Genomic DNA, 72,089 nt, shown 5'->3' with positions numbered 1-72,089 from the left:
TGATAAAGGCTTTGGAGTATTCAACAGCTGTTCCATTAAATTATCAGGAAGTTGCTACCATAAGTCCTCACTTAACATTCTTGTTGTCTTCCTGGAAATGCAACTTTAAATGAAACAACTTTAAGTGAGTCAAGGGTTTCCATAGGATTCATCGTTAAAGCTGGAATTAAGATCCTTCGAATATTTCTAACCCAGAAAAAAAATGTACAGTTTGAAATATTATCCTGCATAAATGCTGCGCTGTGTATTCCTCAGTGAAATAGCTTGCACAATAAAGTAAGTCACGAAATATAAAAGAAATACTGCATATACTTCTAGGGTAATGTGATTTGATAACTATTTCAAAGAGCCAGCACAAGGATGTCAGGCTGAATAACCTCCTTCTGCATTGTATAATCTGAATACACACTCTAAGGAGAGACTTTTAAGTCTAGTCCTCTGACCTTTTTGCCTAAGTTTCAGATTTTTGACCCCACTTTCCAACCCATGACCTCTAACCACTACAGGAAGCACAGGAAAATCTTGCAAGTGCCACTAACTGCTTCTTCTCCAAGCTATGTACCAACCTGACTTTGAACTATTGGCATGGAGTCAAAATCCTGGAACTCCTTTCCAAACAGCACTGTGTGTTTACGTGCACACTAGGACAGCAGCAGTTCAAAAGTCCATTTACCACTACCTCCTCCAGGACAGCTAGGAATGGATGACAAATGCTGGCCCAGTCAGGGATGTCCACGTTGCCATAAACAAATAATAGAACTTTCCATTCTACCTTTGTATTGTTCAGAAGCTTTGCACCCTAAATGTTTTCTTCTCTAGGTTTTCCTGTTTCATAGCTAAATGCATTTTTGAAAAAAACATCTTTTTGTAACCTTTCAATTATGACATGCTGCATTTCATTTATGCATTTGTTTAAATATTACATATAGCATTTAATTGTCTCAAAGATTTTCTTCCTGAGCAATCTTCAGCTTTTGAAGAAAGTATTTAATTCTGTTGTTGTCAGGTATTTGATTTGAATGAATGCCAATTTTTGTTCTATTCCTCAGTAGCACTGCATACCCTTAGCAGTGAGCTTGTACAGAAGTTCACACTCTGATGATAAATTAGGCAAGATCTTTCCTACATACTTCACAAACTAACAAATCACTGCACTGTTTGCACATCTGTTGGTTACTATATCTCTGCCACAGCGATAACCTTGTCAGAATCCAGGCAAAATCATTTTACTGGGAGTGCATAATCTATGTACTTGACTTCAGGCATCTTCAAGTGCATTTTTTTTGTTCAGCTTCCACTTCTTCAAGGGAGTCTGTCTACCAGTCACTCATATTCTGTTCATGATCTGCGATGGCATTTTCCATAATGTTTTCATGTCTGTAGAATAAAAAAAACCATAAAAATAGCTTCCACCCTGAGTTTCATGAAGGATTTCTCTCCATACATTCCACTGAGTTTTCTCACACACACAATCATCCCAAATGTGCCTCATTTACTGTTTACCCCCATGACTATGCACTCACCTGATGCTAGTCCAAGTGTTCCACTCACCATAGTTGGATGTATTTGTCACTCAATACTTCAGCATCCTGACATCAGCATTATATTTAAAAGGCTGCCAAGTGCACTCAATCATTAGCATTTCAGTTAAGACACTTCCCCCACATGTTGCAAACAAGGTTCCCCTCTTCGCAACCAAGGATCTAGCAGCCCTGGTTGATGGACAAAGTGAGGACTGCAGATGCTGGAGATCAGAGTCGAAGAATGTGGTGCTGGAAAAGCACAGCTGGTCAGGCAGCATCCGAGGAGCAGGAAAGTCAATGTTTCAGGCATAAGCCTTTCATCAGGAATGAGACTTGTGGGCCAAGGGGGCTGAGAGATAAATAGGAGGAGGTGGGGCTAGGTGGGGGGGGGGGGGGGGGGGGGCGCAAGGTAGCTGGGAAGGTGATAGGTAGATGTAGGTGAGGGATAGGTCAGAGAGGAGGGTGAAACAAATAGGTGAGAAGGAAGATGGACAGGTAGCACCATTCAAGAGGGTGTTGTTGAGTTGGAAGGTTAGGACTGGGAAAAGGTGGGGAAAATGAGGAAACTGGTGAAATCCACAGTGATACCTTGTGGTAAGAGATGAGGCATTCTTCCTCCAGGCATCAGATGGTTAGGGCTTTCTTCATCAGAATTGACAAAGAAAGCTACAACATCAGACTCAGCCAGCCTACTCTGTGGATGCTACACCAGTCAGAGTGAAATCAATGGTCTGCAGGAAGGTTATCAATGATTTTCTCTGCTCCACCAGGGTTAGTGCCACAGTCTTGTCTTCAATATTTCACACTTACTGTACTGCTGCTACAAAACCACCACTTCCCAAGGCTCATGCTTAATCAAATGCTTTTGTTTGTAAGCTCTTCCCTCAGTTGCTTTAACCCACACACTCCAAATGCCCATTTTACCAATGTTGCACGCTGCAGTGCTGCTAACCCACTCACTTTGGCCAATTCACTATCTTTCCACACCAGTAGGAGCACTGATAGCCATTTTCATCTCACTCATTACCTCCCTTTCTTGCATTTCAAGAGAAAATGCCATTTAATAGGACCAGAACAGGTAGGATGGGTGGTGGGGTGCCAGATACTCATCCTCCCATGCTCTACTAGGGGAGGATCTTGGCTCTTGCAAATGAAGCTTAAAAATGTGTTGCTGGAAAAGCGCAGCAGGTCAGGCAGCATCAAAGGAACAGGAGAATCAACATTTCAGGCATAAGCCCTTCTTCAGGAATGAGGAGGGTGTGCCAAGCAGGCTGAGATAAAAGGTAGGGAGGAGGGACTTGGGGGAGGGGCATTGGGAATACGATAGGTGGAAGGAGGTTAAGGTGAGGGTGATAGGCCGGAGAGGGGGCGGGTGCGGAGAGGTCAGGAAGAAGATTGCAGGTCAAGAAGGTGGTGCTGAGTCTGAGGGTTGAGACTGAGAAAAGGTGGGGGGAGGGGAAATGAGGAAGCTGGATAAATCAGCATTCATCCCTTGTGGTTGGAGGGTTTCTAGGCAGAAGATGAGGTGCTCTTCCTCCAGGCATCGTGTTGCCATGGTCTAGCGATGGAGGCGGCCAAGGACCTGCATGTCCTTAGCGGAGTGGGAGGGGGAGTTAAAGTGTTCAGCCACGGGGCGGTTGGGTTGGTTGGTGCGGGTGTCCCAGAGGTGCAAGTCTTGGAGGGATCCTTCCATATCCATCAGAAATTCACCTGCACCTCCACACACATCATTTACTGCATCCGCTGCACCCAAATGTGGCCTCCTATACATTGGGGAGACAGGCCACCTACTTGCGGAACATTTAAGAGAACACCTCTAGGACACCCGCACCAACCAACCCAACCGCCCCATGGCACGAACACTGTAACTCCCTCTCCCACTCCGCCAAGGACATGCAGGTCCTTGGCCTCCTCCATCGCCAGACCATGGCAACACAATGCCTGGAGGAAGAGCACCTCATCTTCCGCCTAGAAACCCTCCAACCACAAGGGATGAATGCAGATTTCTCCAGCTTTCTCATTTCCCCTTCCCCCACCTTTTCTCAATCCCAACCCTCAGACTCAGCACCGCCTTCTTAACCTGCAATCTTCTTCCCAACCTCTCCGCCCCCACACCCTCTCCGACCTATCACCCTCACCTTAACCTCCTTCCACCTATTGTATTCCCAACACCACTCCCCTAAGTCCCTCCTCCCTACCTTTTATCTCAGCCTGCTTGGCACACTCTCCTCATTCCTGAAGAAGGGCTTATGCCCGAAACGTCGATTCTTCTGTTCCTTTGATGCTGCCTGATTGTTTCAGGTTTAAAATAGACAAAGAAATTTATTCACAAAATTACACAAAGAAATACAAGGAACAGATTAAAGAACCCCTACAGAACTCAGTCTATCCAAACTAGACTTAAGTATACTGTTCCGAATATACACAACAGTTCCAATAAGCAAACTCCCTTTACAACACAGTACAAAAAACTGTCAGATGCTTACAGGTTGAAGTTAGAAGGGCAGAAGAAAGAATTTCCACACAGCTCACTGTTGAACTCCCAACCAGTTCTGGACTGAACTGCTCAGCTCAGCTAGAGAGCTGACCACTCCCCTTTCATTATATAGGTCACTTCTAAAACATGACCACTTTGGCCTGAAGTCTTTCTGTTTACATATAAACAAAAGACTTCTCAAAATCCTTTTCATCTCTGTACCAAACCAGTCTGATCGGAGCCTAGCCCAGTTTATTACCCCATTGAAAAATATCAAGGACTGAGTATTCTTGAGCCAAGGAGCAGCTTTTCAAAAAAAAAGACTGGCTTTGTGACACTTCCCCACCCCCTTTAAAAAAATGAACTATCAATACCAAAAGGTGGCTTCATCTTTAGCCCTTCAAAAACCCAGTTAGTAGACTAAACACACGTGTACACTATACTAACTATATACCTGTACACATGCACAATCACATGCAAATTCAGGCCGCGATACTCCCACCACCGAATGCCTCCATATCTCATTCGAGTCTCGATAATGCATCGGCAATCACGTTTTCATGACCTACCACATGCACAATTGTCGAACTGAATAGCTGCAGTAACAAGATCTATCCAAACAGTCTGGCATGTTGTCCTTAAATTTTTCCACAAATGTCAATAGATTATGATCAGTGTATGCAATTGTCTCAGATGCATTGCTGGTAATATAAACTCTGAAATGTTGTAAGGCCAACATCAAGTTTAAAGTTTCTTTCTCCACCATTGAATATTTCTGTTGATGAATGTTCAATTTTCTGGAAAAATACCTGTTGGGTCTTTTTATCCCTTTGTCATCATCCTGCAGGATCACCTCACCGACACCCACATCACTGGCATCAATAACCTCCTTGAAAGGTTTCATGTAATCCGGTGTGGCTAATACTACTGCAATGGTTAACGCAGTCTTCAGGCTGTCAAATGCCTTTTGACAGTCCACTGTCCACTAAAGCTTCCTGCCCTTTTTTAACAATTCAGTGAGTGGAGCAGCAACTCTGCTAAAGTTTCGCACAAACTTTCGGTAAAATCCATTCAATCCCAGGAACCATATTACTGCTTTTTTCAATCGATGGTGTGGGAAATTCCCCAATTGCTTGCATTTTTGCATCTCATTGGGCCGCTGGTCCATGTCCAATAATATAGCCCAGGAAGGTGTCTTGGGTTTTGGCAAATTCACTTTTTGCTGGGTTTACCACCAAGCCTGCCTTCCGAAGTCAATTGAACAAGTCCAATAAATGCTGTCAATGTTCCTTCCATGAGTGACTAAAAATCACCAGGCCATCAACATACACCACACAGTTGGTCAGTCTCCAAAATGTGGCTGGAGCACTCTTCATACCTAATGGCATGACTTTGAACTGATACAGTCCATTTGGCATTACGAAAGCTGAAATCTGACATTCTCTCTCTGACAGAGGTACTTGTCATTAACCTCTGAGCAAGTCCAACAAAGAAATGTAAATTGCTTGTCCCACTTTTTCGACACAGTCCTCCAACTGTGGAATTGGATATGCTTCAGTCTTTGTAACAGTGTTGACTTTGCAATAGTCTACACATAACCATTGGGTACCATCTAGTTTTGGCACCATGACCATGGGTGAGCTCCAGTCACTGTAACTCACTTCAATTATACCATCTTGGAGCATGCACTCTATCTCCTTCTGAACCTGTGTCAACTTTAGAGGGTTAAGCCTATAAGGATGTTGCTTAATCAGAACAGCATCTCCTATCTTACATCGTGCACAATCCGGTTAGTACTTCCCAGTTTATTCCTGCATATCTCCCCATGTGATAGTAACAACTCTTTCAGGTCATTTTGATTTTCTTGTGGAAGATAACTTAATAATTTATCCCAATTTTTGACAACTTCCTCATTGTCCAATTTGATTTGAGGAATGTCTAATTCAGAATCCTCTGAACTTGGTTCTTCCTTCTGTGCTGTAATCATTAATATCTTCTCCTCTTGTTTTCCTTCCCTATCAAAATACCTTTTGAGCATATTCACATGAAACACTCTGTGAGATTTCTTCCTGTCTGGAGTCCTTATCTAGTTCACCTTACTCAATTTCCTCTCGATTTGATAAGGTCCACTAAACCTGGCTTTTAAAGGCTCACTGGAAGTAATACCAATACCTTATCCCCAACTGCAAAATTGCGAATTTGCAATTTCTTATCTGCTTCCTGTTTCATTGTATGTTGTGATACGTTTAAATGTTGTCAAGCCAACTCTCCAGCTCTATTTAATCATTCTCTAAAATTTGACACATGCTCCAAATGGGTGGTCTCTGAGTTCTGACTTATTAATGCCTCTTAATCAATTTTAATAGTCCTCTTACTTCATGCCCAAATATTAATTCAAATGGACTGAATTTAGTTGATTCATTCGGTACATCTCTGAACGCAATAAGTACAAACAGAATTCTCTTATCCCAATCATCTGGATAATCCTGACCATAAGCCCACAAAATGGTCTTTAGTGTTTGATGCCATCTCTCTAGTGTTCCCTGCAATTTTGGATGGTACACAGTAGATTTGAATTGCTTTATTCCCAAGTTATCCATAACCTCCTTGAATAGTTTGGATGTGAAGTTTGATCCTTGATCTGACTGAATCTCTATTGGTTGTCAGTATCTAATCAAAAATTTAAGTAATTTTCAACAGCCGTTTTTGCTGTGATGTTGCATAATGGGATTGCCTCTGGAAATCTAGTTGACACATCCATTATTGATAATAAGTACTTATTCCTATTTTTTGTTTGAGGTAGGGGTCCTATGCAATCAATCAAGACTCTTGTGAAAGGTTCCTCAAATGCTGGAATAAGTATAAAAGGTGCTGGTTTTATTACTGCCTGTGGTTTTCCGATTAGCTGACATGTATAACACATCTGGCAAAATTCAACTACATCTTTGTGTAGTCCAGGCCAGTAAAAATGTCTTTGTATTTTAGCCTGTGTTATCCTCACCCCAAAATCACCTCCAAGTGGTCGCTCATGCACCACTCACAGCATCTCCTTTTTATACCCTACTGGCAAAATAACTTGATGAATCTCTGCCTATTTCTCATCTGCTTGAATGTGTGATTTCCTCATGAAAACATCACTTGTTAAGTAATAACACAGGAATGCATTCACTTTCCTTCTCTGTAAATGCCTTTTGATATAACCGTTTTAACTCCTCATCTTTCTGCTGTAATTCAATAAGTGTAGCAGAGGTAAATATACTTGCATGTTTATCTATTTGATCCTTTTCTGTTCCACTTATCTGATCAAAAACGTTTTCAGATAAAGCTATGTCAGCTTTCATTTCTGTGCTTTTTGATCTCTCCTGCATCAGCTTGTGTCTCTGTGATCTTCTGATCACAATCAGAGAAAATTCCTGGATAAGCATTTTCCATGTCTTTAGTTGCCCGTATTTTTCAACTAGAGTAGGCAGCATGCCTGCCAGTGAATCAGCTATCTCGTTTGCTAGGACAAATTGTATTCTTGGAGCTAAGAGTTTGCCCAGTACTCCTACCATGAATTCTCCACCCTTCTCTGGACTCTCTAACCTCACTTTACATAATTGAGCACTTTTTGTCTCACCATGAATTCCTGTTACCAGTACCTTTTCTGGCAATAGTTCCCCAGGAGTACATATCTCCTCATACTTCAGCATTACAGACTGAGAGGATCCTGTGTCCCTTAATATTGTAACCTCTTTACTTGCTGCTCCTGGCTGATGCAAATAAACTTTATCCTTGCATGGATATTTTTGAAACAGGTCTGGCACTTCCTCCTTAATTAACCTCTGAACATCTTGTACACTCTGAGGCAGTTGTCTAACTGCCCTTGTGCTTTTTGTTACTAGTCCAACAGAACTTCCAAGCTTGTCTGGTTTTCCTACATCTGGTTTTCTCCTAGCCCACCAACATTGTGATTTTGGGTGGCCCACTTTATTGCGAGCTTTTTAACTTCTTTGTCACCCTCAAGAATTTCTTTTTTACCCTGTGGTGGGTTATCCTTATGATTTTCACTGAGATCTACCTCTCCCTTTCCACGTGAGGATTTTTGCCTTTGCCCCAATTTCTATCCCTCATGGATTGAAATGGATTCTGGAAGCCAAATCGAATTTTATGGACCAGCTCATAATCAGCCACTTCAGCTGCTAACCTTGCTGTTTTATCTCTCTGCTCTTCTGCGAGTTCACATTCCTCCAAAATAATTACCTCTCTAAGGGTACATAGGTTTGCTCAATTTTAAAAGCTCTTATCCATCTATCAAAAATACTCTGTTTGATCCTTTCAAACTCAATATAGGTTTGACCAGGGTCCCTCCTTAGATTCCTGAAACATTGTCTATAGGCTTCTCGAATAAGCTCATATGCACTTAAAATGGTTTTTATCATACTCCCCAGACACCTCCTCTGACAATGATGTGAATACCTCACCAGCCCTATCTGCAAGTTTCATTTGGATCAACAAAACCCACATTGCCACTGGCCACTGTATTTGTTTAGTCACCTTTTCAAATGAGATGGAAAAGATTTCCACACCCTTCTCATCAAATTTAGGCAATGCTTAAATAATTTTTTACTAGGCTTCTGACTACCAGGGGCTTGCTCATCCTCACTCTCTTCCTCACTCAGCTTTTAACTCCAGCATTTTAAGGTGACTTTCCTTTTTAAATGTCACTTTTTGAAATTCAAAAGCTCTCTTTTGCTTTCTCTGCTCTTTCTTTCCCCCCTCTTCTGCTTTTAATTGTAACTCAAACTTTTTTCATTTCTGCTGTGCTTTCCTTATCTCTTGCCTCTAACTCAAGCTGCTTCATTTGCAATTGACCTCTTGCCATCTCTATAGATTCTGATGGTTTCTCCAGCAAATTTAAGTGCTGAGTTACTGCTGTAATTATCTCTCCTTTCCTCAAAAGAAGCAGGTAGTTCCAATTCCAGCTTCTCTAATAATTCCTACAGCTTGGTTTTATTCCCATTTTTCAAAAATTCCAAAGTCACTATATCCACATCCAGAAAATGTTTGGCAACTGAAACAGCCAATACTAACCCAAGCTTTGTTTACCCTAACCAAACTAACACGCAAAATAAAGACATAGCACCAACCACTCGCTGTTGAAAATCCCACAAAGAGCTCCCAATCTGTTATGGACTAGGCCAGACCACTCAAAACATTCTTAAGCAGGCAGCCCAGACCTTAACTTTGCAATTTATTTCATTAAGTGTATAGCGAAAATTACCTCGATTAAGTTATCAAGGTTAACTACCAGGTTTAAAACAGACAAAAAAATTCACAAAATTGCATAATGAAACACAAGGAACAGAATAAAGAACCCTTACAGAACTCAGTCTATCCAAACTAGACTTAAGTATACTTTACCCAACAGTCCCAATAAGCAAACCCCCTTTAAAACACAGTACATAAAAGGTCAGTTTCTTACAGGTTGAAGTCAGTAGGGCAGAAGAGAGTTTCCACACAGCTCACTGTTGAACTCCCAACCAGTTCTGGACTGCTCAGTTCAGCTAGAGAGCTGACCACACCCTTTTCATTATACAGGTCACTTCTAAAACTTGACCACTTTGGCCTGAAGTCTCATCTGTTTACATAGAAACAAAAGATCTCTCAAAATCCTTTTCATCTCTGTACCAAGCTAGTCTGGTTTATTACCCCTCTGAAGAAAATCAAGGACAGAATATCCTTGAGCCAAGGAGCTGCTTTTAGGGGGAAAAAGGGCTAGCTTTGTGACACCTACTCCTGGCCAATGGTGGAATTCATATTCAATTTTTAAAACATGCAATTGTCTGTCAATGTCTGTGAAATCATTTACCAGAAAAACCCCATCTGTTTCACTAAAATTCTTTAAAAGAAGGAAACTGATGTCCTTACCAGATCTGGTCTATATGTGACTCCAGACCAATAGCAATGTGTTTGACCCACAATACCTCTGGACAAACAAGGAGAGGCAGTAAATGCTGACCTGGATAGTGACCCCACATTCTGTGAATGATTGTTTTAGAGATATATAATGTCACGGTTCAATCAAACATTCCATTTGCAGTTAACTAGAAGTAAATTTAAAATGTTCTAAAATTATTCAATTTTCTTGAATGTACAGTTGAATGAATCTCCTTTAGCAACTGGTAGCTTATTCATTTTTAAAGCCTGAAATCACATTTCTTCAGCTGTGATGACAGGATTAATTCACAGATGTGCCTCTCAATCTTTTATACCCTAATTATTTTTTCCACAAGTCAAGTACGCATGGAAAGCTCCATATAAGGGAAAAAAAGCAGCACTAAGAGGGACATAATAAGTGTTATGGAGGTGCAGCACCTAATTAAAAGAGATTAGGATGGTTTTTCTAACCCATTGATATTAGTGCCACCTCTAACTAACAAATATTTACTCCATACATGTTTCTAGCTAAAATGTTTGCCATGTATGTGACATTGGGAGAAATTGAGGACTGCAGCTGCTGGAGATCAGAGTCGAGAGTGTGGTCCTGGAAAAGCACAGCAGGACAGGCAGCATCCGAGGAGCAGGAGAATCGACATTTCGAGCATAAGCCCTTCATCAGGAAGTGATCATGAATTCATCCTATCATTGCAGCTGAAGAATTGTGATTTCAGGCTAAAAGAAATTAATAAAATACCAGTTACTAAAGGAAGATTCTTTCAACTGTACATTCAAGAAAACTGAATTAAATAATTTTCCTGCTCCTCAGATGCTGCCTGACCTGCTGTGCTTTTCCAACACCACACTCTCAACATGTATGTGACATTGTTTGGACATTGCAACTGAGTTCTTGCAATCTTCCAGAAGTTGCACAAGTGTGATTAATATTAGGTTGTCTAAGTTGTCAAAACTCTGATATATTTGCTTCAAATCCTGGTACAGGAGGTGGCACACCATTTTGAGTTTGGTTGATCCAAAGGAATTGTGTTCATATTCCTAAAAATGGCTCTCTTTTTAAAAGCTGGAAATAGGTGGGCAAGAGAATACCCAGCCAGCATTTTGTTTCTCTGATGCTTTCTTAATTTAATCCCTACAAAATTTCTAAAAGTCCTAACATTGTACAATGAGCACAGAAGTAAGTCCACAAAATGCTGGAAATGTTCAGCAGGTCACGCAGAATCCATGGATAAAAAACAGGGTTAATATTTCAAGTCAATGACCTTTCATGAGAATGATATAACCCTGCACTTAAGGTGCAACTGGATATGTTATGAGTTCAGGAATTTGTCAGTGAGATTGTAGAAAGTGGTTACATTCCAACCAAGGATTCAACCCCAAGGAATCTCAGAGCCACATAAATTGAGTTTACACAAAATGTATGGAGATAAATTACCAGTTTTCTGGCTGAAAAGGGAGAAGGGATTCAGCAATAAAAAAAAATTGCAGCGATTTCAGACATCACTGAGCTGGAAATGACAGTTGTACATGGCTTCATCAATACTGTTCGTTTAACATCTGAGCCATTATTACATTTGGAATGATCCACAACAGTACAAAACCTAGCTGTTCTTGAAACAACCCAAACCACATTTTAAGATGAAACCACTGTACATTACAAGATAAAATTTGGGTTAGAATTTCCTGAATACTTGTGGCCAAATACATGTCAACGCATAAACCAAATATATAGATCAATCAAAACATGGAGGGAAATACATTGCGCGATAGTGATTGGCTGAAATTCCCTCATCTTTTCCATCCATCTATCGATCACAGCAACTGAATGCATTTCGGCTCATGTCATCATTCTACCCCCAAGCTAAAGAGCTTTGCATTGATTAAGGTCGAATCTGGTGCTGCAGGAAACAAAGCCACTTTTCTGACATTTTATTACCATTCTTTGCAACCATTAGACCCTTTCGTTTTGAACATATGAACGGAAGTTATATTAAAAATGGAAACGCTTCCCCGATTTGTAAACATGCTGTGTCTGCTCCGCATGAGTGATGGCTGCCCGTGTTGAATCTTAAGGGTTTGGATTGGATGTTCCGACTTGGCCCTGCCTTGTTTGCACTGATTTACAGTCAGTTTTTATGTCTGGGCGTATGATAATAAGACTGACAGGGAATTTGTTTCCAATTTGACACTCAGAATAGGGACTAACAGGAACACAACTCCTAACTGATATCCGTTGGAAATTTCAGGCTGCTGCTGAGTGCCTTTTGGACTTGCATGACTTGAAATGTCAACTTTCAAACTTTAAAGGGAATACATGTCGTGAAGTTGGTACTTTTCTCCGACCTTTTATCAGGTTTCTGTGCACGGACACCCATTTTCATTCCTTTTAATGAGACTGGCAGAACATTTAGACGTAAATAAACATCAGCAAACTAATTTCAATTGCCCATTTCTTGATTACGACCACAGGAGATTCCACCCCACACTTTTAAAGCTACCTTTGAAGAAACAATTTCAAGAGTCCGGGCAGCGAGTTTACACGCTACTCATTAGTGATTGTTACTTTTTGTTGCTATTCTGGATGACCTCACAATTAAGTTGTGAAATAGTGAGATCCTGTTGTACGTAAGGAACACATATCTTGATAGCAAAACAAATTGCCAGCAATTAAAAGACACATCATACCGAAATTATCAAAATCAAACATCAATTTGACAGGTGTAATCAAATAAGAAAGCTAGACACAGAAAAATAATGTTGTAACTGCTGATAGATAGGTGGTTGGAAGCTTTACACGCAATATATTTTTTAAAATGCACCATGCTCCATCTAGTGACCCATTTAAGAAGAGTTGCTGCTGTATTTTGCAGAATGTTAGTTTTTGTTTCAAATGCTGACAGATGTACAACAAAATTAAGCAGTTAATTTCAGATTTTCCACACGAGTAGTTTTCGCCCACGTCCGCTTTTAACCTCCAGTCTTCGGTTCACTGCAAATTCCAGAAAAAAACAGCCTTGAATGGATCTTCAACAGTTCCAGTTTTCTATCGTTTCTCTCTGCTCTTCAGTACTGTTATATTTTCCTTCATACTTGCAATTCTATCATTGTTAAAAGCAACTTTCATTTTTTTTTATTTCCATAGAATTGTATAACCACGGAATGATACAACACTGAAGGAGGCCGCTCAGACCACTGTCCCAACTCTGATAGATGGAGGAGAAAAGAAACAGAAAGAAAACTGCGGATATTGGAAATCTGAAACACAAACAGAAATTAGTCGACAAACTCAGCAGGTCTAGCAGAGCTATGGAGAGAAGGCAGAGTTAATGTTACAGGTTCCTGAAGAAGGGCGACTCGACCGGAACCATTAACTCTGCCTTCTCTGCATAGCTTTGACAGACCTGCTGAATTTCTGCAGCAATTTTTGTCTTTGATAGATGGACTCAATTAATCACACCAGGAGGATAATCCTGAGAAAAAGTCTGGGGAATCTTAGTTGCATTCCCACGATGGCAATATTATCTTGCCTGAGACAAAGAGACCAAAACTTCAGACAATACTACAGGTATGGTCAAACCTCATTCCTGTACTATTGCAGCAAGACATGACTACTCTTGTACTCAAACCCTCTGGTGATAAAGGCTAGCATCCCATTAACCTTCCTAATAGATAACTGCACCTGTTTGTGAGCCTTCAGCGATTTTTTGACAAGGACACCCTTTGAACATTTGCATTGTCCAACATCTCCATTTAAGAAACATCGGTAGGCAGAACAGATGTACTGCACAAAAAGGATAACCTCACACTTTTCAATGTTATATTTAGATTCCATCTGCCTTGTTCTTACCCAATCAATAAGCCTGTCCAAATCATCCTGAAAACATTTTATATCATCTTCACAACATGCATTCCTTCTTGGCCTTGTACCATCTGCAAATTTGAAAATATTACATTTGGCACTCATGTCAAAATCATTGACCCATATTGTGAACTGCCGGATCCCAAGTACTGATCCATGTGCAAATTAGCAAAGAGATAAGAAGGTAGGGGAAGTGAGCAAGTAGCTAAAGAAATTGATTGGGAAAGAGGGGTTCCATTTTGTGGGGCATTGATAAGTACCTATCCAATTCCTCCACCATTTCTTTGTTTCCCATTACTACTTCTCCAGCCTCATTTTCCAATGATACAACATCCCCTTTTGCCTCTTTCTTTTTACGTATCTAAAGAAAACTCTTGCAATCTTCTTTTATATTACTAGCTAACTTACATTCATATTTCATCTTCTCCCTCTCATTGTTTTATTTTAGTTGCCCTTTGCTTTTTTTTCCAAGCTTTCCCAATCCTTTGGCTTCCATTAATCTTCACCAGATTGTGTGCTTTTCTTTTGCTTTTATGCTGCCCATGACTTTCCTTGTCAGCCATGGTTGCCTTATTCTCCTCTTAGTATGTTTCTTTGAGATGAATTTCTGTGTGCCTTGTGTGCTGGACTGAGGGTGTTGTACTTGAATGCATGCAGTATACGAAACAAGGTAAATGAGCTTGTGGTGCAGATTAAAATTGGCGGGTATGATATTGTGGGTATCACAGAGACATGGCTGCAAGAGGATCAGTGCTACAGAACTAAATATCAATGGATACACATCCCATTGAAAGGACAGGCAGAAGGGCCAATGGGGCAAAGTCGCCTTGTTAATAAGAAATGAAATTGATTGATAGGAAGAAGTGATTTCACATTAGAGTTGAGGAATCACAAAGGAAGAATGACCCTGATGGGAGTTTTGTACAGATCTCAGGGAGCGGTCAGAAGAAAATAAGTGAGGAAGAAAATAAATTAGAAGATAGAAAAGGCATGTAAGAAAGGCACTATTACAGTCAACATGAGGGACTTTAAAATGGAAATGGACTGGGCAAATGAAGTTAGTGCAGATCCTAAGGAAAGGAATTTGTAGAATGTCCATGAGATGATACTTTCGGAACACGTTATGACACAGCCCACTTGGGAACTTGAAATTCTGGATAAGATGATGTTTGATGAGGCAAACTTGATTGGAGAACCTAAGGTGAAGGAACCCCTGGGGGCAGAGATTATAATATGATAGAATTCAACCTGCAGTTTAAGTGGCAGACGGTTGAATCTGATGTAATGGTTTTAGAACTGAGTAAAGGTAACTACAAAGATATGAGCAATGAGCTGGCTGGAAGGGGATCCTAGCAGGGAAGATAGTCGAGCAGCGATGACAGAAGTTTCTGTGGGCAACTCAGGAGGCACACAGAAATTCATCCCAAAGGAGAAAGAAACATACGAAGGGTTGAATAAGGCAACCATGGCTGACAAGGAAAGTCACGGACAGCATAAAAGCAAAAGAAAAAGAATACAAAATGGTGAAGATTAATGGGAAGCCAGAGGTTTGGGAAAGCTTGAAAAAAATAGCAAAGGACAACTAAATTAAAACAATAAGAGGGAGAAGAGGAAATATGAATGTAAGTTAGCTAGTAATATAAAAGAAGATTGCAAAAGTATTTTTTAAGATGTGTAATAAGAACGAACGAGGCAAAAGTGGATGTTGGATCACTGGAAAATGAGGCTGGAGAAGTAATAATGGGAAACAAAGAAATGGCAGAGGAACTGAATAGATATATTTTTGTCATAATGTATTTTTATTGGAAAAAGGAACTTTTTTGGGATATTACAACAAATACAGAACAACACAAAGAAACCCACTAATTACATAAATAAGTAATAACTAATAACTAACTAATGAATCATGACAGTAATAATATTAATAATAATAATACAGCTCAACGAAACAAAGTAATAGTCCTCGACCATCGAGAGCATAAATTTATACATATTCATGTGTTCGAAGTTCCTCCTCTCTGGATACCAGATTCATTAAACAGAATTGTCATGGCTATATAAAGGCCCTTATTTGTATGGCAGAAACATCTGTACACAAGTAGTTCAAAAAGGACCACCACCTCTTACATACATTCTCAGTTGTATGGTACACCATACTTGTAAGAAAGTCCAAAGAGATGTGTTCCAAGTCGAGCTTACGCCAGCCACCAGTCCTGGGGGGGGTTTCAGACACCCACCCTAACAGAATGTTCTTTCATGACAAAAAGTGAGGATATTGAAAAGCCTTGTTTTTGTGCATGTCTAATGGAAATGGATTATCAAGGCCAAGAAGAAGAGATACTGTGTCCATCTCCACCTCTATCCCCAAGACCCTCTCTATTTCGCCTACCACAGCTGTCTAGTATGCCCCCAGCCTGTGGCAGTACCAGAGACAATGAGTGAGTGTATCCATATTCATTTTGCATTTAGGACCCATTGGAGATACTCCCGCTTTAAATTTTGAAATGTGGCCTGGAGCCAAGTGGATCCTGTGGAGAATTTTCAATCGGCACGCATGGGTCCTGTTGCAAATGGAGATCCTCCTTGCATTTTCCCAGATATCCTCCCATACTTCAGAAGAGATCTCAATGTCCAGCTCTCTCTCCCACACCTTTCAGAACTGTTCGGACTCGTCTGAGGGACACTTTCCCAATAGATGATAGACGTTGCTGACAGAAAGTGTGTTCTCGGCACTCAGCACCCTCCTCTCCGTGTCATATCTATAAGAATCAGTTAGAAGTGTGGTCTCTTTTTGTATGGAAATTTCTAATTTGAAGAAAATGGAAGACGTCTCTACTGGGCAATTCGTATTTCCAAGCCAACTGGTCAAAAGACAGGGGTATATCCCTCTCGAATAATTCACCCAGGCAAGACGCAAAAGTGGCTGCCCATAGTTTGAACCCTGAGTCCATCATCCCTGGCTGAAAGTCCAGCATACCAACCAAAGGTGTAAAAAAAAAGACATTTTGGCAATTTGCCCTCACTGACGCATTGTCCTCCATGCTTTAACAGTATTAATCACTACTGGGCTATGGCAATACAGCTTAACTGTCCTGATGTTGTCCAAGAACAGCAAGCTAATGAGGGGACATCTTGCCTGAGATATTTCAATGCCCAACCATAGTGAATGAGGGTCCCCTAGACATTCACATAAGATAGCAATGAGCTTAATTGATAGATTTTGATATCTGGGAGGTTCATGCCTCCCACACTGTGTTGTAGCTGCAGTTTTGTTAGTTTAAAAAGAGGTCGCTTGTGATACCAGAATAAGTATGTAACACTAATCTCCATGGTGGAAGAACTAGCAGCATATCAGACCTTGAAGAAAGTCAAGGGGAAAAGGTAAATGTAGTTATCATCACTAAGAAGAAGGTGCTGGGGAAGCTGAAGAGTCTAAAGATGGGTACGCCAACTGGACTAGACCTCAGGGTTCCGAAGGAGATCGCTAAGGAAATTATGAGATATTGGTGGTGACCTTTCAGGAGTCAAAGTGTGGTGGATTTGGATTTGGATTTCCAGAGCGCCTTTGACAAGTTACCGACAGGAGACTACTATATAAGACAAGAGCCCATGGTGTTAGGAATAAAGTACTGGCATGGATAGAGGATTGGCTGACTAGCAGAAGACAGAGTGTAGATAAAGGGGTCTTTTTCAAGGTGGCAGTCAGTGACTAACTCTGCAGAGGTTTGTGTTGGGACCACAAATATTCACAATTTACATTAACCATCTGGACAAAGGAACTGAGGGCATTATTACTAAGTTTGCAGATGACCCAGAGATAGGTGGAGACAGCTAGGGTTGAGGAAGCTGGAGGCTGCAGAAGAACCTCGACGAGGAGAGTGGGCAAAGAAGTGCCAAATGGAACACAGGGTGGGACTGTTTGGTCAGAAGATGGGAGGCATAGACTACTTTCTAAAATGGGGGATGCTTCAGAAATCTGAAGCACAAAGGGACTTAGGAGTTCTCATTCAGGATTCTTTTCAGATTCACATGCAATTTCAGTTGGCAGTTAGGAAGGCAAATGAAATGTTAGCATTAATTGTGAGAGAGAGTTTGAATACAAGAGCAGGATGTACTGCAGAGGCTGTATAAGGTTCTGGTCAGACCTTATTTGGAATATCATCAGGAGTTTTGGGCCCTGCATCGCATGCTGACCTTGGCATGGGTCAAGAGGATGTTCGCAAGAATGAGCCTGGGAATGAAGTGCTTGAGGACTCTGTGTCTGTACTTGGAGTTTAGAAGGATGAAGGGAGATCTTATTGAAACTTACAGAGTACTGAAAGGTCTGGATACAGTGAACATAGAGAAGATGTTTTCATTAGTACAAGAGATTAGGAACAGAGATCTCAGCCTCAGAGTGAAGGAACGCCTTTAAAACTGAGATGAGCAGGAATATCTTTAGCAAGAGAGCAGTGACTCTGTGGAACTTACTTCCTAAGAAGGTTGTGAAGGCCAAGTCATTGAGTGTATTTAAGACAGAGATTGGTCTTGATTAGTAAGGGTATCAAAGATTACTGGAGATGGCAGGAGATTGGAATCGTATGATTGCACGGTGGAGAAGACTCAATTGGCCAAGTGACCTAATTCTGCTCCTGTATCTTGTGATCTTTTGGTTTTTGCAACACTCTACTAGTCACATTCTGCCAACATAAGAATTGCCACTCTCTGTTTTCTGTTAACTCATCCTTAACTCATGCATGTCACTTAAGCTAAAAAACAGAATTAAGGGGTACAGGGAGAGTACAGGTAAGTGGAATTGAAATGCCTATCAGCCATGATCGAATGGCGGAGTGGACTTGATGGGCTGAATGGCCTTACTTCCACTTCTATGTCTTATGGTCTATATAACATATTCTCACTTTGCTAGCAAACTGCCTGTGGGAAACCTTATCAAAAGCCTTCTGGATGCAATTTTTCATTTACAAATGCATGGTGAGTGTGCATGATCAGATCATCTTTTTTATAAAAGTGCCCATTTATCACATCCCTTTAATAATAGATTCCAGCAAGTTGTCCTTTTCATAAGCTTGACAGTCCCAATCCCCAGCCTTGTCCATGACCCAAACACAGTGGTCTCACCCTCATACTAACCTGGAGCAGAACACAGCAGGCCTACCCCCTGAGCTGAGCATAGTGCACCCCCTACAGTGCTAGGTCCCTGGTTTTTCAGCCCTAATGCTTCCCCTTGTCCAGGGGCTTGCTGTGACCATTCTCAGAGGAATCAAATCTACACAACCATTTAGATCAACAAGATAGTGCGAAATAAGCACATGCTGATAAATCTAACTGTGAATATTGGTAGAGAAGAACAACACAAGCACAGACTGCAATAGAAGATCTTTCCTGAAAATTTGGACAAATTGCTTAAAGGTGTTCTGAAACACAACATTATATAGGATACTGCAGCTATGAGATTTGACAGCCAGGAACAACCAAAAGCAAAAGGAACACACAATCAAAAATATGTTAACTGTAAATTTTAATCATTAAAACAGATGATACTGCCCACTGGGTGATGAGCTGAGGTTATCTCAACCATGGCAGCTATAGCTTGGGGAGGTGCTGGCCTAGTGCTATTATTACTGGACTATTAATCAAGCAATCCAGGTAATGTTCTTGAGATCTCAGTTCAAATCCCACCATGGTATGTTATAGAATTTGAATTCAATAAAATTCTGGAATTATAAGTCTAAGAATGACAATGAAAATAGTTGCTGATTATTGGGGGAAAGCCCATCTGGTTCACTAATATCCTTTAGGGAAAAGAATTGCTACCCTTTCCTGATCTGGCCAAGTGACTTTAGGCCTAGAACAACGTGACTGGCTCTTAAATGCCCTCTGCATAATAAATGCTGGTCTAGCCAATGATGCCCATCTCGTGCAATCTAATTTTTTAAAAATGAGGTGGTATAGAGAGTTGAAGAGACCCATTTAAAGTCATCCAATCAGGTGCAAACAAGATCTGGTGCAAATACATCCAAAGTGTTTCAATGACACAGTTGGATGCTTTGCAGATTGAGAAACACATCATGGTTGAACCAGCAATGAAACTAATGATCTATTCCTCAACTTAAATACCAATAGAACTAAGAGAGAAGCTTGAAACAGTGCTCCAACAGATGGAAGGAAAGCAGATGGTTTCCAGAGGAACAGAGCTTGCAGATTGGATAAATACCATTGTGGTGATGGAGAAGCAAATGGATTATCCAAGAATTTGCCTGAATCCCAAAGGTCTTAATCAAGTTTTGGGATTATGCATTCCCACCTGCTCGCTCACGAGTTATAACCCATTCTAGCTCAATCTGAATAGGTTGTGCAGCATAATTCATTTTTTCTTGACTCCGTGTTCTCTCTTCTTGTCAATTCCCTGCCTATACTGATCTCTAATATTTCTGGTTGTCACTGAGGCTTGACTGATTTTAGGTTTTGAGCTCCAATTGTCCCTTCCATATCATAATTGAACATTTCCAACCAGTTATACATTACCTTCCTTCACTTAGTTCACCTTTTCACCTTCAACGATTTCTGTTCTGACCCTGTTTCCCAAATAAGAAAGCTTGTGGGTTGGAGTGCAACTGGAAATCAGATTAGTCCATGTTTTGGTGAGATATATGTCAGACACTCCTTGTTTTAATTCTTCAAAGGCCTCCTTGCTGACCACTCCCTTGTTTTGATGCTGCTTTCTTGCCCCAAAAACAACATTATGCTTTTTTATTTCTACCTGTCCATATTTATTTTGTCTGATCTATCTCAATTGCACCTTCACCATGTCTGTCTCTCCCTGCCTTTCATTGGCCTTCCATGCATGAAGACAAGTAAGAGTTAATCCAAAACACTATAATATTAAATTCATTTTGTTAGATACCAGAGAAAACTCGAAAGATACAGAGAGATACCGACAAATGTCAAATGATGCAGTGATTGAAACAATGTAAGCTAGAGCAGCCAAGGTAATAAATAAACCAAATTGCTAACCTGTCCTGTATTTATTGAGTATATTATTACACTAGAGGATCCAAGATTAACAACTGTTTCTGAGAAAACATTTTGGTAGCAGATGTTCAAAACATGTTCCAGATGGAGAAAGGCTGTTAAGCTCCAAAACCCATAAAATGGATGAAAAAGCAGATGAAGTTCTCCAAATATCATTAGGATGTCTTTCTTGAAACAGTAGCAGTCCAGACATTTTAGCACCAAAACGAATGTTGAAAAAATGTTTTTAAATTATCTGTTATAATTAAAACCAAAGCATCAATTCCAAACCATGAGTGCAAGACAAAACAAAATTGCATTGAAAAGCTACACACTGTGATGCTGGAAATCTGAAATAACAGAAAAGTGAAGCCAATACTCAGCAGGTCAGGTAGCATTTGTGGAAAGAGAAGCAGAATTATCGCTTCAAGTCAATGAACCGGTTCAAATGACCCCAGTGACCTAAAAACACAACCTATTCATCAGAATCAGGTTATTGTAACTGGTGTTTTAGAACATAGATACAGCACAGGAACAGGCCCTTCAGCCCATGATGTTGTGCTGAACATGACCCCAAATTAAGTTAATCCCTTCTGCCTGCCCTTGGTTCATGCACTTCCATTCCTGTTTCATTTAAGAAGTTTTAGCTGTTAGAAAAGCATGTTTTGAAGATATTAAGTCTCAACATAGTTTTAAGAAGGGAAACACTTGACAAATTTATTAGAATTTTACAGATTTAACTAAGGAAGTGAATTAAAGGGAGCCAGCAAATATGCTTTGATGTTCAAAAGGCATTAGATAAGATATCATGCAAATTTATCATTGTCCTACCAGACTATTGGCTTCTCTTTCATTTGAGAGACATAACTGGTGGTGGTTTATAAACTGAAAATTACCACAACTCAGTCAATTGAACCCATGCTATTAATATCACTCTAGCTTGCATACTAGCCATCCAAACAACTGAGCTAACTGACCCCCTCCCCCCAGGTAATTAGCTAATCGACATGAAACAAATAGGGAACAATGATCTTTTTTTTAAATTAGCAGGCTGTGGCTTAGTGGGGTGTGTTGAATAATTGTTGGGGCCTCAACTGTTTACAATTTTGATATTACTGACTTGGATGTAAAGACAAAGAATAATGTATCTAAATTTACTGATGCAACAAAGTTAAGTAGAAATGCCAAGTTGTGAAGATGACATAAAGAAGCCTCAAGGTTAAGCATGCAGGCAACAAGGTGGTGGTTAAAGTATTATGTGGTGAGTGTGAGGTTGCTCACTTCAGTTGTAAGAATAGAAAAGCAGAATGTTTTTTAAAAGTGGAACCTTATAAAAGTTAATTTCCAGAACATGACATTATATGAAGGTATAGCAAATAATTAGGAAAGCAAATGTTGGCCAATATAGCAAAGGATTAGGGAATTGACTACAAGAATAAAGAAGTGTTGTTGCAATTATATGAGTTTTGGTGAGACTGTATCTGGAATATTGTGTGCAACTTTGCTGTCAATTTATGGAAGATATACTTGCATTGGAGACAATGCAGTGAAGGTTCATGATATTGATCACTGGTATAAGAGGGTTGTCCCAGAATGCAAGGCCCAGAAAATTAGGTTTATATTCTCTGAAGTTGGGAGAAGGTGTTGTCGTTGACACATTCAAGAACTTTGAGAGGGTAGACATTGAGATGTTGTTTTCCCTAGGTAACCTAGGACAGGAGGATAGTTTCAGGATAAGGTGGCAATCATTTAATACTGAGCTGAAGGGGTATTTCTTCCCTCAAATGGTTGTGAATCTTTAGTATTCTCTGCCCAGAGGCAAACATGTACATTATTGAATATATTTAAGGCTGAAATACTGAGATGCAAGGTGTCAGGATGTCTCTATTCCAGAGCCAATGGGAAAGTAGAATGGAAGCCAAGACCAGCCATGATGGTACTGAATTGTGGAGTAGAATCAGAGGGTCATGGGGGGTTTTGCACACACTCATTCTTAGGTGCTCACAGTGACATATTTTGAAGTATTTCCTGTATCAGTTGTGTACAAGGTGATGCCAGGATTTTTCTGACAACCATGTGAATATTAACAGACTCAAAATTTGAATGTCTAATCTTGTATGGTATTTCTCTCTGAATGTTACATTAAATAATCTTTCAATCACCAATTTGTTTTACAATTACATGATTGCCACAGCTACTTGGATTATTTCTTCCCTTCCTCTTATCTGGAAAGACTCCATTCCTGCATTTCAGTTGCTGTCTTTCCAACATTACGGTGATGTCTTGAAGCTATATTTTCCTCAGTTTGTGTGTTTTACCTCCCCTGTGATCCCACCCAATTCATACCTCCAGCCATCCTTCTGTGTTCACTCTCACAATCTTCCATTGTGTCTACTTTTCAAACCATTAGTAGTGTACCAATTCAAATCTACAGTGGAACCTTACTACCAAAAACATTTTCTCAACCTCCATTTTACAGAAGAACTATCCAATCCACAATATCATTAGCTAGTCTTACACCTGCTTTACTTCTGGCAGTCCTTCTGCTGGAACTTTGTCATATAACCACAGCAGTCACTTTGCCTCTTCCCACTCTATTTTCCAGAGACTCAAATTCCTTCCTCATTGTTTAATATTAAACTCTGCCTGTTATGGAAGCTTTAGTTAAAAGGCTGGAAATTTCAGTTTTGAATCTGATGAAATTAAAAGTTAACAGATAGAGATTTCAGTTGATAACTATGAGGTTACAAAAGTTCTTAATCTGAACTTTATTCCCAGCTGTTGCCCCAGAAACTAACTCCTTCAAAGACACATCTGCAAAAGCCAATTGATAACTCTTCATAGGGAACTAGAACCGTGACACTGTCTTGTGGAAACAAGTCCAGCCAATCAAAAGGGGTAATACTTTGGAACATACAATTCTCCCACAGCCAGAGTCAAAGAAAGATTTACAAAAATGGTGTTTCAATTGATTGCTCAGAATTTGCATGATCACTCCATTCCCCTTGAGGTCTAAGACTGAAACACATTCAATCCTCTGATCATTTGTTGGCCATAACTATCTCAAGCATATTTGTGACTTTTATTCATAATATGGTATAGATTTTGATAATAGTTAACAGTGTTTGGTTAATTATTATCAAGGAAATAAATACCTTTAAAACTTATTAACTTGTAGAATAACTTAGAGACCCCCTAATGCACGTGAACTGCCATGCAGTTCCTTCAGATTTAATCTACCGTATTCATTGCTCATGAAGTGGTTGATGTCACATCCATTTTTAACCTGTCATACTGTTTTCATTCCCCTTTTGTATTTCTTTCTGTAACCGAGATAACGTTTGCACTTTATCAAGTAATTTTTCACTTGATCATAATTTTTAAAAATGATTCATAGTCTGCTAAACTCATCTACTGCTACTTTAGAAATAGAAGCAGAACATTATCTGTTCTCCATCTCCTTCCATTCATTTCTTTCAAACCTGTCTTATCCACGGCACTAATCTCCACCTTCTCAGGTCTGATAAGAGGTATCGAAAGGGAAGTTAACCTTCCTCTTTCCATAAGCAGAGAAACCTGCGGTGCATTTCCAGGAGCTGTCTGTCTGAACATCAGATTTTCAGCATTTGTACTCATGTAAAATTGCTGTAGCTCTGTTAATATGGCTAAATCTCCTCCAGAGAACCACAGCAGCAAAAATGCCAGGCTTTAGTGAATTCAATTCACTCCACATGATATCAAGAAATGGTTGAATGCACTGAATGTTGCAAAGGCTGTATTCCCTGACAACTTTTGGGCAATAGTACTGCAGCATTGTGCTCCAGAATTTGTAATGACCTTACACAAGCTGTTCTAGTACAGCTACAACACTGACATCGACCCAGTGTGCAGAACATTAACTGGATACGCCCTGTACACAAAAGGCAGGACAAATCCATCTTGGCCATTTACTGCCTGGCCAGTCTATTCTCAATCATCAGTAAATTAATGGAAGATATCATCAAGAGCGCTACCAACTAGCACTTGCTCAGCAATAACCCTCTCAGTGACGCTAAATTTGGGTTCTGCAGGCCACTCCTCCTGATCTCATTACAGCCTTTATCTAAACATGAACAAAAGAGCTAAATTCCATTATTCGGAATTGTATCTAGCACAAAGGAAGATTACTGTGGTTCTTGGAGGTCAGTCATCACAACTCCAGGACATCTCACTTGGAGTTGCTCAAGATAGCTTCTTAGTCCCAACCATCTTCAGTTGTTTCATCAATAACCATCCACCCAACATAAAGTCAGAAGTGGGAATGTTCCCTGATGACAGCACAATAATCAGCCCATTCATGATTCTTCAGGTTTTGAAATAGTCCATATGCAAGTGCAGGTCTTGCTGCCAAATATCCTGATTTGGGATGACAACATACTTGTGCGAGACAATGACCACCTTCAACAAGAGAGAATCTATCCATTGCCCCAATGACAGTCAATGGCATTAGTATCACTGAAGCCCATGCTATCAACATCCTGGGGTTACCATTGACCTGAAACTGAACTGGATTAGCCAGTGGTTAGAGGAGCAGGTCAGATGTTAGGAATACTGTGTAAATACTGTTAGGAATACTCACCACCTTATCCACCAAAGCCTTTCCACTATCTACAAAGCTCGAGTCAAGAGTATGAAGGAAAGTTGCTACTTGCTTGGATGAGTGCGGCTCCAACAACACTCAAGAAACCTGACATCATTCAGGACAGAGCAGCCCATTTGATTTGCACCACATCCTCAAACATCCATTCATTCCACCACTAACATACAGTGGCAGTGGTGTGTACCAACCGCATGACGCACTGTAAAACTTCGCTAAGGCTCCTTAGGCAGCACCTTCCAAACCCACAACCACTTCCATCTACAAAGAAGAAGGTAGTAGGTACATGGGAACACCACCAACTGCAAATTCTCCTCTTTAGCATCATGACTTGTAACTATATCATTGTTCCTTCATTGTCACCAGATCAAAATCTTACAACTGTCTCCCTAACAGCATTGTGGGTATACCCACACCAAATAAAATGCAACTGCTCACACCACATTCTCAAGGGCAAATAGGGATGTTCATTAAATGCTGGACCAGCCAGTGGAGCCCAGATCCCGTGAGTGTTGATACGATTCAGTTTTATTGAACACTTTTTAACCAGACATTTAGAGAGATCATTGCCAATTGTCACCACACCCTGGAGACGGAACATCCTGAGGCCCTGTTTATTGTAACTGGTGACTTCAATCAAGCCAATGCAAGGAAGGTGTTGCCCAAGTACCACCAGAACATTACCTGCCCCACCAGGGACCCGAACATTTTAGACAAATGCTACACCACTGTGAAGGATGCCTCCTGCTCCATCTCCTGCCCTCATTTCAGGAAATCCGACCACAATACCGTGTTTCTTGCCCCAGCTTACAGGCAAAAGCTCAAGCAGGAGACCCCTACGTGGATATAGGTGCAGTGCTGGTGGAGGAGGCAGAGGATCAACTCCTGTGCTGTCTGGAATTGACTGATTAGGCCATGTTCAAACAGTCCACAGGTACATTGGAAGAGTATGCCACTGCCATCACAGACTTTATCAGCAAGTGTGTGGAAGGCTACATACCAAGGAAGTCAATCTGGGTGTTCCCCAACAGGAAACCCTGAATGAATCAGGACATACAGAATCTGCTGGACATTTTCAATCTCCCCCTGCAGCAGGCCACTGACCCTGCATGTTTTAAGAGGGCCAACATCATCCCTGTGCATAAGAAGGCTCATGCAGCATGTCTCAATGACTACCACCCAGTGGCCCTAACTTCGGCAGTCTTGAAGTGCTTTGAAAGGCTGGTCATGGCATTAATCAACTCCAGCCTCACCACTACTCTTGACTCACTCAAATTTGCCTATTAGACCAACAGATCCATGTCAAATGCCATATCACTTGCCCTTCACTCCTCCCTAGAACATCTTGACACCAAGAACAGCTACGTAAGAATCCTACTCATTGACTACAGTTCAGCCTCCAACACTATTATCCCCTCGAGACTGATTACTAAACTTAGTTATCTCAGAGTAAGCCCCATTCTCTGCAACTGGTGAATATTTGGGACAATATTTCATCCTAACACTCAACATTGGAGCCCCCAGGGGTGCATACTCAGCCCCCTACTGTAATCACTGTATACCCATGATGGCGTCGCCAAGTACCAGACTAATGCCATTTACAAGTTCGCTAATGACACCACCATAGTTGGTCAAATCTCAGATAGTGACGAAACAGACTACACCTGGAAAAATGGTGCACCAAGAACAACCTAACTCTCAATGCCGGCACTACCAAGGAACTCATTATTGATTTTCGACGGGATGTTACTCATGCCCTCTTACACATGAACAGCACAGAGGTGGAACAGTTGGAGAGTGTCACGCTCCTGGGAGTGGTCATCCACAACAAACTTTCTTGGACTCTTCATGTGGATGCACAATTTACAAAGGCCCAACAACGTCTCTTCTTCCTTAGGCAGCTGAGGAAATTTGGCATGACAGCGAATATCCTTGCCAACTTCTATAGGTGCACCATTGAGAGCATTCTGTCTGCCTGGATGTATCACTGCCTGGTATGGCAACTGTACCATTCAAGATTGGAGATGGTTACAGACAGTGATGAACTTGGCCCTGACAATCACAAAGGCCAACCTCCCATCCATAGAATCCATCTACCAGGCCCGCTGTCAAGGAAAGGCTGCCAGCATTCTCAAAGACCCATAACACCCTGGCAAAATTTTTCTACAACCTCTACCATCAGGGAGAAGGTACAGAAACCTGAACACAAGCACCAGCCAGTTTCGTAACAGTTTCTACTCTACTGTTGTTAAAATACTGAATGGACTCACAAACTCTTAACTGTGTTTTTGTACCTGTGTTTTTGTTTTTGCTGCTGATCTGCCTGTGTTGCTCGCAAGACAAAGCTTTTTACTATGTCTCGGTACACGTGATAATAAATTCAATTCAAATTCAAATTCAATGGGCAAACTCATTCATTTCACAAATATACCTTTACATTATTGCCATTTGGTGGAAGATTATTTTAGACATCAAGAAGTAGTGGCATTTCAGAGGCAGTTCAGAGATGAGAGGTTTGTTGCATGAAGAGAGATTGAACAGTTTAAGCCTGTACTCTCTGGAACTTAGAAGAATGAGGGGAGATCAAATTGAGATATTCAAAATGTTAAAAGGTGTGGTTAAAGTAGACGTGGAGCAGATGTTTCCTCTTGTGGGGCATTCTAGGATGAGAGGTCATAGTCTTAGCGTTAGAGGTAGCAAATTTGAAACTGATTTGAGGAGAAGCTATTTCTCCCAAAAGATTGTGAACCTGTGGAATTTGCTTTCTGAAAGTGCAGTGAATGCTGGGACAGTGAGTAAATTTAAGGAGAAGTTAGACAGATTTTTAATTGGTAATGGGTTGAATGGATGTGGAGAGAAGGCAGGAAAATGGAGGTGAGGAGCATATTAGTCTTGACTGAATGGCAGAGTGGATTCAATGGGCCAAATGGCCTAATTCTGCTCCTATATCTTATGAACTTACAGGATTAATGACAATTAATGGTGAAAAATTAAAACAATAGTATCACAGAGAATAGAGGCTCATTATTTTAGAGCTATATCTTCTTTGATAATGTAGGAGATTATTTTGTAAACTAAGCTGGGTTTCAAAGCTGCACTGATGCATAATAGAAACCCAATGTGACTTCTAAACAAGGATACCTGCATCATGCTCATTGTGGCATTTGTTCATTGTCAGGGAGCTGATTTAAGAGGGTCATGCACACACTGGTCACATGCAGTGTGGGCAGATTAACCTCCCATGTTGATTTGGGTCATATTTTATAGTTTGCACTTTGCAGGTTCTGTTTGCACCTTCTACTGATTACTTGCAATGAATGTACACCCTACAGCTAGCACTTTTTAAAAGCCTAACCATCCAACTTGTAGCTTTTGTTTCTCTTTTGCTGAATAAATTTAATTAAAGTACTTTTTTTTTCTTGCATTGTTAAAGGAATATTTCAAATGTTTCCATTCACAAGGGAGTGGTGCTAGATCTTGATGAGGATCTGAGAAGAGAACGTCTGTTTGATTAATGAAGGGTTACAGCTGCAGTTGTTCTTGAGCTGTAGAGTGACTTGATGACGAAGTACAGGCAGCAAAGAGAGCATGCTTTATATAGTGGCAGAGGAAGGGTTCACAACATTAAACCAAACACTTCAGGCTGGAGTAGTGTGTGATTGACTTGTGTTTCAACAGGTAAGTGGTCACCATGTCATGCATGTCAATCCCATCTACAGTCATCACAGCAGGGTGAGGACAGTGCTACCAACAGTGCCAGGAAGCCCTCACTGGCTCAAAGTTTCTGCTCAGTGGATCCTTCCAGGTGGCAACTGTCTACAGTCTGCTGTTCTTCACTGCAACTGGGAAATGACAAAGACACTATCAAGTCATTGTCTGCTCACTAATCTGAAAAATGCACATCAGTGAGATTCCCATAATTGAGAATGTTGCACACACTTGTTTCTATGGGGCTTCTTCCCCAACTCCGACATGTTAATAGGGTGATTTACTGGAACTTGCAAAGGCTAGCACTCCATTAGATTCCAATCAGTGTGTGATCATGCCCAGAATGTCCTTTTGGATACAAACGAGGTGGGATTTAGGAGTGCATAAAGTAGTAACGTACCGTTATCTTGATGTTGGGCAGTGACAATGTTAGTTACAACCAAATCCATGATGCAGTGCATTGTCACCTTCAAATGACTCTGATTCAATATATCAATCTAGTTAAGATATCTTATCTCAACCCATAAATTGTAGAAGTTGTGTCAATACTTATTTGGTAAAAAGCAAAATAATATGTAATTGGCTAAAATCCTATTTCTAATCTTTAATTACATATGCTGAAAGTGATTGGTAGGATTGTGCTCAGCTGTTGATGACCACTTGTAAAAATTTCCATTTCTATTTTAAAATCCCTCAATAGTGTTCTCCTCCACATCACTGTATCCTCCTACAGCCCTGCATAACTTTGAGAACTTCAGAAGGTTGAAGAATTGTGATAGGAATTTGGGAAGGAGATGGTTTGGCTTGGAGGGGAACTTGTAATTGGTGGTGCTCAAATGTATTTCTCTGACCTTCACTTCAGACTGGAGTAGTGTGTGATTGACCTGTGTTTCAACAGGTAAGTGGTCACTATGCCATGTATGTCAACCCCATTTACGGTCATCACAGCAGAGTGAGGACAGTGTTACCATTGGCCAGAAGTCTCTCACTGGCTTAAAGTTTCTACACAATGGATCCTTCCAGGTGGCAAGGGAGATGTGACAGGAATCATGATGACACAAGAGAAGGCCTGGCAGGGATAAAGGAAAAAGAAAAAATCAAAAGAACAAAAAGGGATTTGTGTCCAGTGGAGCAGACTCCAACGACAGAAATGTGATAATGTGGAAAATCAAGATAGGTATGTTCTGTAATAATTACAGAAGAAAGAGGAGACAACAAAAGAGATCCATACATAAGGCCAGAGGTCAGGCAATGTTGCCATAGATTAGGTGAAATCACAGATAAGCTCCATATCTAAGTCTAGAGAAAGGTGTGGAGGGCAAGACATTCTAAACGATCTTCCAAGGGCAGAGAATACTGAAGTAGGTATTTGTGCAGAATTAATTATTTCCTGAGGAAGTACGGAAGCAATTAATGCTAGTGCCGAGCCTTTCACATGTGGTGTGATGTTCATAACATATTAAACAGCCACCAGAACCTGAAAATGGATCTTCCAGAATCACTGCTGATAAATCTAAGACCTGGAGCAAAAACATCCTCCAATCATCCAAAACTCTTTCTTCACGCTCAACAAGCTATTGCTTTATGAGGCATTTTCACTTGGTCTTTTAAACATTTATGCAATTAAATTTAGATTCTATTGGGGCAGATTGGTGGACTCTGGAGCTGCTTCACATGCTGTGGTCAATTGTTTCAGCCTGCTGGAAGTTCATTTCATCACTCATTCCGCCCATTTGAGGAGAGGCGAAATGGAAATTGCACTGTACATTTATGTGCTGAATTTGTAATATTTTTTTAAAAATCTACTCAAGCCAGCTTCTTAGAGGAGAAAGAAAATCTCAACAAGGCTTTTTCAACAGTACCTTACAAACCTATGATCGCTACTATTCAAAAGGGCACAGGCATCAGATACATTTGAGCACCGCCAATTGCAAGTTCCTCTCCAAGCCAAACTATCCTAATTTGGATCTATTTTACCATTCCTTCACAGTCTGGGTTAAAAACCTGGAACTCACACCCTAACAACATCATGGGTGTTCCAATCTCACCATGGATTTTAGCAGTTCAGAAAAGTAATTCACTTCCGATTTCTCAAGTGAAATTGGAGCTGACATAATCTGAAAAGCCCACATCCTGTGAACAAATAAGGGAAATTTAAGATAGGTTATGGAAAAATGCATAAACAGAAAGTTAGAAAGAGAAGCACACAACAAAAAAAAACAGAAAATACAAGTCCAAGTTTATGGAGAAAGCTTCCCAGCTGATGGTAAGTTTCACCCGTTTTCAGATTATGAATATTAAATAAGCTAATCACTACTTTTCAGTGTTTAATATGCTTCAACTGATTCTTTTTCAAAAATAAAGAATTTTCATTTATAATGGCCGATTTTTTTTAGAATATCTGTATAAAATTATAATGCCTAGACAAAAATTTAAATATTGGACCCAAGGTAATGGAAATTTCTAGAAACCAAATGGTCAAGGTGGCAATCAATTATATCTGTCTGTAGATGTGAGTTAATTGCAAAGTAGCAGTGATCTCCAGAACTACCACATCCATGGTTCTGCTGTTGTGAAATATAATTACTAAATTATTTAACTTCTATTCCACTCATATTCTCAAATGTAGATGTCAGATGCAAACAGTTCAGCCCTTTTGAGGAAATTTTCCAGCAGTAATATTCAAGTAGCATATCGAATGTATCATAAAGTATTCCTTAAGGTTTCTGATCCTCTCAGGGATCTCAATTGCCAAAAGGTGAATTGTGCCGAATCATTGGATCCTTCACACAGAATGAGGAAATTTACTGTGATCATTATACTGGTGCTGTATGGTTATCCAAGCGCAGTATGGAAATTTTGAATTTGTTCATCTTCCAGCTGGAGGAATAAACACCGTGCTCAGAACACTGATTATTCACATAAATGACAGGTAGTTAATACTTATGCAATTAATATTTGGCCTTAGGTAGCAGCTAGAACAGTAGTTTCCAAGGCAATTTTGATTACATCTGATGTATGTTAAAATTTCCAAATAGCCATATTTTGAAATTGTTGGTACCTTCATGAATGTAACACTTTTGCAAAACCCGTCGATAAATCAGATCACCGAATGACTGAAAATTTAAGATAGGTTATGGAAAAATGCATAAACAGAAAGTTAGAAAGAGAAGCACACAACAAAAAAAACAGAAAATACAAGTCCAAGTTTATGGAGAAAGCTGAGACTTGCAAGTTGAAAGAAAACGTGGAGGCTTATAGGATGCACAAAAGGGGAAAATGAGTGCATGAGTGAGACAAAGCATTGGAGATTAAGAAGCAAGGAGAAAAAGTTACAATGACTTGCATTCAGAGAGTCAATATAAATTGGTCAATTTAGAAGGTGATACCAAACCCAAATGTGGTCATAGCTTTACCCTCGACTTAAAGGTTAACATCATTCTTCAATGGTCTTTATACAAACTGTGAAATTGATTTTCAAGTGTAAGTATCACTTGACTTTGCGCTCATTCCTGTTTTTTTAACAAGCATTTTAAAACAGAATAACTCTGTGTGGTTATGCTTATGGAAGGAATGTAGAAGTTAGTTCTTAAATTAAGCAATGGCAAGTATAATTTTTATGTTCAGAAAACAGTCAAAATAAAAATCGATAACTGTGAGCCTTCTTATATTTATTCAGGAGATGTGGACATCGCTAGTTGGGCCTACATTTATTGAAAAGATGATGGTGCCCTTGAAAGATACTTTCTTGAATTGCTACTGTCCATTTGGTATAGGAACAATGCTGTTAGGGAGTGGGTTCCATGTATGTGCCACATTTGACATGCACCTAAATTCTCCTTTCTCATGGAAACTCCGGTGTGTCCAGAATAATCATTATGTAATTTAGCTTTTCTTATAGCTAATCCACGAATGCAATGACTTTCAAGGGTGGATACTTCTTTAACAAAATGACTACCTGTTGCATGACCTAGAAAGAAAAACTATGTAACTCTCTCTGGTTCTTCAGCACTACATCTTTATATTCTTCTTGCTGCCTTTATTTTCATTTATCGCTTGTGCGCCTTGGATCAGACTTCTGAAAGAGACCACATCTCCCTTCTCTTCAATTATGGTTTCTAATGATAAAGAACATAAGAACCAGGAGCAGCAGTGGCCCATCTAGCCTTCAAACCTGTTTCACCATTCAATAAGATCATGGCCTGAGCTCCACTTGCCCACCCTCACACTGTAACCCTTAATTTGTTTACTACCCAAAAAATTATCGATCTTCCCTTTAAAAACTTTTACTGAGGAAGCCTCAACTACTTCACTGGGCAGGGAATTCTATAGATTCACAATCCCCTGGGTGAAGAAGTTCCTCCTCAATTCAGTCCCAAATCTGCTCCCCTTAATTTTGAGGCTATGCCCTCTTGTCCTAGTTTCATCTGCCAGTGGAAACATCCTCTCTACTTCTATCTTACCTATTCCCTTCATAATTTTATCTGTTTCTTTATGATCCTGCCTCATTCTTCTAAATTCTAATGAATATAATCCCAGCCTACTCAGGCTCTCCTCATAAGCCAACCCCCTTAATTCTGGAATCTCCTTGGATGCTGCCTGAACTGCTGTGCTCGTCCAGCACCACTAATCCAGAATCTGGTTTCCAGCATCTGCAGTCATTGTTTTTACCTCTGGAATCAACCTCGTGAGCCTCCTCTACGCCCCCTCTAATGCCAGTACATTCTTTCTCATGAGGTGACCAAAATTGTATATTGTTCATATGTCTAAGCGAGGAGCAAGATAGTTGAATTTCCTGGTGTAAGCCTTTCTTATACTATTTCATTTATCTTATGTCCCACCCCCTTTGCCTTCTCTCATTCTTATTTTGTTTCTTACACTTTTCTGATTCAGTCCCCTTTACCGTCCTCCAGAAGAGTTACTTGCTAATATTTGCTCATAGAAAATCAACTATTCTAAATCAACTTTTAGTTGTTATTATGACATCTATTTGTTGAGAAAACAGCTGGCAGTGATTATATATTTGCTCTGTAAACATCTGGCATTGACAATAAATTTGCTGAGTAAATGTGACAAAAGCAATAAGCAGGAGCAGTGGGGATAGATAAAGGCAGCAGGAGACCTATGGGCACTTTAAACTCATCCTGACAATAAACAGACAAAGGACACCAAAGACCCAAATGCAGCCAAGGACTAAGACAAGTATACTGGGAGGATTGGGCCAATAATATCACTGAGGGAATCAGGCCTCTGATTTAATTCTGGTCGCTATGGTCACAATTCCCTTTTGAAAAGCTGCCCCATCCTAGGCCTTCACTGTCAGATGATATTTCTTATTTCATTCTCTGTCTAGATCGAATGCACACAGTACTTAAGCTCTGGATCACATGCTACGATGTTGCTGACAGTTAGATTGGTACTGGGGTCACTGTTGTTCTTCATTTAGATAAATGATCTGGCCATGGGAACTTGAGGTATAAAAACAACATTTGTGAACAAAACCAAATTGTAAGACACTGAGTGGCATTAATAGAATTGTCACAAAACAGCAGACATTAAAACAAACTTGCAGAGAAGATGAGCTATTGGACAAATACATTTCCACTTAGATAATAAGTGTGAGTTGCTGCATTTTAGGAGGAGATATGGGCACCACCTACTTCTTGCAAATTAAGAGATTAAACAGTATTGAAATGGAAAAGAATCTATAGATTCACAAATCAATAAAGTCAAACACATACAAACAATGGACTAGTGTGCATTTCTGGAGAAAAAGATACTCAAAAACAAAAGAAAAATCAATGCAAATCTTATTTGGATATTGGCTAGAGTAATATGCATAGTTCTGGCCCCCATATTGCAAAAATGATTTAAAAGTACTGGGAAAAATGCAACAAAGGATTGATATGGATGATATCAAAACTGGAAGCGTAAAGCTATGAGGAAATACTGAACAAGCTGGGGCTATTTAGTAAAGAGTGGTGAGATAGAGGTATATGTGTGGGATAGCAAAACAAGACACTATAAATTTTAATTATTAGTAATTCTAATTTAGAAGAGATCTATTTTTTCAGACAGTAATGTAATTGTGACACTCACTGCTATGTACAGCATTTGAGGTAAATAGGGTAAATTCACTAAGTGTAGGCTAGACAATTACATAAGAAATTTATACAACTTTCATTTTTACAGTATCTTTAATGCCATTAATTATTTCAAGGCACAGCACATCAGCATTACAGTACAAAGTCTGAAACAAAACCAAAATAGAAACTATTATGTCAGATGACTAAAGATCTAGGTTTTCAAATAGCTAGGGAGGAGAGTAATTTGGAGATGTGTTGATAAATAGGTAGGGTACTTCAGGGCTTTGTAGCCAGTAATAATGAAGCAACTAAAATTGGGGTGCACAAGACATCAGAAATTGAGGATCAAACAGTTAGAATCATACAGTACGAAAGAAGCCCTTTGGCCCATTGAATATGTTCTGCCAAAAACACACTACTATCTCGACTACTCTCACTTCCCTGGACTAGGCCCATTGTTTTGAATGTTATGACACTTCAAACATCTTCATTTTCTAAAGGCTGTAATATTACCTACTTCAACTACCCTCCCAGACAGTACATTTCAGACATCCACCACCCTCTAAGTGAAAAGACTTTTCCTTAAATCCCCTCTAACCTCCTGCTTTTCATTTTAAATGTCTACCCCTTTGTTTCTTCCTTCAATTAAGGGAAAACAACTGCTTACTACCTACCCTGTCCCTGCCCATGTTTTTCATAATCTCATACACCTCTATTGTGACACCTGTTTAAATTTCTCTGCTTTAAAGAAAACAACCTGAGATTACCAAGCTGCTCTTCAAAGCTAAAATGTTCTATCCCAGGCAACATCATCGTGAAACAAAATCAGAAATTATTGGAAAAACTCAATAGGTCTGGCAACATCTGTGGACAGAAAGCATAGTTTAACATTTGAGTCCAGTGACACTTCTTCAGAACTGTTAGTGGCCAGGAAAAAAGTCATATAAATGCTGACACTTGTAACACCTCTCCACACCTCCATGGCACCTTCTCATGCATTTCACAAGGAACTCTCCACCTAGGAGAACCTGATCTACTCCTCCTCCATTCACAACACTTCCACAAACCTCTTCGTACATTCTCATGCAAGTTGCAACACTTTGTCCTTGTACTTCCTCACTCCTCATTGTCCAAGGCTCCAGGCACATCTTCTAGGCAAAGCAACGATATACCTGCACTTCACTTAATCTTGTATTCGCTGCTGACAATGTGGTCTCTTCTACATGCAGACTGGGTGACTGTTTTATGGAACACCTACATTCTGTCCACAAAAAATTCCCTGACCATCCAGTTGCCTGCCATTTCAACATACCATCGAAGAGTATGGTGCTGGAAAAGCACAGCTGGTCGGGCAGCATCTGAGGAGCAGGTGAATCAACGTTTTGAGCATAAGCCTTTCATCAGGATGCACATTCCTGATGAAGGGCTTATGCTCAAAACGTTGATTCACCTGGTCCTCGTATGCTGCCTGACTGGCCGAGCTTTTCCAGCACCACAGTCTTCCACTCTGATGTCTCTGCAGTCCTCACTTTCTCCAATTTCAACACACCACCAAGTTCACCAGCCAACATCTTTGTCTCGGGCTCCAGCAAGAATCAGCGCAAGATGGAAGAACAGCGTCTCTTTTTCTGCTTCAGGACACTGCAGCCTTCAGAACTCAATATCGAGTACAATAATTTTAGAACCTGAACACTTTCTCTTATGTTCTCTACCAAACCAAAACCCCAGGCCCTATAATGACATGGATTATTTTCAGCACAGCCATTTTCACCTACTTTGGTCCCCATTATCAGCTTTTCCTTCTGCTTGACATATTGTCATCCATCTCTCTGTCTGCTCAACTGGATTCCGTCTCTACCTGCTAACTCCTTCCCCCACCCACCCCCTGCCGTCAGTATATATACTGCCTTTTCCTAGCCACAATCAGTTCGGGCTCAAAATGCCATCTCTGCTGCCTCTCAACAGACGCTGCTGAGTTTCTCCAGCAATTTTAATTTCTGTTTCAGATTTCTGGAATCCACAGTTCTTTGTTTTATTTCAACATCTCCTCTGCATCCCCTCCAGCGAAATTACATCCTTCTTCCTGGTGACCAGAACTGATAAAGGCAAGCATTACATGTACCTTCTTAACTACCCTATTATCCTACGTTGTCACTTCAGGGATCTGTGGACAAGCAGCCCAAGATCCCTGTGTTCCTCTGACCTTCCTTGTGTCTTGCCATTCATTGAGTACTCCTTGCTTTGTTAGGTCTTCCAAAGTGCACCACTTCACATTTATTAAGGTTACATTCTATCTGCCATTGATTTGCCCATCTGACCAATCCCTTCTTATATACTCCTGCAACCTAAGACCTTCCTCCATACTATCAACCCACCCAAACAGTCTTCATGTCATCCGCACAGTTTCCCCCCAGCCGCATTTTCAGTGACATCATTTATAAATATCACAAACAGTAAAGGACCCAACACTGATCCCTGTGGTGTGCCACTTCGTACCAGGCTTCAGTCATATAAACAGCCTTCTATCATTTCTCTATGTCTCTTGCCACTAAGCCACTTTGGATCCAACTTCCACATTATCATGGATCCCACTAGCTTTACCTTCTTTAACAGTTTCCCATGTGGGACCTTGTGAAATCCATATAAACTATATCAACTGGGCTATCCTCTTCAACATATTTGGTCAATTCCACAAAAACATCAACCAGATTTGTTAGGCCTGACCTCCCTCTGACAAAGCCAAGCCGACTATCCCTGGTAAAACATTGCCTCGCTAAACGGAGACTAATTTTCTACTTCAGTATGTTCTCCAACAAGGTAAAAACAATGACTGCAGATGCTGGAAATCAGATTCTGTATTAATGGTGCTGGAAGAGCACAACAGTTCAGGCAGCATCCAACAGTTTTCCTACAACTGATGTGATACTCACTGGTCTATCACTATTACCCTTCTTATAAAGTGAAACCACATTTGCCATCTTCCAGTCCTCTAGCACCACTGCTTTGACCAGAGGCAATAATAACAATTTGCGTCAGGGCACCTGTGATTTCCTCCTTCACCTCCCACAGCAGCCTGAAATTTCACTCATTGGGACCTGGGGATTTGGCAAGTTTTAAACTTACCAAATTCTCCAGTACCGCCTCACTTCTTATATCAATCTGCTCATGAACTTCATGGTCTGTCTTTTCGAATTCTGTACTTGCATCCACCTTCTCTTGAGTAAAACTAGATGTCAAGTACTCATTTAACACTCTACCAATGTTGTCCATTGTAGGACTGGATGGGATTATGGGGCTCTGAAAGGCCAAGGACATGGATTAATTTGAAATAAAATGATAAGAATTTTAAAAGCAAGATTGTTTGGCAATCAGTTTAGGTTAGTGAGGATTGATGAGATAGCAAAATGGAGAATGGTATGGGTTAAGACATGGACAGCAGTTATGGATTACCCTAAATTTACAGAGGCTAGAATGTGAGATACTGATCAGAGGTATGTTGTAATTGTTAAACCTGGAGGTAACAAGCTAAGCTTTTTTTTTAACAGTGAATACTCCATCACAGTCAATTTTATGTGGGTGGAAGTAAATGATCTTAATGACAGCACAAATATTAATACAAGTAGTGAGAAGCTCACATGGAGCATAAACAACGGTACAGATTTTTGGGTCAATGTTCTGCTTCTTCACTGTGGATTATTTATAATCCAAAATGGTTAATCCAAAATGCACCAAAGAGAAGCAGCTAGAAAACTAACTTTCAGATCCAAAATACAGAATCTCAGATTTCAAAACAGGATCAGGGTTCTGCATCCAAGAGTTATATGAGCACTTAAATGCACCCAAATCTGCAATTGGTATTTGCGTAGCAATCTTGACAATAATTTAGCAAGCTATTAAATGGGGTTTGAAGAAAGAAAAGATTAAGAGTTACGATGAAAATGTTGAATTCAGGAAAATGTGAACACTTTTTAACGTCTTATGAACGAAGATGCCGTTCGAATTCCACAACTCCAACTTGTATATTCGGCTAATTATGCACAAGATCAAGACCTCAAGTGTTGGATGGTGGCTAGGGTTAGGACTCAGTCAAGGGCTCAAGTATGAGTGAGAGTGGGGGGGGAGTGCTGCTTTCGCACTTTTCGCTCTACCATTTCCCGGGGAACTACGCTGGTAAGATCACCGAACTGTAGGCAATTTCCGCTTAAATCAGTGGCAGATTTTTTTTCCACAGTGCTCCCCGGACTAGGGAACTTCCGAGAGGTCGACGTTCACAATTCCCGTGCAGGTAGGCGGGTGGGGAATTTCGTGGTTCACTGACAGCGAGCTAAAGCACAAAGTGCTGGGAGAAACTCAGCAGCATCTGTAGAGAAACAGAGTTAACATTTCGAATCCAGCGGCCCTTTGTCGGCTCTGAAAGTAGGTGGGAAACAGTGATATTCATACTGATGGAGGGGTACGTATGTGTCGGCGGTCTGGCAGTTGCATTTGCTTGTCTTCGCTGAGTTTGGTTGACTTGTGCAGGTTTTTATTTCAAATTCTCAGCAAACGCAGCTTAATCAGACGCAGCACCAGGTTATCCCCGGGACGTTCCAGATACGTCACAGAGCCCCTCCGCCCGCTTCCTATTGGTCGATACAATCTAATTGATACATTTGCTCCCTAGTAGCAAGTCGTACTCTGCAGGGGTTTGTGCGTCCCACCTCCAATCGGAAGCCAGCTCCAGTCGGGGGAACGATCAGATGATCGGCTCACGTGACCAGATCGGGTGATCAGACCTTCAAACCGCCGGCGAGGTAGAGGGTGAGTAAATGCAGTCTCAGTGTTAATATGGCTCTTTAATCAAGGTCTTATTTATAGTCAAAAGCAGAAGGTGCAGGTGAGTCTCTGTCGGTCTGCCAGCATCTGTAGGAAGAAAGCCGAGCTAATGTTTCGAGTCTTCTTCAGAACCTGTAGTAGCGAGGGAAAAGTGATATTTATTACGGAAGATGAAGTAGGGTGGAGGTCAGCAGGTAGATGGGGGTGGAGCCCAGAGAGAGAGAGAGAGAGAGCGATGAAAACGAGGAGATTGAGGAAAGCAGGCTATGACAAAAAAAAGTGATAATAAAGGCTAAGAGAAGGGGAGAATGGGGCGAGCTGCACTGAAAGTGCAATTATGCACTGTACAAGATTTCAAATAGCCGAAATGAGTGTCCACGACATCTCTCCATCGCACATTGTGAAAGCAACAGAGTACATTGTCTCCTACTCTGTGTAATGAGTGAAAGCAAACTGATTGACTTGGATCTTCCACCAAGCAGAAACCACTGTTGAGTTGCACTGCTAGTTCTTCTCTGCACTCTGATAACTGGTCTGCATTTCCACTGAGCCTGGTTTCTTCAGAAGTGTAGAGTATAGAATCCCCACAAGATGTTCCTTGTAATTCTGGATGTCGGTTTGCTTGTTGAGGTGGAGGGTTCATTTCCAGATGTTTTGTCACCCTACTAGGTAACATCTTCAGTGGGCCTCCAGACAAAGCACTGCTGATAATTCCTGCTTCCTATTTGTATGTTTGGGTTTCTTTGGGTTGGTGATGTAAACTCCTGTGGTGATGTCATTTCCTGTTCTTTTTGTCAGGGGTGGTAGATGGGGTCTAACTCGATGTGTTTGTTGATAGAGTTCTGGTTGGAATGCCATGCTTCCAGGAATTCTCATGTGTGTCTCTGTTAGGCTTGTCCTAGGATGGATGTGTTGTTCTAGTCAAAGTGAATATCCATCCTCATTCATATGTAAGGATACTAGTGAGAGAGGATCATGTTGTTTTGATTCACTAGTATCCATGCATATGAATGAGGAAGGACACCATTTCGACTGGGATAACACATCCATCCTAGGACAAGCCAAACAGAGACGCACACAAGAATTCCTAGAAGTATGGCATTCTAACCGGAGCTCTATCAACAAACACAAGAGTTAGAAGACCTCATCTACCACCCCTGAGAAAAAGAACCAGAAATGACATCAACTGAAACAATGTATAAGTAGAAAGCAGGAATTATCAGCAGTGTTTTGCCTGGAGGCCCACTGAAGATGTTACCTAGTAGGGTGATAAAACGTCTGGAAATGAACCTTGCCGCTCAGTTAACAAACCTACATCCAGAACCTCAACCTAAGCTACACATCTTCTCAAAACTTGCTATGTTCCTTGTGGTGCTAGAGTAACAGGGTGGGGGAATACAAGTCAGACCTTTGTAAGGGTCGCTGGACTTGAAGCGGTAACTGCTTTTTCTCTACAAATGCTATCAGACCTGCTGAATTTCTCCATCAATTTCTGCTTATGTACTAGTTGCTCCAAGCTAAGCTGAAAGATCCAATGTTAATGGATGGGTGAAAGGGTGAACAAGTGAGATGCCATTGTAGTAAAGTGGTAGGGTGGTAAGTGAATGAGTTGCGATTCAGGAAGGCTGGGATTGTAATTGTTTTTCTTGTTCACTCATTACTTTCGCTGCCACTTGTGATTCTTAAAATTTAGATTTCTAAGGCTAACCATTACCCATTCCTTTGTCTACCCAACTTTTTTTTTACTCTCTTGGCTGCATCTTCACTTATTGTTTACTCCACCTCCACCCCATGTTCAGAATATATGCCAGTCTTTTCCTAGTCACAGTTATTCCTGAAAAAGGGTGACTGGATCTGAAATGTTAATTCTGTTTTCTCTTTTACAGATGTTGCCAGAGCTAAGTTTTGATAGCAACTTTTGTTTCCATCTGTTGCGATAATAGGCTAAGGAGTATGTGAGAATAGGCGACTGAGCTAATAGGAACATGTCATAGCAGGAATGAGTGTGGCATGGGTGAAAAACATTAAAGGTTGGAATTAAGCTCTAGAATTATTGAACTCACCTATGTATAGGATGCCACAGAGTTGCCAAATGAAAAATAAGATGCTGTTGTTTGAGCTTGTGTTGAGATTTGCTGAAACACTGTAGCAGGCCTGTCACACAAATCTTGGGATGGGTACAATGTGGTGTTGAAGTGGCAGGTAACTGGAAGCTCAGACAGACAGAATGTAGATGTTCTGTAAAGCAGTCACCCAGTTTGCATTTTGTTTCCCCAATGTACAGGAGACCACGCTGTGAATAGTGAATACAGAATACTAGATTGAAGTGCAGGTAAATTTGCTGCTTCACCTTGGGGCTTCGAATGGTGAGGAGATAAATCAGCAGATGTTACGCATTCTGCAGCTTCTTGGGAAAGTGCCATGGCAGTACTAGGAGTAGAGGAGTGAACAAGAGTAACCTGGAGAGGATGGTCCCTGCAGAATGCTGACAAGGGGAGGAGAATATGCCTGGTCATGGTATTCTGTTTATGACTGAAGTGACAGCTTACAGTCCTTTTTAGATGTGGAAGCTGGCATGTTGTTCAGTGAGGACCAGAGGGATCCTATCATTTTTGAATCCAAAAATCTTTTATTCTTATAAGAAGCAAGTGGTAACTAGAGAAAGATTGGTCCACTAAAGGTTAAGGAAGGAAGGCTGTGTCGCACCTGAGAAAATGGGTGAGATTCTGAATGATTACTTTGCATCAGTGTTCACTGAGGAGAGAGACATGATGAATGTTGAGATTAGAGATAGAAGTTTGATTACTCTGGATCACGTTGTCATAAGTAGGGAATATGTGTTGGTTAGGCCAGAGGTTAGGGTGGACAGATCCCCAGGACCGGATGGGATCTATCCCAGGTTGCTGAGAGACGCGAGCGAGGAAATGGCTGGGGCCCTGACATATATCTTTGTGGCATCTTTAAACACAAGTGAACTGCCAAAGGACTGGAGGGTTGCTTATGTTGCCCCCCTGTACAAGAAGGGCAGTAGGCATATTCTGGGTAACTACAGACCAGTGAGCCTGACATCAGCAGTGGGAAAGATGCTGGAGAAGATACTGAGGGATAAAATCTATTTATATTTGGAAAAGAATGGGCTTATCAATGATAGGCAACATGGTTTTGTGCGGGGTAGATCATACCTTACCAACTTAATAGAGTTCTTTGAGGAAGTGACCAAGTTGATAGATGGAGGCGCTGTAGATGTCATATACATGGACTTTAGTAAAGTGTTTGATTAAAGTTCCCCATGGTAAACTAATGGAGAAAGTGAAGTCACAGGGTGTGCAGGGTGTTCTAGCTAGGTAGATAAAGAATTGGTTAAGCAACAGGAGACAGTAGAAGAAGGGAGTTTCTCGAAATAGAGAAAGGTAACCAGTGGTGTTCCACAGGGGTCAGTGTTGGGGCCACTGTTTATAACATATAAATTATCTGAAAGATGGCATTGTTAGTATGATCAGCAAGTTTGCAGATGACACAAAGATTGGTGGAATAGCAGAAAGCATAGGGGACTGTCAAAGAATACAGGAGAATATGGACTGGTGAGTTGGGTGGAGAAGTGGCAGGTGGAGTTCAATCCAGGCAAATATGAGGTGATGCATTTTGGGAAGTCTAATTCTAGTGCAAATTATACAGTAAGTGGAAGAGCCTTGGGAAAAGTTGAGCAGAGAGATCTGGGAGTTCAGGTACATTGTACCCTGAAAGTACCTGCGCAGGACCACCTGTGCGGCAAATGTCCCGGCTTCCTCTGCACTCCATGGCAATGAATTCCACAGGTCCACCACACACTGGCTGAAGAAATGTCTCCTCATTTCTGTTTTAAATTGACCCCTCTCTAATTCCAAGGCTGCGCCCACGGGTACTAGTATCCCTGCCTGACAGAAACAAATTCCCAGCCATGCATTATCTTTTAAGTTTCTTTTAGATCTCCCTTCAACCTTCTAAACTCTAATGAATACAATTCCAGGATCCTCAGCCATTCATTGTATATTAGGCCTACCATTGCAGGAATCATCCGTGTGAATCTCTGCTAGACATGCTCTAGTGCCAGTGTCCTTCCTGAGGTGTGGGGCCCAAAACTGGACACAGTATTCTAAATGCTGCCTAATCACCGAGCAAACCTACTTATATAACATGTTTTCTGAACACCATGTTATTTCTTTTTTGTCTCTTATTGTAGACTGAAATGGGAAAAGGACTGTTTAAAAGCTAAGGATTGTGGAAGGGATTGCAACATTTTTCAAAGCCAGTGTTCTCAAATGATTAGTATGGGAGAGATAAATGTAAGCGTATGTTGCACCCATCAGCTCAAGACCTTTGCAGAGCTGAAAATGTTTATAATTATATATCATTGCTTAGTAGATTGTATATGTATTTATTGCATTGTTGTGTAAGGGTTAGTCCAGTTCTCTTAACAATTTAACAATTTACATTGTTCCCACTGAGAGTAGCAGCATTTATTATTTTTGCTTACATTGTAGGAAAAATTTCATCAAAAGCAGAACAGCAACTAACTTGATTTTTAAAAAAAACTTAACATTTCCAAGAAGCCTACAGATTGTGGAACTGAATTATTAAAGGCTTTTGACAGTATGAATAAGTTCTTCTCGTTTCGTGGTTGAGTTCTGTGTACTTATTTTTCATGTCAAGTGGTATCAAGTAGCGTGCTTGTAAAGATACCCCTTGTTTCTTTCCCATTAGAGCTGCACAGCATTTAATGCCACATCCTTGCTGACTTAAATGTGATTAATATCCCTTAGCATCTCTTGTTTTTGCAGCTTATTTCCAAACTTAATTTGCGTCAGCAAATCTGTATACGTTATACTCCAGTAGTAATAGCTGAAGCTTGAGCACTGCTCCTTTATAGATATCCACTGGTTACACCTTACCAATCTATAAATCTTCCTTTTATTAAAAAACAAAACTACAGAACTGCACATGCTGGAAATCTGAAACAAATACAAATTGCTCAGCACGTCTGGCAACATCTGTGGAGAGAAAGCAGAGTTAACATTTTGGATCCAGTGACTGTTCTTCAGAACTGATTGTAGCTGGGAGAAGGTTGGAATGTGTGTGACTATGGTGTCCCACCCAGACCCATTCTCCTCCCATTCTATCTCTAGCCATAGTAAATGCAGGGTTAATCTACTTTGCCTGTACATCTGGACACTGCAGAGCAATTTTGTGGCCAACCCACCTAACCCACACATCTTTGGACAGTGGGACAAAACTGAAGCCGGTGCAGACGGAGAATGTGCAAACTCCACACTCAAGTCAAGGCTGGCATCAAACCCAGGTCCCTGACGGTGTGAGGCAACAGTGCTAACCACTGTGCTGCTCTTTTATATGAAGAAGGGGGAGTAGGAGTAGGGGGATTGGCATAAACAATAAGTGAAGATGGATCCCAGAGAGAGTGGTTATTGGGTAGATAAAGAAATGGGTGAAGGTCAGCCTTGGCGAATCAATAGATGCGAATGTTCCCCATTAGTATCTGACAATGTATTGATTGTAGTGGCAGCCCATGTGATGACAAAGTCTGGTGTGTTGCAGTTGGGGTAAGGACATAAGAAAAGTTACTTAAACCCTAAAAGTACTGAACTGGATATTGAGTCCTGAAGGCTGCAGAGACCAAAAGCAGAAAGTTAGATGCTGTTCTTCTGGCTTGTGCTGAGTTTTGCTGGAGCACCGCAGTAAGCCTGAGATAGAAGTGTTGGCCAGGGGACACAGTGGTGTGTTGAAGTAGTGGGCAACAGAAGAGTCATGCCTACTTTGTAGACAGAAAAGATGAGTGAAATGAATATGTGGTGAAAAGAATAGGTTCTGGTTTGTAGGGCTCTGACATCAGTACTGGGGAAGGTGGGGGGGGGGGGGTGGAGGTAGGGGGGTGGTGGTTGCACAATGCAGACATAGAAGATGTTGGAGAAATTACAGGTCTGGCAGTACCTGTGGAGAAAGAAACAAAGTTAACATTTCAAATCCAATTTGACTCTTGGATTGTTAGCTCAAATTGTTAACTCTGTTTCTCTCTCCACAGACGCTGCCAAACCTGCCTACTTCGGCACTTTGTTTGTTTTGGATTTCCAGCATTTGTAGCATTTTGTTTTTATTTGGGTGCTGTGCAGTTGGCATGGTCTGTACCTGAACCATGCTGGATCAGTACTGTGGCAAACTGGGGAAGTAGAGAGGACTTCAAACTAAGCAGTGCGAAAGTGCAAGGCATAAGTTTGGGTAATGCCATTGAATGTCAAATGATTAGATTCTCTGTTGTTGAAGATGACCATTGTATGGCACATCTCTGGAGTGAATGTTATTTGCCACTTGTCAACCCAAACCTGGATAGTGTCCAGGTCTTACTGAAGCAAGCCAGGTGCAAATGCAGCAAATCTGGATATTACAAATATGACAAGACAAAACAAAACAGAAAATTCTGTATCTATGTCTAGTATTCATAACAAAGCAAATGAATTTATAGTACAATTGAAATTAATGATCTGATAGTTATTGTGGGACATGGCTTCGTGGTAAGGATTGTTTTTTGAATATTCAGAAGAAACAAGAAGCTGATTAACTTCTAAAAGCACTGTTCAAGATGGATGGCATTGGTGTAATAGTTAGTGAAGGTCTTGGTTTAGGAGGTCTGGATGGAGAATTGGTTTGGGTGGAGCTGAGGAATGGTAGGTGACAGACATCACTAGAGTAAGTGTCACCACAATATAGGATGAATTACACACATTTGAGGCTTACAGTAAAATAATATTGATAATTGTGAATGATCATAATCTGTATATGACCACAAAAAAAATCAGACTGGTAGCAATAGCCTGGATGAGGCGTTTGTCAAATCCTTTTGAAATTTAGTTAAAAATCACAACACCAGGTTATAGTCCAACAGGTTTAATTGGAAGCACACTAGCTTTCGGAGCGACGCTTCTTCATCAGGTGATAGTGGAGGGCTCAATCCTGTATGTTAGTGTGCTTCCAATTAAACCTGTTGGACTATAATCTGGTGTTGTGATTTTTAACTTTGTATGCCCCAGTCCAACATCGGCATCTCCAAATCATGACTACTTTTGACATTTAGTGCACCTCCAGTGAGTGTGAAAGCTGAGCTAGCTGAAGTGAACCTGCCTAGTTGGCCTGGGGGAAAGATCAATAGAAACAGTGGCAGACATGAAGGGAATATTTCTTAATACTCAGGATAAGTATGTTCCAACTAATAAAGAAGAAATTTGAAGGGAAAGACTTGCCAACGATGGATAACTAAGGATTCAAGGAAAGCATCAAACTTGAGGACAAAGTCTATAGCTGCACTAAGATGAGTAGCAAATCAGTTTATTATACTGAATATGAAGAATGGCAGGAAATGGCTGTAAATCAATCAGGAGAAAGAAATTACTATGAGAGGAAGGTAGATACCTGTAAACACAGGTATTTAAAAATGGAATAGGTAAGTAGTGACTGTTACACATTTGAAATGGAGAGTTAACAGTAGTTACTGAAAACAGAAGCTAAGTACTTGTTCATTTGGTCTACCATTTCCTTACCTACTTTAACTCCCTCAACCTTGTTTTGAATGTTCACTTGTTGCCAAATATTCCCTGATCCATCAAGTACTTCTGTTATATCTCCTGCTAATTGTTATGCCTAAGGCTACCTTTATGCGATAGTCATAGAAAATTATGTAATAAGAAATGGTGTTTCAGTGACTTGAAAATTGGCCTTGATACCTTCTTGATATTGGTCCATGCTTGTGCCAATGTATTTCATTTTGTACAAACGTCCTTCATGAAACAGCTTGAATAGAGTGAGATCTTTATCAAGTGTTGTCAGGCAGTATTTCAAGGAAAGCATGATTTAATATTTGGAAATATCTGGAGTGAACAGTGTGAGATTCTGTATATGGTTTCTATGATGGAATGAATTGAATATACTCTCTTTTGTTTTTCTGTGTGAACCTTTTGAACTTGTGCAGTGGTAGTGTCCATCCCTGGACCAGGAGGCCTAGGTTCAAGTCCCACCTGATCCATCTCTGAACAAGTTGATTAGAAACATAGGTGAACTTTTTAAAATCTCTGAACTAATGCAAGGTGGTTTGCACCCAGTGACTAGTTTAGGGAAGTATCTTGAGGTATTAAAGCATTATTAAAAACATCGATTCAAGAGAAGAATGGGTGATGAGGTTTTTTATTTTTACATGGGGTGCAGGTGTAACTGTTACGGCAAATATTTGTTGCCTGCTCCTAACCACCCTTGATCTGATAGCTTGCTAGACTGTTTGTTTCAGAGGGCATTTAAGAGTCAACCACACTGATGTGGGCCTGGAGTCACATGTTGGCCAGTCTAGGTAAGGATGTCAGATTTCCTTCCCTAAAGGGTGTAAGTGAAGCTGGTGGGTTTTTAAAATATTTTGATAGTTGTCATAATCACCATTAATGACATTAGCTTTTAATTCTCTCCTTCAGTTCCAGATTACATTAATGTTAAATTCAATTAGCTGCCATTATGGGATTTTACGCCCTCTGAGATTTAGCATGGTCCTTTTTAGATTATTAGTCTATTGACATTATTGCTGCACTACCTTAAGCTAAAGTTCATAATTATACCAATAAGAAAATCTTACATCCACTACTCACTTATTTTGAGGAAGAAAATGTAACCAGAAACTTTGATTACATCCAGTTTGGTTGAGGGACAGATGTTGATATAGCAAGAGACTTCCCCTGCTTTTCAAAACATTCTGCATCATTTTTATACTTTTAGGGTAGCAGAAAGAATCACTGTTCTTTAGTATCACTTTAAAAAATGACATCTAACAGTACAGCTCCGCCTCAGTACCTAATACTCCCACAACTGTTCCTTCCAATTAAAATGAAAATCTTGAAAAAAGCAAAAAAAAGCATTTTAGGAGATTAGATTGAGACATCTCTCCTAATGATTTAGGATGAGTCACTCATGCATTACAATATTGCCTCCATTTACAAAACTCAGGATCAGAATCGTATTCTTCTTAACCTGCCACTTTCAGTGATTTATTTGACTACATGTACCTGCTGTCATGTTCCTGTAGCCCATTTAGAATGTTATCCTTTCCATATTGGAAGACCTGCACCCCCTGTTAGGCTAATTCATTCACTATATGCAAAGAATTACACTTTAGCTCATGTTACAATTCAGAAAAACAGGAATATATTCTGTCTTGTACTTGCAGACACATACATTCCAGCACATGTAATCCAACACTTTTATTGTAGGCTGTATGTTTAGAGTTACTTGAGAATAAAACATGGAAAACACCTGTACAGCCATACTGGCTCATATTGGTGCTTATCCTTTGTCAATTGGGGTCTTTGCCTAGTTTGCCTTTCTGCTTCAGTAATTCTGTTTCCTTTTTTTTTCTTCAATTTATTTAATCTATTCTTTAATGTTATATATATATCTGTTCTCTATGCTATGTTTCTTCTATCCTGTTTGGAGCTCATTTGCTTACAATGGTGACTCTAACTTAAGTGGCAATTTTAAAGTAAAAATAGCATTTAATTATTCACAACCAGATTTGATTCTTTATTGTTTCAGCAATTGATAAGGATGTTTTATACTCAACACAAGCTTTTTGCAAATGATGTAGTGATGGTATGCCTTATACTTCTCTTCTAGAGTTGTACAGCATGGCAAAAGACCATTTGGTCCAACCCATCCATGTTGACCAGATATCCTAAATTAAGCTAGTCTCATTTGTCAGCATTTGGCCCATATCCCTTCCTATTCATGCACCCAGCTGGATGTCTTTCTTTAAATGTTGTAATCACACCAGCCTCCACCACCACCACCTCAGGCAGCTCATTGCATACATGCAACACCCTCTGCAATGAAGAAGTTTCCCCTTGAGTTTAAGGAGAGCGAGGAAAGATTTAAAAGGGACCTATGTCCTCTAGGACTTCCCTACTCTGAGAAAGAGACTTTGACAATTCAACCTATCTGTGCCCCTCATGATTTCATCAACCTTCATAAGGTCACTTCTCAACCTTGGACAATTTAGGGAAAACAACCACAGCGTATTCAGCCTCTTTATAACACAAACCCTTCAATTCCAGCAAAATACTTAAATCTTTTCTGTTCTCCAAATTTAGCAACATCATTCCTACAGCAGGGCGACAAGATTTGAATGCACACTTTCAAAAGTGGCCTAACCAATGTCTTGTACAGCCACAATATGACATACCAACTCCTATACTTGATGCACTGAACAATAAGCATACCAAATGCTGCCTTCACCACTCTGCCTATGACTCCACTTGCATGGAGCTGTGAACCTGCAACCCTAGGTTTCTTTGGTTGGCAGCAATCCATTAACTGTATATTCCTACTGCCCTTATACTCCCTGAGGGATTCACTTGATCCCAGCTATCTATACATCTATGCCTCCCTATTTCTTGACCAAAACCCTAGTATCTCTTGTCATCCAACATTTCCTAACATCTACCACCTTTGCCTTTCACATTAATAGCAACATAGAGCCTCTGGGCTCTCGTGATTTTTTTTTTGGAAGACTTCCCACTTTCCTTCTGTCCTTTTTACCTGCAGATTGGGACAGCCTATCAGCTTTTGAAAGTTCTTGCCGAATAACATCAATTGTCTTACTCCAGTTTAGAACTTCTAAACAAGGTCTATCCTTTTCCATAACTATTTTGAAACTAAAAGAATTATGATCACTTGCCTCAAAGTGCTCCCCCACTGACACCTCAGTCACTTGCCCTGCCTTATTTCCCAAGTTTTGCACCTTCTGGAATATTCATATACTGAATATGAAAGTTTTCTTACACATTCTTAACAAATTCCTTTCTATCCAAGACCTTATGGCAGTCCCAGTCTGTTTGGAAAATTTATATTCCCCACCCTATTCTTTACAGATGAGGTTCCCTTACAAGTTTGCGTCTCAATTTCCTGCTGACTCGGGGTGGGTGGGGTGCTTACAGTATAATCCCAGTGAGGTGACGTCACATACAGTTCACTCTTGTGGTTCACTGAAGTTTCTATATTTGTATTGACTGCTGTTTTGTATGGGTAGCTTTTGTAGAGGAAGCGAAACCAGATGGAATAAATGAGGAAAGAACAGTAATGAGTTTAAACTGTTACACTACAGGTTGTAAAGAATGTCTGCATAAAGATGGTATATTAAATATTAATGGTTACTTTCACCTGAATGCCAAAATGATTGGTCATTTTGGGTTTTAAAAAAAAAGTCCAACTGATGCCTCGATCAATTATCTAGCTCAAAGCCAAATGTACACTAGTCTAAACTAAGTCTCATTCGTTGATTGAAGACCCAGATTATGTGGGGAGTTGTGAATACTGTTTGTTGTAATAATATTCAACAGAATGTTTGTTTGCATATACAATGCAACTTGCAGTACTAACAAGCTGAAGCATTGTGGAGGGGATCTGAATGAACAGGACAAGCATTAGCTTTCTCCTCAACCAATCAGATAAGTGGTTGAGACACACTCACCTTATTCCTTAAGTGTAATGTAGAACAGCTAAGTTCACTGTCTTGTGTAATGAGAAGGTAGGAAGTGATCTAAATATTAATAAATTTTAAATCTTCTACAGGATTTAAGATCTTTAGTGTTGTGATCTTGGGTGAGAAGGTAAATTATACTACAATCTTGTTAGGAACTGGTAACTCTTTTTTTTATTCTTTTAAAGTAGGTAAGTACCTAGGATTCAAGTTTTATTAAGGGGATAAAAAACTCAAGATTTTCATTATGTTCACTTGCAATGCCAAGGCATCCAAGGACGTGGATTAAATGCTAGAAAGTGGGATCTGTATAATTTAGGTACTTGTTCTTGACTGGCACAGAAGTATTGGGCCAAAGGGCCTTTTTTCTGTGCTGTAGACCTGTATGATTCAATGGCTGTAAGATTCCATAATTCTGAACTTAACTGTACAAAGTTAGAAAAGTAAAACAACATACAATAAATATGCAACTTAACATCCAAAACCGACATGAGGTAAATATGGGTGAATAGTTGAGCTGTGGTTGAACTTCCCATAAAATACCAGATCCCATTAAAGTAGGTCCCAGGGATATCTCGGCAACCTGCCCAGGCAGGAGTGACACTGGGGCACCATATCCACGTAATACTTTGCCTCCCTCACAAGGGTTTTCACCTCTTTGAAGATCTAGCTTTGGAACTCTCTTAAGTTACTGTTTTGGGCAGTCTCATTGCCTACTTGCATTCTGGTGGTTTAATCTCTTCAACTGAGACAATATTTCAGTGGATTTACAATGAAATACTCTGGCACTTATGGGCACAATTGTAGCCCTTAAGTAAATGCTAACTTCCCTCTTCTGGCACCAATCAGGGTTCATCTCCACTTCAGTTTTGTCAGTTGCATCAAGCAAAAACTGTCATAGTATTTGCTTCTCCCCTACCCTCACCTGCACTGTACAATTGACTGCCAATGCTTCCTTTTAGCCTGAATTCTTTTCCAGCATCCCATGACTTCTCCTGCAAGGTGCTATCACATGGCTCCTGAGACATCTTCCTGATGATCAACTACACCAACTTCAACCATCTTCTCAGCAGTATGGTGTCTGATGAAACCTCCTCCTCTTCTCTGCATCTAACTCACTAGCCTGTTACAAGACTCCCTCTTTAAGCTGTCTTAACCAGAGTTCTCTGGTTGGTTGGTTTTCCCACCAACAGTGCCACATAGCAGTGTAATTGTCAAGGTGACTGAACCCTTTGTTGCGAAGAACAATTAGGAATGTTGGACACCTCCTTTGGTCTCTGGTCTCTGCTTGTTTTTTAAAAAATAAGTTTGAGTTTTTTAACTAGAGTGAGCTTTTTAAGAAGCAAATTTTCAGTGTCTGAGATCGGTAGTAAATATATCATAATAAGCTGTTCAGAAATTCTCTTGTACTTGACAAACCTGACCTATTTCTGTTTAGTGAGTATCTAGTGAGTAGGAATTCTTGGGCATCATGTATTTTGGCGCTGAATCTCTTGATAAGATGTTTATGTATCAACATCTACATTAGAGATGTACAGCATGGAAACAGACCCTTCGGTCCAACCGGTCCATGCCGACCAGATGTCCCAACCCAATCTAGTCCCACTTGCCAGCACCTGACCCATATCCCTCCAAACCCTTCCTATTCATATCCCCATCCAAATGCCTCTTAAATGCTGCAATTGTACCAGCCTCCACCACTTCCTCTGGCAGCTCATTCCATACATGTACCACTCTGTGGAAAAAGTTGCCCCATAGGTCTCTTTTATATCTTTCCCCTCTCACCCTAAACTTATGCCCTCTCGTTCTGGACTCCCTGACCCCAGAGTAAAGACTTTGCCTATTTACCCTATCCATGCCCCTCATAATTTTGTAAACCTCTATAAGGTCACCCCTCAGCCTCCATTCCAGGGAAAATAGCCCCAGCCTGAAGAGAAAATCAGATTTCAAATTCTGCAGCTTCCGCATTGTCACCTGACATTTCTATCTAATGTAGTCTTTAATAAAACTGAGTTATTAAATTTATGACCATTCAGGCCAGTGTATTAGGGGAGAGACCTAGCGGACCAAGACTTAATTTAGGGCAAATAGATTTTTCTCACTATCTGTATTCATTCTACGAATTGAATACTCAAGTTTCCCTGAACTTGAGACTAATTTTGATCTGTAGTGTACTCCAGTTTTGGGTGGTAGAGGTCACAATGTCTGTTGGAAATCTGTGCCATATTCTTGCTTTTGAGCCCTATGGCTGGGGTTGGAATTAAGTTCCCGTTTCAAGAAAATGTTGGCTTCACCTACCTGTGTAAAAGTGGGTGGCGAAGGGCACCATGCTCTTTTGAACCCAGCAACATGCTGATCGCCAAGACTTCATTACAACCATGGAAACCTGGCAGGAAAGAGATCGTGAGCTGATGTGCAGATGATATCAGAGTTAAAGGCCTACGGAGATTCCAAGCTAGTATTTTGGGGACTTTGAAAATGTGACAATTTTCTTCAATCTGAGCTGTTTTAGTTGGTATCAGAAGATTCACCAGTCAGGATCTTCAAAGACTCTGCTGCATGATGATGGGCAGGATGGCTGAGAGGCAGTTTGTCTGCCCATGCCTATTTGTATCTTCACATCTAAGGCAGAGTTAATGTAATTGTTGTGTCTTAAATTGCATTATAGAGGTGTTTCTTTCCAGAGGATATTATGTAAGAGGCTTCCCCAGTTTGTCACACTATGATGTTAATGCCTGCCTGGTCACCCTGAAATGCCTACTGCTATTTGGTGCTGTACATGCTCTTGCATAAGTAAAAAGTAATGCCAGTTGGATTGGTCAGGAGCTAGCATTGCCTATAGGAATTCATTACCAAGATGCCAGCAACCATTTCTTCAAGCTCTGCCAAACAATGTGGTAGTGTAGGAAACTGCCTTTGCAGAATGTAAGTTAGTGGCAGGTAGATGTAAGTTGGAAGGTGTATTTGTAAACCAGCTGCCTTAAGATTATTGCTCTTAGTTGGAATGGCAACTTTAGTTAGCATGAAGCTATACGAAAACTACTTGGGGGAAAATACAATAATATCTTTGAGATTTAATTGAATATATTTTTCAGGCATCTAGTTTTACTACAGCATTTCCAAAAAAAAATCTCTTGACATTTTCCAGGGAAGGGAATATCCTAACAAGGCCAAAGCTTTTGCTGAGGTTACATAGGACACATGGAATAATACTTTGAAATGTCTAACCAAGTTCTAATAATAGAACTCACTCGAGTAATAAATTTTCTCAAGAAAAGATCTTTTTCACATTTGGTTCTTTTCAAATCGTAATCTTGAGAATGCCTTTTGTGATATTTTGAAATTACACTTGTGATCTGAACCTGTGAAGCATTAAAACTAGAGGGTAGAGGCAGAATTTCCTGAAGGGGAGCGGAGTCTCTGCCTTTATCATGTGGATATGAAAACTAATATTATGTACAATACAGAATTTGGCCAGGTATCAAGATAAATGATGTTCAATATCTGTTGCTTAAAAAGGATTTGAAATGGAGAGAAGGTGGATTTGTTATGACTGCAGCTGATATTACAAGCATGTCAGTTCTCAGAAGCCTGGTTTGACAGACCACCTTTTGATCTGTTTTGGTTTTAATGAACTGTTCATTTGCTGAAGCATAAACATACAATGGAGTAGACATTGCTATTACAAAAAATCTGAAGTTTGCTAACAAATTATTATAACACAGAATAAACCAAAACATCTACTTGTAAAATAAATTCCGTTCTTAAACCTAAATTCTTACTTAAAAGTATATTTCCATTAATCTCAAAATACTCCTTTTATAAATTGAAAATATAAACAGTTTTTGGTTAATACTTAAAATGCACCCTGATACAGTACCAAGAACATCACTCAAAATATTATCTTACACGTTGGTAGATTTAAGTCACTTGTAACTTCAACTTTTAGTTCTAGAGCTGCAGATAGGTCTAAGAAGAGGCTATTGTACACCTGAGCTTAAATGTACTCAACTTAAAGTAATCTCTTCAGGGATTTATCTCAACACTTTTGGTCTGAGACTATCACTAACTCATTACTCTAAGTAACCTAGTTCCTTCCCTTCTCAGGAGCATGAGTCTGTAAAACCATCCTGTTCTAAGGATTTCATAGGATTGCTCAAGATAAAATTGAAACCAAAGTCTTCCACTCTAACCTATGGGTATTTCATTTAAGCTATGAAAACAAGTGCCAGAAGTCTTGGAAAAACCTTAAGGTCCCCTTTTTTTACCTGGGTTGAAAAAGAAAGCTAAATAAAAATTCCATTCGTGGTGCACAAAAATGCATTCATGTGCTTCAAAAACTGTTTTAAGTTCTGATGCACAAAATCCACAGGTTACTAACTCAAAACCAGGAACCCAAACTTGAAATGTTTAAGTCTTATAATTTACATCATAGGGTCAAACCACCAGAAAGTATGCTGTTGCAGTGGTTTATACAAGTTGACTTTCTGCTTCTCCTGATTTTAAAGAAAATGAAGTTTCAAGCTTACTCTTTAAACCTTCTGTTACCTGGCAGGTTTTATGCAGAATTGGTGTTTACCATTACATTATCTCTTGGAATCCTGTACACCTGAGAAAGCTTGTAGCCTTAGCTGTTACACATCTAAGGAAATGCAGGAAACTGCTTGACCATGGTGGGGGGCAGGGTTGGGGACATGGCATTTGTTCAGAAGAATTGGGGACTTTGTTCTCAGTGTCAATGGATCAGTGTAAATAAAGTGATGACATTTGTTCACTTGTGGAATGTATGGCAGTACTTCCTTTTCACACTGGGGGCTGGATGATTATGCATATTTCACAGTAGGATGTCTGATAACTAAAAATTCTGGTTACATCGAAGACTCTTAACAAAACTCCTACTCAATAGGAAAAGAAAAAGTGGAGTGGAATATGCATGTAATAGAACAATCCTGATACGCTTTTCATGTATACCACACTGAGCAGAATCAAATTTATGAAGCTCAGCTCCCTCATCTTGACTATTCTGGACAGTGAATGTCTCATTACCCTTACAAGCTAGGAAAACACGAAGGCAGAAACTGGCTTGTAAGGAAGTTGGAAGATGTCCATGTGAGAAAGCATTCTTCTGTAAATTACATTCACTGACTGAAGGGTTCAAGGGAAACAGACAGGACAGGTGCTAATAGAAAGATTAACTTTGTGGTCTGATTTGAGTGAATGCTGTCTTTTTATGGATTGAATGTTTTGTGTATTGTTCCCAGGAGCTTGAGATCCAGGAATGTTTTAAATTTAATTTGCATTCTGGGAATCTAGGGTTTTCTTAAAAAGAAAAGCCATTTTGTAGGGCAATGATACTTGACATGTTAGCTGAGCAAGGTTACCTCATGACCTTTCCACATAGTTTAGACTAGTCTCTCGTTGGGGAAGGGAATCTAGCAAAAGCAATTGGCCATTTGGGCCTGTCTGGATCAAGATTTCCCACTTTGATTTGGAGATGCCGGTGTTGGACTGGGGTGTACAAAGTTTAAAAATCGCACAACACAAGGTTATAGAGCAACAGGATTAATTGGAAGCACACAAGCTTTTGGAACGTCACTCCTCCACTATCGCCTGATGAAGGAGCAGCGCTCTGAAAGCTAGTATTCTTCCAATTAAACCTGTTGGGCTATAACCTGGTGTTGTGATTTTTAACTTCCCACATTGATGTTTATGCTTAATGAGTCAAGCGTACACAGACCTGTCAGAGTTTCTCTTCCTCTGCAAACTTTTGCCATTTTAGGCTGTTCATCCGATTTAAGGATATGTGGCATTTTTGTAATTTTAATACCAAAGTCTGTATAAAGACAACTTGTTTGCAGCAATAAGAGTAGTCTGAGCGAGCTCTTGGGGGTAAGAACTGGTGCCACTACTCTGCTCAAGGTTTTAGAACCTTAGCTCAAGCTAACTTGTAAGTATCGATGTTACAGTGTAATATAAATGTAATTTAAATTAAACTGTCTGTAAGAGTCTTGTATTCCAGACTACCACAGAGTACGAGCCTCTCGGTTCGTCCCGGAGATTAAGGTCGAGCCCATCAGCGAATAGGTACTTTAACACACCTATTAGCTAACATTTAATGAAATTCTTGGTTGACATGTGGACAAATCAGCTCCCAGCAAACAAAATCAACTTGAGCCGCCTGCAGAACACAAAAGGAATGCCAAACTGGTAAAGCTTCAGCAAATGAACTGTGGATGCACAACGGCATAAATATTCTATAATGGCCAGCTGTTCCACAACCAATGGATTTAACAAAGTCTTACTGTAGCCAGTCTCATTGAATGAATGGGAGGATGAGGCAGTTGAACACACCTCCCCAAGCCAGAAAATAATTATAAAATTATGATTAAAACATGTGTGGCTGAAGCTTTTGCACCAATCTTCAGTCAGCAGTATCAAGTGGATGATCCATCTTGGCCTCCTAGTGAGGCACCAGCGTCCAAGGTTACAGTTCTAAGTTAACTTGACTCACTGAGATATCAAGTAATAACTAAAGTTGTTGGAGACAGTAAAAGCTATGGATCCTGATAGTGGTAACACTGAAGTCCTGTTTCAAAGCTAGTTGATCAAGTTGTTCCAGCTACAGTGCTGTTTACCCAACAATGTGGAAAATAGTCCAGGCATGTCCTGACTGAAAAACAGGCTAATTATTGCATCATCAGCAAAGTGAAAGACATAGTTGACAAAGTTTTATAAAACACCCTTGCTCACCAATAACCTGCCTGCTTTTCTTTTTCACTCGTTCATGGGATATGGGTCTCACTGTCTGGGCTCATGTTTATTTCCCATTTTAAATTGCCCCTTGATCTGAATGGCTTGCAAGAACCATTTCAGGTGGTAGTTGAGTCACGTTGCTCTGGGTCTGGAGTCACGTGTAGTTGATAACCAGTAAAACAACATATCTCGATACCCAAAGAGAATGTAGGTCACAATAGGTAAAAACAACCTTTCATTCTCTAAAACAAGTTAGATGGATTTTTACAATACTTTACTTTACCATGGTTAGGTGGTTGCATTTGAATTTGCCATGATGGCATTTAAACCTGTTTCCCCAGAACAGAGACTGGAGTCTCTGGATTACTAGTCCAGGGGTATGGTGGCTCAGTGGTTAACTAGCCATGATAAATTGCCCATAGTGTTAGGTGCATTAGTCAGAGGTAAAATGTAGGGAATGAGCCTGGGTGGGTTACTCTTTGGTCGGTGTGGATCTGTTGGGCCGTAAGGCCTGTTTCCACACTGTAGGGAATCTAATCAAATCCAGTGGCATTACCGCTGCTTCCCCTGTTGATATTCAGTTTAGGTTATGTCAAGACCACTTGACTTCAGACCTCATTACAATCTTGGTCTAAAATGGCTGCTGACACTAACATTTTTGGTATCGTGGACAGTGAAGAAGGTATGGGCTAAGGACTGGCAGATGGGCTTTAATTTGGATAAATGTGAGATATTGCATTCTGGCAACATAAACAATGGCAGGAATTGTACAAATAAAAATAGTGCCTTGGGTAATATTGTAGAATAGAGAGACGTAGGGATTCAGGTACATAATTCTTTGAAGTTTGCATCTTGTGGACAAAAATCTTTCAGCACACTTGCCTTTGGTGCTTAGACCTTTTTGAGTATAGGACTTGGAAGCCATGTTGAGGTTGTACAAGACATTGGTGAGTCCTCTCCTGGATTACCGTGCCCAGTTCTGGTTGCCTTGTTTCTAGGAAGAATATTAATTGAGCTGGAGAGAGTTCAGAAAAGATTTATCAAGATGCTCCTGGGAATGGAGGTTGAGTTATAAGGGGAGACTGGATAAGCTGGGACACTTTTCAGTGGAGTGTAAGAGGTGGAGAAGCAACCTTTTATAGAGGTTTATATAATCATGTGGGGTATAAATAAAGTAAATGGAAGGTGTATTTTCTCTATGGTGGGGGATTCAAGATGGGTGACCTTTTTAAGGTGAGAGTGTAAGATTTACAAAGAGATGAGGGGTGATTTTTTTTGGTGTGGTCTGAGTGTGAAATGAACTTCCAGAGGAAGCAGTGCATATAGGTACAGTTGCAATGTTTAAAATGTATTTGGATACGTACATGAATAAGAAATGTTTGAACGTATATGGGCCAAGTGCAGGCAGGTGGGACTGGTTTAGCTTGGGATTATGGTGTAGATTATTAATGGAGTCTTTGGGATGCTTGAACAGAAGTGTCTAATTTCTGTGCTGTAAGTCAGTGACTCTATAATCATCTGACAGCACATGGAATACAAAAAAGCATCCTACTTCAAGGCATCATGTGTGCTTTCAGAGATGGCAGTGTAATGGCTCACCATCACGCTGAGAGGACAATTAAAGACTGGCAATAAATGTTGATTTTAGTTATCAACACCCACATCCTGCAAATGAGTTAATGGTAAACTGTTTCTGTTGTTCCAGAAATTTACCTGTAGGGACCCTGTAGAATCCACATCATGGCACAATTCAAAGAAATAGTCTAGTAAATTAAATTGTGCATTCTAAAATTCCAATGCACTTTGAATTCTCTGAAATTCTCCCCTCGCCAGACCTGAGCCCCCTCCAAGTTCCAACATCCACCCTCCTCACCTGCTGTTGGATCCAATCTCTGCTACTCGCCCTGACTCACCCTAAACACAGCATCAGTAGTGAATCAAGGATTGTGAAATTCTGCAGTACTGTGTTCAGGGACCTGCATTTTCTTGAGATCATAAGTGTTTAAAATACAATAGTCACCCCACTGCCGTACCTGCAGGGGACAAGTTCCAAGACCTATCGCAGATAGGAGCAAACCCGTTTATTTAAAAGGGAAATTTGCCTCCCTGGCAGCCCTCTGGTCCCTGGTTCTAGAATGCTCCCTGTAATATGTTTGAGTAATGATAAACTGCAGGCAACTAAAACCGCGGTAACCAGAACCATGGATATGGCGGTCACCCTGTCAAAGGAACTCTATTATATGCAGTTTGTTTGTGCCATCTACTGGTGCCATTTAAATATTGCAACCATTCAGTATTGGCTAATATACCTTTGCATGCCAATTACTCTTCTGGAGTAGAGTGGTGCTGGAAAAGCACCGCAGTGCAGGCAGCATCCAAGAAGCAGTAAAATCAACGTTTCTGGCAAAAGCCCTTCATCAGGAATAGGCTTTTGCCCGAAACGTTGACTTTGCTGCTCCTCGGATGCTGCCTGAACTGCTGTGCTTTTTTTCCAGCACCACTCTACTCCAGAATCTGGTTTCCAGCATCTGCAGTCAGTTTTTACCTCTGTCAATTATGTTTACCTAGATTATTAAAATATTGTATAAGTAAAATATTGCGAGCTATTAATGTTTAGCAGATGGGAAGAACAATTTGCCAACATAAACCATTCACCAAGAAAATGAAGTTTCTATTTTGAGTCAGTGGAGCTCCTAACCATGTATCAATTCTTCATTTAGATTTTTTTTCCCACAAAAGGAAGCTTGATCTCTACTTCTGTGGTTTAAAATTTAGTTCTTTTGAAGTCTGCTCTAAAGTTTCAGTGCTGTTCCCAAAGACTGTCCTGAGTGTCATCATGCACACAAGTAGCCCCAGGTGTATCTGATATTGTGTATGGCTTATCATAGCAACTGATCCAAATTAATACAGAGCCTTGGCTTCCCCTTGCTGCTGCTTTGGGACAGTGATGACCGAGTGGTATTATTACTGGACTGTTAATCCAGAGACCCAGGTAATGTTCTGGGGACTTGGGTTCAGATCCCACCATGGCATATCATGGAATTTGAATTCAATAGAAATCTAGAATTTGGAGTGTAATGATGACCATGAATCTGTTGTTGATTGTAGGGAAAAAAACCATCTGGTTCACTAATGTCCTGTAGGGAAGGAAAATGCTATCCCTATCTGGTCTGGCGTACATGCAACTCCAAACCCAAGCAATGTAGTTGAATCTTATCTACCCTTTGGACAACTGGAAATGGGTAATAAGTGTCAGATGATCTCCAGATCTCTTGAATTAATAAAAAAAGGTTTGCATATGTAGCCCTCATAACACCTGCACACCTGCAACATTGTACTTTCCATTTAGAATTAAAGCCAATTGAACAAAGTGAGGGAGATATCTTATTTTCCCTTTACCTTCTCCCCTTTACCCTAATGATTGAAACTTACTTGGAATATTGTGTCCAGTTCTGGTCGCCCTACTATAGGAAAGATAGAGGCTTTGGAGAGGGTGCAAAGAAGGTTTACCAGGATGCTGCCTAGACTGGAGGACTTGCCTTCTGAAGAAAGGTTGAATAAGCTTGGACTTTCTTCTCTGGAGAGAAGGAGGAAGAGAGAAAACCTGATTGAGGTGGTACAAAATGAGTAGAATAGGTAGTCAATAGCCAGAGACTTTCCCCAGGGCAGGATTGATTGGTACAAGGAGTCATAGTTTGAAGATATTAGAAAAGTATAAAGGAGATGTTAGAGGTAGGTTCTTTAGAGTTGTGAATGCGTGGAATGCATTGCCAGCTGTGGTGGTGGAAGCAGTGTCATTGGGGACATTTAAACGACTGCTAGACGTGCACATGGATAGCAGTGAGTTGAGGTGTGCGTAGGTTAAGTTACTGAATTTCACATTAGGATTAAACCTCAGCACAACATTGTGGGCCAAAGGGCCTGTTCTGTGCTGTACTTTTCTATGTTCTATAAAATCATTAAAGGAGATCCATCTAAGGCGAAGATACAGTGATAAGTCTGAGAATGCTTGTTCCTGTCTCTAGAATTGCATCTTGTGCAAATGTAATTTGATATTACTCAGTGGAGGAATATATTAAATCCCGATTGCAAATAGATTCATGTAACTAAAGATATGGGAGAGTTTCCGTTTTGTGATTAGTGAGATGAATGTAAGTTCCAAAATTTTACCCCAACCACTGCGTGAGCTGTTTTATTGCCCTATAAGTGCCCCTCAAATTTATTCACACATCTCTGCATGAGAAACCTGGCATAAGCCAGATAATCACCAGGATGTTAAGAGTTCTTTTTAAAAAAAAAAAAAAAAATTGCTGTGTTTGGGTGGTAACTGGTGCACTTGTATAAACAGTTGAATTCTGGTTTTTCAGAAAGTTGTTAATCATGATAAACCACCACCCAGTAGTAACTTGTTACCTTTAAATTGCTAAAAGGTGCTTCTTTTAAAATATACGCAGAATTGTTTGCTACTTATATTAGGGCACACTAGTTGGATTGTTAGTAAACCTTTTAATTACATTCAAAAGCTTTTAAAGCATCCTTATTATTCTTTTTGCACCCACAAGAAGCAGCTTGACGTTTAGAACATCAAAATCCTGCAAACAAGAATAAAGGCTGGGAGGAGAACACTGCATTGGGCAGTCAGCAAGACTGAGGGGAACAGGCAATCAGCAATAACAGAAGTGGGTGAGAAACGACACCTGAACTAGGTAGTTGGCAACAGCGAGAGGAGTATGTGAGGAATGACCCTGAGACAGACATCAAAGATTTATTGCCTCTGCTGCATTCTTAACTTGAGGTGGAGGAGCTGGTGTTGGACTGGGATGTGCAAAGTTAAAAATCACACAGCAGGTTATAGTCCAACAGGTTTATTTCGAAGCCCTAGCTTTCCGAGTGCTATTCCTTCATCAGATGGTCACAACAGCTTGAGCAGCACCTGGAGTCACTGGTGCATCTGCAAAGCTGAGGACTTTGTGGGTAATTCATCAAATTGGTCACAGTGCAAGTTAAGAGCAGTCAGGGAGGATATGCTAAGCAATCTAGAAAGACAAGGGAGGTAAAGCAGCAGTTCAGAGTCTGAAAACAAAAAAAATGCTGGCGATGAGTGAGTCAGGCAGCTTCCTTGGAGAGAAAGCAAGCTAATATTTTGGGTCCAGATAATTCTTCAGAGCTGAAGTGTGGAGGGGGCAGCATTTATGCAGTAGTTGGGGGACAAGTGTGATTTGAAATGCTGGGGGTGAAGGGATGTTACTGGATAGGTTACTTCACTTAATCACTTCACAGTGGCTGCAATCAAACTGGAGTGAGGGTCTAAAAATAGAATTTAGGCATGCGATTGAAAAGCAGAATCTGTAAAGTAGTAGATTAGATTAGATTAGATTACTTAGTGTGGAAACAGGCCCTTCGGCCCAACAAGTCCACACCGCCCCGCCGAAGCGCAACCCACCCATACCCCTACATCTACCCCTTACCTAACACTACGGGCAATTTAGCATGGCCAATTCACCTGACCTGCACATCTTTGGACTGTGGGAGGAAACCGGAGCACCCGGAGGAAACCCACGCAGACACGGGGAGAACGTGCAAACTCCACACAGTCAGTCGCCTGAGGCGGGAATTGAACCCGGGTCTCTGGCGCTGTGAGGCAGCAGTGCTAACCACTGTACCACCGTGTAGTCATAAGATTGCTCCCAACTCCTTGTACTAGTGAGTATAGAAGCAGGAAGATTGAGCAAATAAACGTATATCTGGGAAAAATGGTACAGTAGAAAGGGCTTTATATTTCTGGGACATTGGGACTGGTTCTGTGCCAGGTGGGATGTAGACAAGGAGATGGGTTACATGTAGCAGGACTGGAACTAATATCGTTGCTGGTAGATTTTTCTGGTGCTATTAGGGTTTTAACCAGTCTTTCAGAAGTCTGGAAACAAATTGGAGTTCAGATAGAATAAAATCAAGACCAAGACTGAGAACTGAATATGAATGGGTGTTTGACGTTTAGGAGGGATAGGCAAAAAGGAAAAGGAAGTAGAGTTGTGCCCTTAAGAGGATGGCATCATTCTATTAGTGAGAGGATCTACGAATAGAAGAACTGGATGTAAAATCTGTTTGGGCAGAGTTGGGAAACAGCAAGGGCAGTTGCTGTTGCCACCAAACAGTAACAATAGTGTAGTTCAGGTTATGAATCTGGAAATTAGAAGTTCATGTAGCAAGGTAATGCAATAATCATAGGTGACTTTGATCTACATACAATCTGAGTAAATCTAATGAGCATAATGCTTCGGAGGAAGAATTCTGGAGTATGTTTGAGAGCATTTTCCTTGAGAAAAATGTTAAGGAACCAATTAGGGCACAGGCTAGTTTAGATCTCATAATGCACTGAGAAATGGCAGGTTAATGATTTTGCTGTAAAATTACCTTTGGGGAATAGGGACCATAGTATGATGATTTTTGTATTAAATTTGAAAAAGAGGTAGTTCAGTCAGAAAACAGGTCTGACCTCTAAACCAGGTCATTTATTAAGGTTTTGAGGAAGAATTTGGCTATGATGGATTGGAAATTTCATCAGAAGGTTTCACAATATATAGACAGTGGCTAGTACTTAAAGAATCAGTACTTGTCTTTCAAAACAAACATAAATTCCTATAAGGCAAAAATACAGAATAGATAGAGCGCCATGGCCAACAAAGGAAGTTAAAAAATGATAAAAATAAATCAGTGGAGGAGGTAAATTTCACCCCCCCCCCAACCATCACCTACACCTGAGGATAAGTGAAAAACCTCAGTATGAAGTACAGGTTTTATTCTGCTGAGCAATTTCTGTAAGAATAGTGGTGGGGCTGCTGGATGTGACATTCGACCCCTGGGTTTGGGAGAGGAAAACTTCTTGAGATTCTTGCATCTAATTACTGTGCAGGCATTCTGGCTGGAAAAAAAAATTTCAGGTAAAGGCAGAATCAGGATTGGTATTATGACTGTATACATACCACATAATTTGCTAATAGTCAATTGAGTTGTGTCTTAAGTATGAAGGCTGGTTTTGTATTGGAAAACTGACCATTATAGTCCATTCTCAAGAAGGGTCACTGGACCCAAAACATTAACTTTGATTTCTCTCCACAGATGCTGTCAGACTTGCTGAGTTTTCTCCCCAGCAATTTCTATTTTTGTTTCTGATTGCCAGCATCTGCCGTTTTGTTTTGTTTAACCATTACAGTCACTGAGCACAAACCACTATGTTTGAGGGGAGGGAAAGGGGCAGGAATTAAATTAGAAGGAAATTAAATTTATAATTTTCATACCTCTAGCCTGTGAAATAGTTGTAAAGTATGCTGCAATTGATTGACGTTTGATTTGTTAATCATGTGCTTTTCCTTTAGGTGACTTTATAATTGCTCAACATCGTGATGTTAACAATAAACGCGGATGGAACTTTCACCAGATACTTTGGATATGGAGACAAACTTTTTTCTTGCTGCTTGAATTTTTTTGAACCAATATAACTTTGTAATTCAAATACTCTAACTACAGAGTAATCTAACCAAAGATTAAATTCATTACAATACAAACTTCGATTAAACATGATCACTTCAGTTGACCAGATGAATTCCGTCCACAAGGTCGACACGTCAGAAAACATTTTTGACATGAATTATTTTTCTTGGAATGTACGTTGCATTCTGATAGCTGCTGGTTTTCTATTCTATTTCACAGTATTCATTCTTTCACATGGATTATGCCTTGTATTGTCTGTTACCTACTGTACTCTGCCAGCAAAAGAGAAGGTCTTCTGGAATCTCGCTGTTACTCGTGGTGTTTTTGGAATTCAGAGCATGGTAGCTGGTCTTTGGGCTCTCCTTAAAGATTCAGAATTGCATGCTGACAAAATTTTAGGTCAACGGAACTGGTGTTGGTTTAATATCTTAATAGCAATTGGCTTCTTTATGTTGGAGAATGCAGCTCTTCATGGATCCAATGCAATTTTCAAAACATTTGATGTTGCACTGGCTGTCCACCACTTTTTTGCCATTTCTGGTTTTGCCACCAATTTGATATGGGACAATATAGGTCATTATTTGCCCATGATGATATTGTTATTGGAGATGAGCACTCCATTCACTTGCATTTCTTGGATCTTATTGAAGGTAAGAATATTGATTATATATAAAGTGCACATGTAAAGCAAACAAAACTCTGATCCTTTAAGCCTTTTTAGAATTTAGTATCTGTTTCTAATCTTTAAATAAAGACATTTGTGTTTTTGATGGATCATTCTTCACAACAAGAAACTAATGAATTCCACTTAAATTTAAATTACGGTAGATCTGTATTGAATTTAAAATATTAGTATATCTCGGCTTCATTGCATGCTTGAAAACTAAGTTCTAATTGGTCAACAGTTCCAACAGAAACATTGTGGTGCAACAGATACTTCTGAAGTGCAGACATGCTTCTGTTTTGCACGTTTAGGGAATGCCATTATTTTAGGGTAAAGAAGTAATTCTCATAAAACATGATTCAGTTCTTTTGTTTCATAAGTTGTACTATTTTTTTTTATTATTATTATTCAATATATTTAAAACTTTGCAGTTTGTGTGAATTAGCAACATGAAAATAACAGCTCAAATACAGAGTGGTGGTGGCAGGGAAGGACTGTCCATTTCAGTTTCCATAATACAGGAGACTTTCAATTAATTGTCACCTTAGAATTCTGGTTGGAAGAAAATTTGATTTAGCTTGTCTTCAGGATTTAAATCTAAGGAAAGCAGTGCTGCTTTTACCTGTGTCTAAAAATTACAAAACTGTTGAGGAGAGGACAGATTGAGTTTACTGTTTTATTGCTTTTATTTATTATTCCTTTTTTAATTTTTTAAAAATGTTCCCTTTCTAGGCTGGATTTTCACATATCCTCCTCTGGAAATTAAACCAATGGCTCATGATCCACCTCTTCCACTGTCGTATGATCCTTACCTACCACATATGGTGGGTGTGCTGGCAGAATTTGGAAATGATCAAACTTCATGTACCAGTTCCACAGGCAGTGCTGTTCTTTTCCGGACTTTTTCTCCTGACCTTTATAATCAATCCTCATTGGAAACGTAAGAAAACAATGCAGCTTTTTAACCCAGTTGACTGGAATTTTGCGAAGGAGAACAGCAAGAGGGCGAATGGTGAAATGAAGATTTTGAAGAAAACAATCTGACTTGAAATATCAGGCTATAATTTGATTGCAAAAGTTAAACTGCAAAAGTGCAAAATAGTATTGTTAATGTGCTAACATGTACAAGTCTACACAGCGATGTTAATATTCGTGCTGTTGGCTTTAGAGTCTGACATCTAATATGGTATGTATTAATTATTTCATCGTAAATAGATCTTTTTATACAAGCAAGATTATGCAATAAGTGTCTTTCAAATTGAATACAGAACAAAAGAGTCTAGGTTAACAAAGTTCAGACACTGGCTTAAGCAACAGCATGAATATTTACTTGCTGAAATTGGAGCACTTGCCTGACATCACCCTCTTGAGAATTTTTGTTTACAATGGAAGTGTAGCATCAAGGTGAGTTAAGTCTTTAGGAAAGTCCAGTATTTTTTTTAAAGAAAATCTATTTGTAAAATAGTAATAAATCTCCATAACTTAAACAAAAGTGGCAGAATAAATCCAAAGAGTTTGTGCTAAATTGTTACTTTAGTTTCCATGTGAACCTTTTTGGATTCCTTGCTATTTGTTTTCTACATGAGAAAATTTGACACATGTATTTACACAAGTTATGTATTTGTACCAACTTCACAGGGATGGAATCAACCAAAATTTGGTGCAATAATGTGATAATTCTATGGGGTGTTGTAATTGCATCATAGAAGGAGGACATTCTACTTATCAAGTCTACACTGACCCTCCAAAGAGCATCCCACCCAGACCCAGCTTCCCACCACAACTCCACATTTACCATGGCTAATCCAACTAGCCTGCATATTCCTGAACACTCCAGACAATTTCAGTATGGCCAGTCTAATTAATATGTACATCCTTGGTCTTGCTTTTGAATTTCAGTATTTTATTGCCTAGTTGCTCCTGTGGAGCAATGAAACCTAATTTTACATTGTTACCAGCAGTGGCTTAGTTGGTTAGCACTGATTCTGCAGAATGCCCTGGGTTCGTGTTTCACTCCAGAGCTTGAGCATAAAACACACAAGGCTGACCGTTCAGTACAGTACTGAAGAAGTGCTGCACTGTTTGAAGTCCCATTTTTCAGATGAGTGTTAAACAGATACTCCATCTGCTCCCTCTAGGAGCTGTGACATTATTTTGCAGAAGATCAGGGGCTGAGTTATCCACTGTGTCCTATTTCAAGTGTATTCCGCAAACAGCAGTCATTATCAAATGCTGTTTGAGATCATTTTGTGTTCAAACTAACAACTGTACTTCCTGTGTTATAGCAGTGACTACACTTGATTGGAGAGAAAGCATGGTGGGGTGGCCTATGGTTGTTAAGGATGCGAGATAGTTGTCTTTTTTAACGAGCATTAATGCAGTAGTTGGTCTAAAATTTAATCCCACCAATTTAAAACAGCTGTTTACCTTTTATGTTTAAGAAAATTATTGTCCTTAGGTTTCATTTGAATAAATGCAGCACATTTTTGTTTCTGCCTGGAAAATCCTACAAGGTTTGACAACGGAATGCAATTCAACTACATTTTGTTTAGCAGCCATTGACATGCTTTATTTTCGAGATGACATCCTTGTATCTCTCCAGTGTTATCTATATCAATTTTGCCTGTTTCTATATAATTTGGCTATGTTTAGACAATTTAACTGCTTTGTTGGATCTTTAATTTGACTTGTGACTCCTATGCAAGCTTTGATTTTGAAAAGATGGACTGTAGTGGTGCAAGAAATGTGGCTGGTCACATAAGGACAGTTGGGTTTGAGCAATAAGTGCTCACCTTCAAAGAATAAAAAATAGATCCAGGATCTTGTGTTCTGCAAGTTGTGCAGAGTACAACTTTTTGAGTTCTTTAATTTGATGCTGTTAGATCAGTTACTTTAGAGAAACATCGCTATTTGTATTTCAACAATGTGTGTAATCTACAGCACTTTAGATAGTGGTCTGAAGTGTTTTGTGATAATGAATTGCTTATATAGCTTTGTTTTAAGGCTACTGTCTGAATAAGTAATCTTTGTTCATTGTAATTGCTTTTTACATTTTTTAACTCCAGGTCAAAGAAATTATTATTTTTTTAAGCTTTTGTATTTATAAGAACTGATTCCAATTTGTATCTGGCTGTGAAGTCTACACTGATGGACAGTATTGGGTGTGGTGTATTCAAGTATACAGACTTCTGCTTTGGACTTGATTATTTTGCCATGGAAAAGATTTGGGACTAAGTTGTATTGACGTTATTGGTTTTAATACTACGTACCCATAGCTAGTAATAGAAATAAGTATATTGTTAGAACAAAGATGCTGATAATTTTGATAAAGCAGAGGGGTATCTAATGCCAGACCTGAGTTTTTCCAGCATATTGTTTTTTGTGATCATTTTGATAACTTGGCTGTAGTTTACAACAGTCATTCATAGCATGGTGAGGACTGAGGTTCTGTAATCTGTTCAATTCATTGTTGAGAGGACAGTTGCTGGTGTAATTAACATCTTCCTCCGATCAATCCCTGAATGGGGAACATGTTTGAGGAAATGGCCTTCTCTCAATTACTCTGCTCAAAAGAAATATATGTAGGCCAGTTTGGCTAAAGGTAAATGGCAGAGGGAGCCACTGAGTGAGACAAAAGGTGCAAGTATACTTGATGAAGATAGTTGCTTAAGGCTGAGTTAACTGATCATGTTCTAACATAAGAAAATGTGGTTTTCTTCATCCAACTTGCTACGTGTGATGTATTTTTATTTTAAGAGTAGAATTAAAATTTGGATTAATGTGATTGATTGACTATAACCATTGACCGTTATGATAACTTGACAAAAATAAAGCCGCTCAATCATTCCTATCTGGTCACAGTTCATTTGTATAACAATTTGTCTTTCAAAAAATTTATGTTGAAAATTCAGATGTCACGTTAAATAATGTAATTAAATATAGGGTAAAATGATCAAATTCTTAATGAGACAGATCCAATGGTGCTGAATTTAATGTAGGTGGAGGTGGGTACTGCAGATGCTGGAGATTAGAGTCAAGATTAGTGTGGTGCTGGAAAAGCACAGCAGGTCAGACAGCATCCGAGGAGCAGGAAAATCGACAGTTTGGGCACAAGCTCTTCATCAGGGTTTCTCATTCCTGATGAAGGGCTTATGCCCAAACCGTCGATTTTCCTGCTCCTCGGATGCTGCCTGACCTGCTTTTCCAGCACCACTCCAATCTTGACTTGGAAATTAAAGTAGGCTTACAATTTGGAATAAGGTCATTATGAAATTCATTGGGGCCAGGTATGAAAAATAACTATAAAAGGCATTTATAATTGTATTAATCTTTTTAACCATTTGCACATAGACTACTATTTTGGGCACTGTCTTGATATATTGACCTTGAGAGAAACAGCACAGATTTACAAGCATGTTAGGTATTCATGGCTTGGATTATAAGAGATTCCTTAACAGGCTTGTAGTCCTTGTATTATAGATTACCTTTTTTATTACCTTATTTTAAAAAAAAGGTGGTTAGAGAGGAAAGATAGCCAAGATGAACATTGAATGTGTTCTGGACAGTTTCTTCAAATAACACATTCTGGAGCCAACCAGAGAGGACGCTCACTAGATGTTTTTTCTGTAGTAAAATAGAGTAATGAATTACTCTATCGCAAAGGTTGCTATGATCATAATGTAATTGAAATTTGCATTGAGTTTGAGGGAAAGGAGTGGCCCAAAATTAGCACCTAAATCTTAAATGAGGGAAATTGAGATTTTTTAAAGCAGAGCCAATTAAAGCGAATTGCCAAATTAGATTGAGGGAGAGGTCAATAGAGATGCAGATACAGCCATTTAAGGGGATATTTCGGAATGCCCATACGTTCCAATGAGAGAAAAAAATCCAAGGGTTGAACCCATCATTTCTACTTTTTTAAAAAAAATAGAACTAATAGTAGAAAACAAGGAGAGGACAAATGAACAGATGTTTTGAATGGTTCTTTATGGTTCAGGGTATAAATAATATCCCACAAATAACAAATGAAAGGGGAGGAACTCAAAATTACAATCGCTAGGGAAATGATACAGAGCAAATTGGTGGGGCTATAGGTTGGCAAATTTCCAGATTTCATCCAGGATCTTAAACGTGGCTGGTAAGATAATTCATGGGTTGATCTTAACATTTTGGCAATTTCATTCAAAAATTAATTATCTTGGGCCAAAACTTCAAACAGCCTTTGTGCGAAGATCAGTTAGAATCTTTTAGATACTATATAGTGATTTTGGTATCTTATTTTGTAGAATTATTCTTGAACAGAATAACTATGGAATACAGATATGACATCAACTGATCGTATTGAGGTCTATATGATCTCCCATGACATTACCCCAGTGAGTTAGAGAATTCATATTCCTCTAACAGGGGTGTCATTTTCCTTGCGATTCCCTGCTCCTCTAAACTAATAGATAATTGTCTGTAATAATGAATGTTGTTTTACTTTCAGCAAGTAAAAATTTCTAGCAATCTTGATTTGTTGGAAAATTGCATCCACTGTCTCGCTGTCAATAAACATTTCCAGAAATTGGCACCAA

General features: G+C 40.0%; 1 protein-coding gene across 3 annotated transcripts; it reads left to right on the top strand.

Annotated features, from left to right (window-relative positions):
* Positions 1–39,899: 39,899 nt before the first annotated feature.
* On the top strand, positions 39,900–70,360 carry cln8 (CLN8 transmembrane ER and ERGIC protein). Of its 3 annotated transcripts, none has more exons than XM_072560784.1 (3): positions 39,900–40,036; positions 65,735–66,499; positions 67,246–70,360. In XM_072560784.1, the coding sequence occupies exons 2-3, from the start codon at positions 65,936–65,938 to the stop codon at positions 67,555–67,557; spliced, it is 876 nt and encodes a 291-aa protein (XP_072416885.1). In that variant the 5' UTR covers positions 39,900–40,036; positions 65,735–65,935; the 3' UTR covers positions 67,558–70,360. The 3 variants fall into 3 exon arrangements, with proteins under 3 accessions (XP_072416885.1, XP_072416895.1, XP_072416904.1); XM_072560794.1 differs by lacking the exon at positions 39,900–40,036 and adding an exon at positions 40,043–40,112; XM_072560803.1 differs by lacking the exon at positions 39,900–40,036 and adding an exon at positions 44,212–44,373.
* The last annotated feature ends 1,729 nt before the right edge of the window (positions 70,361–72,089 follow it).

This window comes from Chiloscyllium punctatum, chromosome 3 (assembly GCF_047496795.1).
Source record: "Chiloscyllium punctatum isolate Juve2018m chromosome 3, sChiPun1.3, whole genome shotgun sequence".
NCBI classification, from domain to species: domain Eukaryota; kingdom Metazoa; phylum Chordata; class Chondrichthyes; order Orectolobiformes; family Hemiscylliidae; genus Chiloscyllium; species Chiloscyllium punctatum.
This window is presented reverse-complemented; position numbering and strand designations above follow the sequence as displayed.

Coding starts and splice junctions, on each gene's coding strand:
- cln8 (XM_072560784.1), top strand. CDS start 65,936: ATGATCACTTCAGTTGACCAGATGAATTCCGTCCACAAGGTCGACACG. Junction 66,500..67,245: donor TTTCTTGGATCTTATTGAAG/GTAAGAATATTG, acceptor TTCCCTTTCTAG/GCTGGATTTTCACATATCCT.